General features: G+C 34.9%; 1 pseudogene; it reads left to right on the top strand.

Annotated features, from left to right (window-relative positions):
- The first annotated feature begins 7,965 nt into the window (after window positions 1-7,965).
- LOC118837767 lies at window positions 7,966-25,801 on the top strand (annotated as a pseudogene).
- The last annotated feature ends 42,689 nt before the right edge of the window (window positions 25,802-68,490 follow it).

Here is a 68,490-nt window from a genome sequence, read left to right as displayed (position 1 = left end):
CTTAAGATTTTGGTGAGGCGGGGGCAGAGCCAAGATGGTGGCTGGAAAGCAGGGACTAGTGTGAGCTCCCTGCTGAGTCCCTCCAAAAACCTATAAAAATGGCTCTGAAACAATTCTAGAACTGCAGAACCCACAAAACAGCAGAGGGAAGCAGGGCTTCAGCCCAGGACAGCCTGAATGGTCTCTGGGTGAGGTCTATCCCGCACAGAGCTGGGAGCAGAGCAGAGTTCAGCATGAGAGGCGCGGACTAACCAGACCAGGAGCCGGGCGGAGCATGCCCTAGCACCCTGAATCACTGAGCTGCAGCAGTTAACAGACTTCTCAACCCACAAACAGCAAAGATAACAGAGAAGGTTAGTGGGAAAAGTGGCTGGAGTGGAAGGAGTTCGTGGTTTGGCTACCACCCAGGGGGCAGCGGAGGTGGGGCAGCTACAGAACTAAAGCTGGAGTTGCTTCCAGCACCAGGCCCACCTGGTGGGAGGAATTAAGTGGCGGGTCAGAGCAGGAGTGCAGAGCCTGCTGAAGATCTAAGTCTAGTGCGGGTTGGAGGTTCTTGAGCAAGGAGGAGTGCTGGTGTGGCAGTGCATCTGCCCAAGCTTGGAACATAGTTCTCTAAACTCTACAAGCAGTCATACCCCACTGAAAAACTCAAGGGTCAAGTTAGTTGGCTGGAAATATGGCCAGGTAGTGAAAACTCACGTAGATTCAGTCTCAGACTTTGGATTCTTTCTTTGGTGACAAAGAAGACCAAAACATACAGCCAGAAGAAGTCAACAAAGTCAAAGAGCCTACAACAAAAGCCTCCAAGAAAAACATGAACTGGTCTCAGTCCATGGAAGAGCTCAAAAAGGACTTGGAAAAGCAAGTTAGAGAAGTAGAGGAAAAATTGGGAAGAGAAATGAGAAGGATGCGAGAAAACCATGAAAACAAACCAATGACTTGCTAAAGGAGACCCAAAAATACTGAAAAATATAATGAAGAAAACAACATCTTAAAAAATAGACTAACTCAAGTGGCAAAAGAGCTCCAAAAAGCCAATGAGGAGAAGAATGCCTTGAAAGGCAGAATTAGCCAAATGGAAAAGAGGGTCCAAAAGACCACTGAAGAAAATACTACCTCAAAAATGAGACTGGAGCAAGTAGAAGCTAGTGACTTTATGAGAAATCAAGACATTATAAAACAGAACCAAAGGAATGAAAAAATGGAAGACAATGTGAAATATCTCATTGGAAAAACCACTGACCTGGAAAATAGATCTAGGAGAGAGAAATTAAAAATTATTGGACTACCTGAAAGCCATGATCAAAAAAAGAGCCTAGAGATCATCTTTCAAGAAATTATCAAGGAGAACTGCCCTGATATTCTAGAGCCACAGGGCAAAATAGAAATTGAAAGAATCCATCGATCACCTCCTCAAATAGATCCCAAAAAGAAATCTCCTAGGAATATTGTTGCCAAATTCCAGAGCTTCCAGATCAAGGAGAAAATACTGCAATCAGCCAGAAAGAAACAATTTGAGTATTGTGGAAACACAATCAGAATAATCCAAGATCTGGCAGCTTCTAATTAAGACATCAAAGGGCTTGGAATACGATATTCCAGAGGTCAATGGAGCTAGGAGTAAAACCAAGAATCACCTACCCAGTAAAACTGAGTATCATGCTCCAAGGCAAAATATGGATTTTCAATAAAATACAGGACTTTCAAGCTTTCTCAGTGAAAAGACCATAACTGAATAGAATATTTGACTTTCAAACACAAGAATCAAGAGAATCATGAAAAGGTAGTCAAGAAAAAGAAGAAAAAGAAATTGCAAAGGACTTATTAAAGTTGAACTGTTTTGTTCACATTCCTGCATGGAAAGATGATGTGTATGATTCAGGAGACCTCAGTATTAGGGTAGCTGAAGGGAATATGCATATATATATATATATATACACACACACACACACATATATATGTATATGCATATATATGTATATGTATATGTATATATATGTAATATGCATATATATATAAGTGAATGTGTATATATATATGTGTGTGTGTGTGTGTGTGTGTGTGTGTGTGTGTATATATATATATATATATATATATATATATATAGAGAGAGAGAGAGAGAGAGAGAGAGAGAGAGAGAGAGAGGAGTGGGCACAGGGTGAGTTGAAGATGAAGAGAAGATATCTAAAAGAAATAAAATGAAATTAAGGAATGAGAGAGGAATATATTGAGAGAGGGAGATAGAGAAAGATAGAATGGGGTAAATTATCTCACATAAAAGTGACAAGAAAAAGCAGTTCTGTAGGAAGAGAAGAGAAGGCAGGTGAGGGGGGGAATGAGTGAATCTTGCTCTCATCGGATTTGTCCTGAGGAAGGAACACCATACATACTCAATTAGGTATCTTAGCCCACAGAAAAGAAGAAGGAAGAAGAAAAAAAGAGGGAGAGATGATAGAAGGGAGGACAGATGGCGGTGGAGGTAATCAAAAACAAACACTTTCGAAAGGGCACAGGGTCAAGGGAGAAAATTCAATTAAGGGGGATAGGTTAGGAAGGAGCAAAATATAGTTAGTCTTCCACAACATGAGTATTGTGGAAGGGTTATACATAATGATACACATGTGGCCTATGTTGAATTGCTTGACTTCTTAGGGAGGGTGGGTGGGAAGGGAAGAGGGGAGAGAATTTGGAACTCAAAGTTTTAAAAACAGATGTTCAAAAAACAAAAAAAAAAGTTTTTGCATGCAACTAGAAAATAAGATACACAGGCAATGGGGCGTATAAATTTATCTTGCCCTACAAGAAAAGAAGGGAAAAGGGGATGGGAGGGGAGTGGGGTGACAGAAGGGAAGGCTCACTGGGGAACAGGGCATCCAGAATATACGCCATCTTGGAGTGGGGAGGAGGGTAGAAATGGGGAGAAAATTTGTAATTCAAATTCTTGTGAAAGTCAATGTTGAAAACTCTATATTTTAAATAAATTAAAAAAAGAAGAGGGAAGGATATAATCAGAAAATTAAGGTAAAATAAAAACAAAAATATTGGTAAACAAGAAAAAAAGATTTTGGTGAGGCTATTGAAATGAACATATGGTTTTGAATGTTTTTGTACTTAATATAATTTAATATACTGATAATTTTTTCTAAAGTTGAGCCATTCCTGAAACACTGGTTTCAATTTGAATTGGTCATTATGAAAGATTTCTTATATAAACTGATGTAGTCTGAGAAAATTTAAAATTTAGTTTATATTCATTGATGCGGATCTATAGAATTCCTTCTTTCCTTTATCGTTCCCTGGTTTTCATATTAGGACTATATTGGTCGCCGCAAAAGCATCTGGTAGAGTACACTTCTCTTGATTTCGGGGAATAATTTGGGTAACACTGGTACTAATTGTCCTTTAAGCATTTGATAAGCTGCTCCTACTATTAGAGTTAGACATACCTTTTGTTCTTTTGTCTCTAATAGAGACTGTTTTAGATTTGGTTTTGTTTTGTGATTGTGCTCCTTTTACTTCTTTAAATATCACACGTATGCTTCTTCAGATATTTTTTCGTAAATCTAATTTAAGGTAACTTTATTCGAAGAACCTCTCTATTCTCTAACCCTAAGTTGTGCCTCTTTTATTTTGTCACTCATTTCACAAATTTAAGAGTTTGGCTTAACTTGGTAATTTCCTTTTTAAGTTATCAAATTTTGACCATTTTTGCACCTGTTGAGTAAGGAAGTAAAATCTCTTTTAACTCTTCCCTTCAACTCATTTTGTTTCTTACATTTTTTGAGTTTCAATCATTATTTATTTAATATTTTTAGTTTTCAGCATTAATTTTCACAAGAGTTTGAATTGCAAATTTTTTCCCATTTCTACCCTCCCCCCACTCCAAGATGGCATATATTCTGATTTCCCCATTCCCCAGTCAGCCCTCCCTTCTGTGACTCCAATCCCCCCATCCCCTTTTCCCTTACTTTCTTGTAGGGCAAGATAGATGTTTATGCCCCATTGCCTGTATATCTTATTTTCCAGTTGCATGCAAAAACTTTTTTTGAACATTTGCTTTTAAAACTTTGAGTTCCAAATTCTCTCCCCTTTTCCCTTCCCACTCACCCTCCCTAAGAAGGCAAGCAATTCAACATAGGCCACATGTGTATCATTATGCGAAACCTTTCCACAATACTCATGTTGTAAAAGACTAACTATATTTTGCTCCTTCCTATCCTCTCAGCCTTTCCAATTTTCTCCCTTTACCCTGTCCCTTTTCAAAAGTGTTTGTTTTTGATTACCTCCTCCCCCTATCTGCCCGCTTTCTATTGTCCCCCCTTTTTTATCTTCTTCCTCCTTCTTTCCTGTGGGCTAAGATGCCCAATTGAGTGTGTATGTTATTGCCTCCTGAAGTCAAATCTGATGAGAGCAAGATTCACTCGTTCCCCCTCACCTGCCCTCTCTTCCCTCCCAAAAGAACTGCTATTTCTTGCCAGTTTTATGCAAGATAAATTACCCCATTCTATCTCTCCCTTTCTTCCTGTCTCAATATGTTTCTTGTGTTTTTAAAAGAAAATTTGTTAGGATTTTTTTAAAAGGATTTCTTTTCCTCATTCTATCCATTGTTTCTCTTCTCTTCCCATCTGAGATTCTTAATATTTGATTCATTAATTTTATACTTGTTTATTTAGTCTTTGGTATCTACATTTCTCATGGAGTTCAAGCTGAGTTGGCACCTATTTTGTGGTCTCTTCAAACTTCATTTGAGTCTCTTCTATATATTTTAAATATTATTGCTTTGTACATCTCCCATGCTCTTTTTTCTGTTGTACTTTAAGTAATATCAGTTACTGGAATAGATGGAGCTAATAGAACTATTGCCCCCAAAGATTTTTTTCTGTGTCCCTGATTGTGTAGTCCATTTCTACCCTTACACACCTTGAATATCAGATTTCCCCTTTGCCATGAAGTTTCCTCCCTTGATATATGCCCCTTCAACATTCAGGGTGTCATCTGCCCCACAAAAGCTCTCTTTACTCTTCTAATGCAGCATAATCTTCATTAAGGCATAACCTTCTAGGCAGCGGTATCTCTAAGCAATAAACCTGGTCTAGTATACTGATTGCTAAGTTGTCTTATAAATTTTTTTTCTTCCTTCATCAAAATTTTATGCATTGAGATCTCTTCCTACCATGGAATGGAGCAATCGTCTTCTTTTATTGCTAATTAGGCTCATAAATCCAGTTTATATCACTTTGGGGTATATCTTTAGAATCTTTACCCTTTTAAACACATTATCCTATTCCCTCCAGAACATTCTTTTTCAAATATCCTTTCCTTTTTATTTGAAGTTATCTTTCCTGATTTCTTGTTGATTTTTATCTTGGTGATCAAAATTATGAATTTTATCAAATATATGTCTTGCTGCTGTTATGGCTGGTGGTTGTTTCTCGTTTTTCTTATGTGAACATGTTGATTTTTTTCAACCAGCACTTTGTTTATGTTCATAAATTCTGAAATTTTCTGATGTTATTTCCTGTATTGTGTCACTCATGTTTTTTTTTTATTTTGTGCTCTTCAGAGACTCCAATAACCCTGAAATTTTTTCTTCATATATCTTGTTTTTAAGAACATTATTTTTGTTGCATAGATATCAAATTTTCTTTTAACCTAACTTTTTTTTTTGCTTCTCTTCTTTCAGATTATTCTGATTTTGTGTATTTGTGTTTCTGAGCACTAGTGTTCTTTCATTTTTGGGGGAGCCTTACAACTGTGAATTCAAAATTTGTTTGTTTTAATAATATTTTTTTCTTTCTAGTTAGTCAGTTACTTTTTCTATGCTGCTGACAAAATCTGCTTTCACAAGCCTTATTTCTCTTTTAAAACATTCAGGAACATCCTGTTGTAGTTCCATGCTCTTTTGGAAATACATAAATATTATATTTCACCAGACACTTATTCAGTTTCCATTCATATGTTTGAAATGATTTAAAGGAAATAGAAGCCATCTTCCCTGTTATTCATATCATTGCTGTTTGTTTATGTGCTTGTGCTTAATGGTTGGTTGTTTTTTTTTTCTTTGACTTAGTATTCTTTCTCCAGAGATCTTTGATGAGTCTAGTCTTCTCCTTCCTCTTATCATCCTATATAGCTTCCTTTTTTACTCCCTCCCTTTTCATGGAAATTTCCCCAAGGACTAGTCTCAAAGCTGTCTAAGATATGCAATTCAATTTTAATGGTCTTAATTTCTTCCCTGAGTGCCTTTTGTGGAAAGAACTAACCTCAGTTTGATTCCAGTCATCTTTTCTCAGGCCTTGTAGAGTTCCATGAAAATTCTAGTGTTTTGACTCAGTTGAAAAGATGCCAGTCATTGAAGATCAAGCTTCTACTTTCCTGTACTTCCATCTCTGTAGGATGTTGACTGGGGATGAGAAATGAATGAAAAGTTGTTTCTGCTTGCTGACACTAAATGGTAGAATGAGAAAAAAGGCAGTGGTGAATGTCTGTGTTTGTGTGTGTGTGTGTGTGTGTGTGTGTGTGTGTATGAGTGTGTGTGTTGGTAGATACTGCAGTATCAGAAGGGGAACTGTTGTGTGGATCCCACAGCAAAAAAAGAAAAAAAAAAACATGATGAGTTGTGTGTTCTGGTAGAGAATGAAGACTGGTGGGAAGCAGATGCTGAGTTAGTGAGTTAGGGATTAATTAGTACCCTTCTCTGATATAAATTCATCTGATTGTTAATTTTTTGGGGGGATCTTAGCCCATGGAGACAGTATCTGTAGCTTAAACTAGTGAACATAATTCTGATTTTGGAGATACTTGAGTGGTTGAGGGAGTCAGAGAAAATATCTTATCCCCTGATTTGTTAGTCACATTGGGTCAGAAGAAGTCCATTCCATACTGTATTATACTGATAACATTGCTTCTTTTTCTACCATCATTAATCTTCACCTGGAAGGCGTTTATAACTTTGTTTTCAGGATTTCCATATATTAATATATTTTCTTTATACCCAAATCTGCTCTGCCCTCCTCCCTACCCCATATCTATTATGTTCCCTTTGAATACATGATTTAATTTCAGAATGATTTTCTAGGTGCTATGGATTTCATTCAACAAAGTATATTATCTATGGTTATATTTGCCTCCTTGAATTAGAAAGTTTCATTCACATATATGTTACTCATGCTTTCTGAATTTGGGTATAGATGGTTGAAGCCATTCTGTTTTACTGCTGACTCCTTTCTTGAATTTTATCATCCATGAATTTCATGTGTCTCTACTGCTGGTCTTTTCCCAATATCATGAGTGTTTATCATAGCATCTACTATGGTTGATATACATAGTTTTCTTCCTCCCTTTCTTTTCAGTTTAAAAACATTTCATCTATAAACGTATAACACTATTATTACTTTATATGCTCATCATTATGTCTGAAGTACTCATAGTTTTTGCAGGATAAAATTAGAATACTTTCAAGCTACTGAAATAAAATACTTTAATGATATACTAAAACTCACCTTAGTTGTCACCTGCTCTTTATTTATACTGGCAAGAATTATTTAACATAAACATATATGCTTATAACATGTAAATAATATACACACAATATGTATATGTAGTTTTCACATAAGCACACCTATATAATGGTTAAAAGGCTTTTTGAAAGAAAATGGATTCTAAATATTTAATATTTCACACAATGATAATGCTGAAGATTACACGATAAAATGAATCAAAATTACAATGATTGAATATCATTGGCATAATAAAGACTTCTTATGTTGATGTTTATATAATGTCAAGTTAAATTTGTGTTGTAAGATTGCACATGCCTATTATTTTATAGAAATTACAATCAAATCCATAATATGTTGAGGAATGAAATGTGTGGACTTTATCCTGCTTTTCTCTCCTAATCATAAGTGTATTCTTCCCTTCAGAAATTGTTCTTTAAAATCTTGTGAGGATGAAAGGTAACCCATGATTTTTGAAGGTCATAGGTCTAGAGCTAAAAGGTATGTTAAGTAAATCCAGTCTGGCATACTTATTTTACAGATAAGGAAACTGAGTCCCAGAGAAGTGATATGAATTATCCAGTTTGCCCCAGGTAGTAAATGGCAGATATGAGATTTCAATTTAGATCCTGTGAAATTAAGTTTAGCACTCACAGTTCAGCAATCTTTCCAGAGCACCATCTTCTCTCTTATATAAAGATAAACTAGCAGAACACAAGCCTAGGAAAATTCTGCCCAACAAGATTAGTTCCACTCTCTTAAGTCCAACTTATAAAACAATCATTCACTACAGAGTTGACTATGAGGTGATGATGTTGTTTCTTTTGTCTATAGAGATTCACGTAAGAGAATGAAATATAAAATAGCTTTCACTCTATACCCTACTTCTACTTTATCCATGTGGGTGGCTGATTGAGGAGGCAAATAGGTGGATAGGAGATGTAGTCAAGAAAAACCCAGTTCTTATATCATCTACAAAAATTAATTTAATTAATATGAATCTCTTAATGTGAGATCTTTGGTCACTGATCAGTGAGTTGGAAGAACTTATATACATTATATTAATATTTTCCCTATAACTAAAATAAGACATAAAAAACATTGAAACTAAATGATTGGGTATCTTACAAGTGTTCTTCAGTGAGATGAATGACAGACCTGAGAAAATGTACATCAAATATGTATAACAGATAGACAGTGAATGGGGCACCAAGTTGAATAAGTGGGGAGAGAAGAATGAGTGTGATTAGGAATTTCTCCAGTGTTTTTAGGTGCCACATTTCATTCTTTGGCTCAAAAGCCTATATGTTTAAAATTAAGTTTCTCCCTGTGATGCTATCTCTCTGTGAATACTGGATCACCATGACCTTAGAAGTATCACAATTGTAGGCAACTCAAAGACAATGAGAAAAATTCTTGTTAATTTATTTTCTAGGAAAAGAGTTAGTACCTTATCTGTGGGCCAACTGGAAGAAGACACAAAACCACAAAAGAATAGTTAAGAAGCCTCTGGCTTCCATGTTGATAGAAACAGAATGAAAAAGGGTAGAGCCTTGAAGATTCTGTTGTACTGTTTAACAGATAAAGAGAGAATGATGGTTTTCTAATAAAACCCCTGTATTTAAGCCCCAAACTTAAGATATAAAGAAAATATCAGTACCATACCTCATGAATTGTTGTTGCTGTTGATTCATTTTAGTCATATCTGACTCTTCATGACCCTATATACAGTTTTCTTGACAAAGATACTTGAGTGCATTGCCATTTCCTTCTCCAGTTTATTTTATAGGTCAGGAAATTGAGACAAACAGGTGTAAGTACAATGCAGTTTGCAGCTACTTTGAAGGTATAACGGTAATAACACCAGCACACAGTAGGGCTGCTAGCACAGGCTCTTTGATGTGCTTTTCTAAGGAAAGCACCTTTAAGGGGTTTACAATTTCACTTTAATTATGCATATATCATTCACTTAGTTTAGGGGAAAAATTCAGCACCCTGAACTTCAGAGAAAACACAAATAGAAATTACAGGCAGAAATTATATAAACAGAGCAAATAACACAAATCAGCAAACAAGGCTTCTAGATGTCTGTCCATAGCAATACATACATAGTTACCAGAGAGAGAAGTCCCAACACCTGGGTTTTCACAGCTGGGGGCCTCCTTAACATCTACCCAGAGTCTCATCTGGCGAAATCACAGGAACTCTCTTCCAATGAGTGAGCCTATAGGAAAATGCTAACCTACGAGTGTGTGTGTGTGTGTGTGTGTGTGTGTGTGTGTGTGTGTGTGTGTGTGTATGTTTCTTCAGGGTCAGGGGGTGTCACAACCATGTGACTCAAACTCATGTGAATTAGGCTTTCTTGTGACTCAAGCAGGTCATCAAAGACTTTTGATTCAACAAAAGACTCTTGATTCAAACAAAGGCAGGGATCCATCAAAGACATTTGATTACTTTAGTGCTGAGAAGCACTCCAAAAGATAAAACAGGCAAAAAGCCCACTTTTCATGCCATTACAACAGGGTAAAGTAACTTGTCCAGGGTCTCACAGCTAGTAAATGTCTGAGACTTCAGATTTGAACTCAATGTCTGAATTCAGGTCTTCCTGACTTCAGGCCTGGTAAACTATTCACTGTACCACATAGTAGACTCATACCTTGTGAATTATAACTTGAAATAATCTGAAAAGATTCTCTCCCCTTTCTTTTTCCAAAGTGAAAGTTGTTATTGTTGAAATTCCATCCTACTAGGAAACAAAACATTTCCTTTCAATTCAGTTAACACGACTCATTGGACCCTAGTGTCATTCTGCCTGGAGATGTCTGGGGGAAGCCTGTGGTACTATGTCTTCCCTCACCCCAATTCTAAACAGCTAGAGGTAATAATGACTATTTGTAACATATTATATTGCTGATCATGGCTGAGCATACAAGTTCTTAATAATTGGTAGACTCGAGATTTTAAAAGAGGCATATAGATACTATAATGCATATAGTGCTGGACTTAGGTTCAGGAAAAAATGAGTTTGAATCCTGCCTGAGAAAGTTAACAGTTGTTTAATTCTGGACAAGTCACTTAATCTCTTAGAGTCTTAATGTCTTCATCTGTGAAATGGAAAAAATAAAAGCATCTAACTCTTAGGGTGGTGGGAAACTCAAATGAAGTCATTCATTTGAATTGCTTAAGAAATCTTTAAGTGCTTTATAAATGAAAGCATAATAATGATTGCTGTTGTTGCTGTTGTTGTTGCAAAAAGAACTCCCTAGGTAACATAATCCTCTAAGGATGTGTGGGGGAAAAACCAGATAAGATTAAACAATGTGGGAGAACCAATATGCAAAAGAAGAGGGAATACTCCCACTGCAGAAATCACATATCCATCATTATATGTTGGCATTATAGATAACACCAATAATTATATAGTGCTTTCAAGTTTGTACAGCACAGTGAATATAAGGCAGGCACTCAAACACCATATTGCTCTTCCTCACTATCATTATAATTTAGTTAAATGGTCTTCCTTTAAAATAATTCACTAATAAACAATTTCTATTAAAAAGATTTATTTATCTATTTCTATTGATATAAAAGGCTGGCCCACTTTCCTTCTGCCTTATTCTTTCAGTGGTTTCCAAAGAAATGTTTAAAGGTAAATTGATGATACATAAGGAGACAGGAGGCTTTCTACAAATAGACACAGAAAAGATGCAACTTGAAAAGGATATCTTTTTGAGTGGTTATGACTAGTGATTGAATCTCTTCCTGGAAAAAGAAATCCAGTGATTTTGATAAAGAAAATCCTGACTAGTCTTTTTGCCAATCTCCATTTCTTTTCTTTCTTTCCTTGAGAGATTCTACTTTTTTCACCACCATGCCAAACCCTTACTCTTTGATTTCTGCAAACATAAGGAAATCTGAGATTGGTATCTTATTATGAGAGAAACTAGAAAGGATGGAATATATGCTAAAATGCAAAATAAAGACACCTGCTTGCATTTAAAAGTTTTTAGAAATATGAGAGAATCAAAGAGTTATTGTCGCTAAAATATAATGTTTGTAGTATAAGAGGTAGCAAGTCAGAGGACAAGAGTATAGAGCTTGAAGTCAAGAAGACTTGACTTCGAATCCTGATTCTAACAATTAATATCTACTTGGCCATAGATAATACTAGGAAGAAAAAAATTTATGCACAGCTTTGGGCTCTGCAAAGCCCTTTACATTTGTTATCTCATTTGATCCTCACAACAGCTCTATGAGGAAGGTACCATTTTTAACTCTTTTACAGATGAGGAAATAAAGGCTGAAAGAACTCAAGTTATTTGCCTGGTTGCAACACTAGTAAATGTTTGAAGTACAATTTGAACTCAGATCTTTCTCATCCCAGGCCCAGCATTAACTTTTAGTCTGTTTAACCTGTTTAGTCTCTTTAGTCTGTTTAACCATAGGCAGATTCTAATCTGTTTTGGTGGAAGGAGATTCTAATGTTAACTTCCTTACTTTCCAGTATCCAATATGAATATTCACTTAAAGTGCAACCTAAGGTTAGTTAACAGGGAATGAAATGAGAATGTTTTAACAAAAAGTGATAGAAAAGCAGCCATATCTAAACAAATGTAGAATGAATGGGGAAGAAACCAGTCAATCTTCATTGTCAATAGAACAGCTCAGAGAGCATTTACAAATACTAATCATTCTACATCACCTACATCCATTCACTCATATGTGAATTGAACAAAGAACAAGATTGTGGCTATCAACTCAATCACTTTGCATTCTGGTAGAGAAAAAAGAGTATTATTCAAATTAATATGGGGAGACAGCATAATGGAGTGGAATGAATGCTGTGTTTGGAAATAGAGATTACATTCTATGTCTGACTCTGCATATAATGTATATGACTTAGGGAAAGTTCTACAATTTCTCTGGGTACTTTTACCCCATATATAATATGAGCACAGTGCATGGGATGATGGAAAAACACTGGACTGAAGTCAGAGGACCTGGTTTCAAGTCCCATTTCTGCTACATACCAACTGTGTGAACTGGCACAATTCACTTATCCTTTTTGGCACAAGCTTCCTCATGTGTACAGTAAGGTAATCACAGTAAACTCTTAGGTCTATTCCAGTTCCAAACTGATAATAATTAAATGTTAAAGGAAAATTGAGAGAGCTAATGCAAAAAGAATTCCTAGTAAATTAGTAAAGACTATTGGTAAGAATGAAATTGAATGTGGGGGATTTGGTATTTTAAAAAGTAGAAAATGAAAGAATTCTGGGAAGATGGTAGATAGGTCAGAAAATTCCAAGCTCTCCATGTTTCCCCAACAAAAGAGATAAAGTAACACCTCAGGGTGAACATCGAGCAGTAAGAATAAACAAGAGTAAGAGGAGAACAGGGGTCCCCCTGGGATAATCAGAAAAGATGTGAAGAAAAATCCCAGGACAAGATTTTGTCCCCGGGAAGAGTAAATACCTTCAGTCTAGTTCTGCTTCAACAAGTGGTGAGCCCTGGGGTTGGAAGGCAGCCTCAGCCCCAGCCATAGGAATTTTTACCACCCAGAAAAGTGAGGGGAGTTGGACATCTATACCAGAGCAGATTGAGGGAACCTTTGCTGACAAGGAACCTCAGACCTAGATATGCTGTGGAGACATGGTCCTGGGTGAGAAGAAAATATCAAACACCAGGTGCAGAAGCAGTGGTACAAGACACCACTGTCTGTGGTTACTTACAGAAAGTTGGAGGTCTTAGTTTCAGTCATAGGCCAGAGGAGAGAACTGAAAGACTATGTGATGCTGGAGACTCCATGCCCCATACGCCAGGACTATAGATGATTAAAAAAAATAAGCTGCTACTAATTTAAAAAAAAAATAGCAGGGAATGGAGAAAGCATACAACCGTAGAAAGTTACTAAGGGAACAGAAAAAAAAACCTGGGTTCATCTTCAGAGGAGGACATTGAAGGCAAGAAAACTTTTTCTACATGAATGATCAATGTGAAATGGTTGCCAGCCCCAAAAGAATTCATAGAATAACTTTAAAAAAGACTTTAAAAATCGAATGAGAGAGATTAAAGAACAATCCAGGAAAAACAAGAAAATGATGAAAAGAAATTCAGTCAACTCCAAAAGGAGAGCCAGAATCTTAAGGAAGAAAATGACTCCTTGAAAATCAGAATTGGGCAAGGGGAAGCCAGCAAAGTCATGAGAGACTAAGAAATAAAATAAAACATGAAGAATGAAATAATAGAAAAGGATGTGAAACATCTCATAAGGTAATGTAGAAATAAAATGCAAGTTGGAGAGACAGAAGCCTCTGACCCAACTGATTTCTATCTTGCAGTTTCACTGAGCATATTGAAGAAAGTAAGATGAGATAGCCAACATTTATTAATATAAAATAAGTCTGGAAAGGGAGATCAGAGTGAAAGTTGTAGGTGGTCATGGAAATGTATTTCCCTATTACTTAGTGAGTAATAAGGATTCAGGGAAGGTTTTGGGTGGGGCAAAGGGGTAGTATAGCATATTCTATATTCATGGAAGTTTATTTTTGGCAGAAGTATGAAGACAGTTTTGGAGGCTATCACAAGAAATGAATGGTAATAAGACTTCATTAGGGTAGTGGCAATAGAGACAAGTAGGAAGGAATGGATACAGAAGAATTTGTGGCAGTGTAATTCATAAAACTGTACCTTATAAATGATAGTTGAGATAGAGAAAGAAAAAAAATTAAGAGTTCAAACTTTATAACATGGAAAATAGGTGAATAATGTTAGTATTGTCAGAAATAGTGTAGTAGGAGCAAGAGGTTAGGGAGAAATTATACTGAGGTTGGAATTGTTTCTCAGGCAATGAAATGGGTGATGGATATGGAGTCAGAGGGCCTGCATTCAACTTCTATATTTGCCACTTACTATCTTGGTGATACTGGGAGATTCATTCATCTTCTCTGGGCCTGTTTTCTCATCTGTAAAATGAAATGATTAGATTTAATGGCCTCAAAAATAGCCATTCCAGATCTAATATCTATGATCCTATGTTGATTGTGAAGTGATTATGGGTATGTAGACAGTAATAAATGTTGTTGTGGATATCAGAGGTGGGTTCCACTCAAAGTTAAGCAACATTGAGTGTCTAGTTAATAACAGAGAGAGTGACATTAGTTTAGTAAATGAAATCCATTCATACTTAAATGTCTTTTTGTGACTATCCACTTCTTTTTGATTAAGCTAGTATTTTATTTTAATTCATTTTAAGTATATGTACAGTATGCAATCTGTTATTTCTTATATTAAAAGCGTATAGAAGCAAGAGTGCCTATTTTTCAGGGATATAATATGAATGAATAATAGGAATGAATAATGAGTCATATTGATGTGGTTGAGAAGAAAAAAAAATATTCACAATATAAGTACAATATAAGTAAAAGTATAGGTTCTCTTTTTAATTTTTATTTTTTACTACTTTTGTTGGTAAAGACATGTTTTCATACCACTGTAAAACAGGTTACCTTTAATATCATGTGTAAGATAATAGCATCATTAACTATAATATAATTCCATGTGTAAAATACTAATGACACAATTAAATTTATTATACATGCTCTCATATGGCAGCTGAGGTACTACAAAGAGGTCTGGGCAGAGAGTCAGGAAAGTCCTGGGTTTGAATCAGACCATCATCATTCTCTCCCTATATAAGATCATACACTGTAGAACTAGTGCTGGAAGAAACACCACGGAATTACAATCTACCCCTCTCATTTCATTTTTTTCTTAATAACTTTTATTATTTAACATTTTAGTTTTTAACATTGATTTCCACAAGATATTGAGTTACAAATTTTCTCCCCATTTCTACCCTCCCTCCCACTCCAAGATGGTATATACTCTGATTGCCCCATTTCCCAGATAGCACTCCCTTCTGTCACCCCACTCCTCCCATCCCCTTTCCTCTTACTTTCTAGTAGGGCACAGTAGATTTCTATGCCCCATTGCCTGTATATCTTATTTCCTATTTGCATGTAAAAAACTTTTTTTTTGAACATCTGCTTTTAAAACTTTGAGTTCCAAATTCTCTTACCTCTTCCCTTCCTGCCCACCCTCCCTAAGAAGGCAAGCAATTCAACATCAGACTAACATGTATCATTATGTAAAACACTTCCACAATACTCATGTTGTAAAAGACTGACTATATTTCCCTCCATCCTATCCTGCCCCCCTTTATTCAGTTTTCTCCCTTGACCCTGTCCCTTTTCAAAAGCATTTGTTTTTTATTACCTCCTCCCCCTACCTGCCCTCCCTTCTATCATGCCCCATTTTTATCTCCTTTCCCCTACTTTCCTGTGGGGTAAGATACCCAATTGAGTGTGTTACTCCCTTCTCAAGTCAAATCTGATGAGAGCAAGATTCACTCATTCTCCCTCACCTGCCCCCTCTTCCCTTCCAACAAAACTGCTTTCTCTTGCCACTTTTATGTGAGATAATTTGCCTCATTCTGTCTCTCCCTTTCTCCCTCTCTCAATATATTCTTCTCTCACCCCTTAATTTTATTTTATTTTTAAATATCATCCCTTCATATTCAACCCACCCTGAGCCCTCTGTCTCTACATGCATATGTATATATATATATATATATATATATATATATATATATATATATATATATATATATTCTCTTTAACTACCCTAATACTAAGAAAAGTCTCATAAATTGTACACATCATCTTTCCATGTAGGAATGTGAACAAAACAGTTCAACCTTAGTAAGTCCCTCATGATTTCTCTTTCTTGTTCACCTTTTCTTGCTTCTCTTGATTCTTGTGTTTGAAAGTCAAATTTCTATTCAGCTCTGGTTATACTCAGTTTTGGTGGATAGGCGATTCTTGGTTTTAATCCTATCTCCTTTGACTTCTAGAATATATTCCAAGCCCTTTGATCCAATAATGTCGAAGCAGCTAGACATGTTATCCTGATTGTGTTTCCACAATACTCAAATTGTTTCTTTCTGGCTGCTTGAAGTATTTTCTCCTTGATCTGGGAACTCTGGAATTTGGTGACAATATTCCTAGGAGTTTTGTTTTTGGCATCTTTTTCAAGAAGCAATCTGTGGATTCTTTCAACTTCTATTTTGCCCTCTGGTTCTAGAATATCAGGGCAGTTCTCCTTGATAATTTCTTGAAAGATGATTTCTAGACTCTTTTCTAATCATGGCTTTCAGTTAGTCCAATCACTTTTAAATTATCTCTCCTGGATCTATTCTCCAGGTCAGTGGTTTTTCCAATGAAATATTTCACATTGGCTTCCATTTTTTCATTCCTTTGGTTCTGTTTTATAATTTCTTGATTTCTCATAAAGTCATTAGCTTCCACTTTCTCCAATCTAGTTTTTAAGGTAGTATTTTCTTCAGTGGTCTTTTGGGCCTTCTTTTCCATTTGGCTAATGCTGTCTTTCAAGGCATTCTTCTTGTTGCCTTTTTGGAGCTCTTTTGCCACTTGAATTAATCTATTTTTAAGAAGTTATTTTCTTTGATATCTTTTTGGGTCTCCTTTAGCAAGTCCTCAACTTGTTTTTCATGACTATCTTGCATCACTCTCATTTCTCTTCACAATTTTTCCTCTACTTCTCTTACTTGCTTTTCCAAATTCTTTTGGAGCTCTTCCATGTCCTGAGACCAATTCATATTTTCCTTGGAGGCTTTTCATGTAGGCTCTTTGACTTTGTTGACTTCTAGTTGTTTGTTTTGATATTTATCTCCAAAAAAATATTCTTGAGTCTGAGTCTTAGTCTGAGTCTTTTTTACCTTCCTGGCCATGTTCCCAGCCAACTACATGACCTTTGAGCTTTTTGTTAGTGTATGACTGCTTGTAGAGTAGAGAGTGCTTTGTCGCAAGCTTTATGGCCTGCACTGCTGTTTTCAGAGCTGCTTCTGCTCCACTGTCACTGCAAGCTCTGCCACAGCAGTGCTCCTTCTTCCCCAAGAACTTCCAAACAGGATAGAGACCCAGATGCAAGCAGGGTAAAGCTGCCTCTGCACCAGCAAAGAGCTCCTTGCACTCCTGCTCTGATCCACTGCTTGATACCTCCCACCATGTGAGCCTGGGATTCAGGAAGCAGCTGATGCTTCCTGCTGCTGCTGCCACCACCCCTGTGCCACCTCTGCCATCCCCAGGGCTGGGGCGAGACCATTCTCTAACCCAATCCAGCAATTTTCCCACTAACCAGTTCCATGATCTTTGGCATTTGTGGGTTGAGAAGTCTAGTAACTGCCACAGCTCAATGATTCATGACCCTAAGGCCTGCTCTGGCCAACTTTTGGTCAGTCTGTCCCGGCATGGCCCAAGCTGGGATGCTCTCCACTCCCAGGACCATGTGATAAACCCTTTCCAGCAACCATCCAGGTGCTCCTGGGCTGGAGACCTGTTTCCTTCTGCTATTCCGGGGGTTCCACAGCTCTAGAATTTTTTTCAGAACCACTTTTATAGGTGTTTGGAGGGATTTGGGGGAGAGCTTAAGCAAGTCTTTACTTTTCAGCTGCCATCTTGGCTCCACCCAGAGTATAAGTTCTCTTAACTGTGCTTTTAAGAACAGAAATAAGTGTTTCAAAAGGAAACTCTAGTGATTTTGGATGCAAGCTATTGCTTCCTTCTAATGTGACCATATTTTCCTCAGAAACTATTTCCATTGGTTAGCATGTTCCAATTTATCTTTGCTAATCTAATGTGATCAGTTTTCCAAAATATTAATCTATTAGCATGCAATTTAGACCACCAAAAGAGCTTCTCATTCACAGTTTTCACTATAGCCTTTATTACTATACTTACACTATTATATCTAGCTAGGTGAACTAATCAATTAATGTTAGGTAACAAATGACATCAATTTTCAAGATCTGGTTACTTCAAGGAGATAAAGTTTTGGAGAGTAAGGGCAATTCTAGGACATCTTTCAGCCATGTTTAAGGACTGATATAAGTTGAGGTATAAGTTGAAGTAACACTAACATGTGGGTTTATCCAATGTACTTTTTATTTAAATATTTAAGCTTTAAGGTCTCACCCTCTCTCTATAACATAATTTCTAAGGACAATGAATTTTCCATTTTTGTGTCTTATCCCTAGCACCAAATAGTGTGTCCCATATAGTAGGGACTTAATAAGTGCATTTTGATTAAGATGAACCAATTCATGGGGATTCATTAAATCATGTATTTAAATTATCAATTTATTGGTATGACATGTAAACAAATAAAGTGTAATAAGAGAAATACTTTGAGTCAAATAATATAATACTTTTGTCATGTGGTAAACAGACATAAGCTTTTCTACCGACATTTACTACGTACTAAGTATATGCCAGGCACTGTGCTAACCCCTGGGATTGCAACGAAAAGGGAAAGCAAAGAGCAGTGCCTGTCTTCAAGAGTTCTCAGCCTAACATAAGAGACCCAATGAAAACAACTTTGTACTATATGTTTGTGTGTATGTATATACACTTGTGTGCATATCTATCTATAGATATAGATGGATACATGGATAGATAGATAGATAGAAAGAAAGAGAGAGAAAAAGAAAGAAAGATAATAAATCTCTCTATAGTTGTTTTTTGTCATTCACACTTAAAGAGGTTCAATGACATCACGTAGTTGGGGCCAAAGTATAGTGTGTTCAACTGTGGCTGATCAGTCCAATGAAAATTCCGAAAGTTCTACTGCAGGTTAGCACAAATAATTCATTTGAACATTTGGGGTGGAGATATCTCTAGATCTGTGAATTTCATGTTTCCTTTGTGCTGCTGTGATTCAGTTTTGCTCATAGAATGTAGCACCTTTTTTGATGTAGGCACATCATGTTGGGTTGTCCTGTGCCAGAATCTCCCATGTCTCACAACCAATATTAAAAATCTTCCCAGAGACCCTGATATTGTCCTCATTTATCTTCTTCTGATCTCTGTGAGGTCTTGGCTTATATGAATTCTCTGTAAAACAGTCTTTTAGGTAAAGGTGAGTTTGACACTCTGACTATGTGGACAACATATTGGAGACGAGCTCCCTGCAGTAGAGTTAAATGTTTGTCAATTCAGCAAAAGAGAGGGTCTCATTATCTGGTACCTTATCCTACAAGGTAATCTTCAGAATCTTTCTGAGACAATTCAAATGGAAGCAATTCAATTTTCTGGTATAGTACTGGTATGAGGTATAGGTTTCACATGTATGCAACAATCAAGTCAGGACAATAGGACAGTAGACCTTCACTTTGGTATATAGCCTAATACCTCTTCTCACATACAGAAATACATGTGTGTATGCATGTGCATACATATACACACATATGCAAACATGTATATATGTGCATCTCTACATACATGTGTATGGACTGTTTGCATGAACATATATGCAAATAGGTGCATACATACAGTATGTAGGGCCTAATCTCAGAGGGAACAAACTATTTTTAAAATGAAGGGGCTTGTGTGAGTCCTGAGGGAAGCAAAGAGATGAGAGAAAGGAACACACACAGAGACAGAGGTACAGAGACAGAGATAGAGAGAGATAGAGACAGAGAGAGTACATAACTAGTTTTCATGAAAATAGTAAAATTGTTTTTGAAGTGAGCTTTTAAAGATTAAATGGAAGTGATCACATATTCTTCCATTAATAAGAAATAGTTCTTACAGAATATAGAATTTTAGCTGATTCTGGAAGGAAGCCAGGAAAACCAGTAAGGAGAGATGAAGAGGGAGAGTGTCACAGACATGAAGGAAAGTAAAAAATACACAGTTTGAATCATTATGACTGAGGTCATTGTATTATATTCTAAAATTAATAAGAATATATGTGTTTTATGGTTATTTCAGCCTATAGTATATCATTTATCTGGCATTGCTTATATTAAAATTATATATAAATAATATCATTATCATTGATTGACATTATTGACTATGAATGAATAAGAATATCAACAATAAGAAAAGCCATTCTGATATAGTTGTGAAGAAAAAAAAGTTTAGCCTCAGTGTAATTAGTCAAGTAGATATAGGGGTGGGACATACAGCCTATAGCATTACAAACTCCAGATATATTTTGAAACCATTTATGTGAAGGGACATTTTGGATTTATCTGACTTAGGTCACAATTGCATAAGTTTTGCATAGTGCAAGGTATCATATTATTTTTCCCAAAATATTTTGTCTATGCCTTTTAAATTGTTTGCGTGTTATCTATCTAATTAGACAGACACATTACAGAACATTTAAATGAATGAGTTCATCATAACCAATAAGCATTTATTAAACTCCTCCTATATAATGGAGATAAAAAAACACAAATAGAAGAATAGGCAATCAAACTCATCTCTCTATCTATTTATCTAATCTCTCTCCACACTTACAAGCATGTGTGAATAGACAGACAGGTAGGTAGACAGAAAGATAGATAGACCAACATATAGATAGACAGATGGAGAGATAGAGAGAGAGAGAGAGACAGACAGAGAGAGAGAGAGAGAGAGAGACAGAGAGACAGAGAGACAGAGAGACAGACAGAGACAGAGAGAGAGACAGAGATGACATGCACATAGTGAAGATGATGAGAGGGTCAAATATTTAGAGCTGAAAATGACCTTAAAAGCTATTGAATATAAAAAGAACATTTCTAGTTAAATAGCTCTTTAAGGTTTGCAAAGTGCTTTTCTCAAATGAATCCTTTAAGGCAGGTAGTATGAACATTAATATTCCCATTTATAGATAAAGAAACTTATATCCTATGATTAATCAATTGATTTATGTCCTACAGCTTTAAGTCTAAAACTAACCCAGACAATGCTTTTTTCACTACCCTCAAGCTTATTCTATTACAAGTAACCATCATTTTATTTCAGCTCAATTTGCACATTCACATTCTTTTCCTTGATGTAACTTTAATATACCTGTATACACATAGATTTCTAAAGTTACTTGTAATACTGTAGCATTTAATTGTTTAAGGCTTTCTTTTTCTTCAACTGTGCTTCAATATAGCTGCCATAATCTAATTTTGTTGAAATCACTTGAAAATATTGCCATAATTTGACTTTCAATGTCTAACTCAAGGATTAAAAATTCACCCCAAATGACAACAATAACAACAACAGCAAACAGTATCCAAGAAAAGAACTGGCTCATAAATCTATGAAGTTATAAAAAATAAGAAATATGAACATCATTTTTGAAAAGGTAAACCAGATGTGTTCAAATGTATTCATTCATTTGCATATTTGAAAATGATTTCCAGGCTTTACACAATGAAATATTTCAGGTTGTCATTATACAACTTTTATACCACTCTAAAATGTATCTTAAATTTGTTTTAAAGCATAGCTAAACAGAGTTCTTTACAAACTCCAAAATACATGAGAACCTAGAAATCTTTGGCATTGTGCTGAATTATGCTGAATGTGAATTAAAAGAGATGACTTGAAGACATTTTAAGAAGCATAAATGAGAATAGAAAATTTAAGACACAGTGGGGTGTAAGCACAGTTAAAAAGGGCACCCTGGGAGGGTGAATGTCTTACATTCTTACAGCGCTAGACTCTTTGTAACATCTATTCTTGCATTGTCATTTAACGTTGTTTCTGATTATGTTAGATGTCAACATTGTGCTCTATAATTTAGCAGTTCTAAACAAGTAATGCAATGAAAAATAAATTAGAAGCCTTGTATGCTATAAAATGCAGGTTATATCAAGTCATTGAAGTTATGCTTCAAAAAAAAGAGAACAAAGGTTGAAGTCAACATAAGCGTTATTTTGCCATATTTGTCATAGAATAAACTGTATCACGTCCTGCTCTGATAACTTATCATGGTGTTGAAACAAGACTTCTGTCTTAAAGTGAATTATAATAGGGCTCTGGTGATTCTACTTTTTTTTGGAAAAGGCTTTGGCTTGGTCCTAGTAACAGACATTGTACCTCTACAAACCAGACAGCTATGCACAGAGAACCTGCTTATTTTCAGTAGAACATCCAGTAGGTGATGAAAATTTGGGCCATGGCTACTGTAAGGAGGAAGGGAAAATATAAAATTCTTTCCATTCATGAGAAGATAATTTATGCCTCTCCTGGAGCTATGGAAGAGTAGCAGAAAAGAAAGCCCCTCCTTTAGCAAACTAAATCCATTAATTTATGAGTATTTATTTTTTGACCTGATATGTGTAAGGAACTTCCTCTGCCAAAATATTTTGTTTGCAACTTATACTCAGTTTCCTAGGATGTTGAGAGATAAAATGACTTATTCAGAATAATATAGTCATTTTTGTTTGTTAACATAGTTCTTTACTCAAAAATTAGCTGTCTATTCACTGTCCTAAGGTGCCACCACCAGTTTAACTCTTTATACACCACAAGTGTACTTGACTAAAGGTAATTAGTTCATGTATTACTGTGGGAACTGACTGATGTACCTCTTCGCATTCTTGCTATAAAAGAAACCATAAGACACAAGGAAATTGCAGCTAAAACAAAAGTTGCTTCACAAATTCTCCTTGCACAGGTGAATAACATCTCTTTCAGCTAATAGAATTACTTTAAACTTCTACCCTACACCAACAAGAAACATAATTTCATGAGATACTACTATCAAGATAACTGTCAGTTATGTAAAAACATTTGTTTAGAGTATGAGAAAGTAAAGATATTCTACAAAGAAGCCAAAAAGTTCCTCTTAATTAAAACTAAATATAATCAGAATACTGAGTAACTTCCATTTAAAGGTCAATATGAAGTGAAAAATCATTCAAAAATAAGTAATGAGAGGACCAATAGAGTGTTATAGACTACATTGGAGCGTGAAGACATTATTTATTTATGTCTATATCATGAGCTGGAGATATACAAAATATATATATACACATACATATATGTATACATATATATACATGTATATATATATATACAAACTATATAGCAATCTATATGTATACTTTATGTACTTATGTATCTCTCTCTCTCTCAAAGATTTATAACTGTAAGTGACATCAAAATCCATCTAGTAAAAACCTCTCATTTTATATTTGAGGAAACTGAGGCTAGGACATTTAAGTGATCGGCTCTAAATCATACAAAGTATTCACACAGTATGGTACTCAAGATTTTTTTTTCTAATGAAGTTATACCAAATTTATACCAAAACATCCTGTATTAGTATCTAGTAATTTAGTTTATAAAGAATTTATATTTTCTTTTAACATCGTCAACTTTTGTTTCTCTTCTGTGAGTTATTCTTTGAATTGAGCATTTTTACTGTCGGAATTTATTCTTATCTCGCTGTGTTTCTGTCCTTGTCTGTCTCTCTGTCTCTGTTTCTCTCTGTCTGTCTGTATCTCTCTCTCTGCCTGACTGCCTGTTTGACTGACTGCTTCAGTCTTTCTCTGGTTGTTTTTATCTCTGTCTGTCTCTGTTTCTCTCTCTCTCTCTCTCTCGCTCCTCTCAGTTTCTATTTATTTTGAGAAAGCCTGGCATCATGGAAATATTGCTGAACCAGGAGTTATAAAAGAAGTGTTCTCCTCTTTGAATCTTAGCTTACTCATTAGTAATGTAAGGAAGTAGGCCTAAATGACATGGAAGTTTTTTCTAGCTTTAGATTTGTCTATAGTTTTATACAATGACTTTGTTACTTTTTCTCCTTCTCCTTCTCCTTCTTCTCCTCCTTCTCCTCCTTCTTGTTCGTCTTCTTCTTGTTATTCTTCCTCTTGTTCGTCTCGTTGTTGTTGTTGTTGTTGTTGTTGTTGTTGTTGTTCTTCTTCTTCTTCTTCTTCTTCTTCTTCTTCTTCTTCTTCTTCTTCTTCTTCTTCCTTCACTTTCACTTCCACCTTAAGTCCGTTCATAATTTTTAAATTTTAGTTTTCTTTTGAACTATCACAAAATAGATTAATGTTGTTCCATGACACCTGGGGAGTATACAAAATTCTCTTTTTCCATAGGTAATTTGACACTGAAATTTCCATTATTTATGATGCAGACACAGTTTGCAGAAGTAAACCCCTATAGGCAAAAGGACATTACGTGGAAAGAACCAAGGAGGCATTGAAGGAGTTTCTCTATTGTGCTGCATTAAACCCTAGATGAAGATTCTTTGTTCCAATTCAACAAAACTCTCCCAGAAGTCTGATGTCTATCAAAACTCTGATCATTCAGTTTCACATCATGTAATTCATATCCATTTTGAAGATAAAAAAGAAGATTTTTAAAACAGCCCTTTCCAGTGTATCTAGTGCTAGTTTATAGAGAGTGTTTCCCACTGATTTGGAAGATATACATAATTCAAACATCTCTTCCAAGGAAGACAGAGAGACCATGCCTCAAATTGTTCCAAGTGAGAGAGAACCCAGTAATCTGGTAGATCCATAAGACTTGGAATGTTATCTTTGCAGGGGCTTATTCTGTGAACCTGTTACCACACCATGTGGACATACTTTCTCTCCAAAATGTCTTGAGTGCTGCCTTGATTGTATGCCACATTGTCCACTGTGCAAAGAGCTTTCTGAATTTTTGTCAAGCAAAAGTTATTAAAAAAAGAAAAGGACACATTGAAAAAAGAACTAACACTTCACTATTTGCCAGAATAGTTATCGGACAGAAAAAAATAGTTGATGATGATGAAATGAAGGAGTTATCAAATTTAATTAGAGATGTTCCCATCTTTGTGTGCATGGCCTTTCCTACAATCTGTTGTGCACTACATGTCTTTGAATCTCAATATAGTCTTATAATAAGATGTATGGAAACTGGAACCAAATGTTTTGGCATGTGTTTAGCTGATGAGCTTAAAGGGTTTGCTGATTATGGATGAATGTTGGAAATTATGGGTGTCAGATTTTTTTTTCCTGATGGAAGTTCAGTCTTTGATATAGTTGGCATTGGTTGTTACAGAGTCTTAAATCACAGTCTGAGAGATGGGTATAACATTGCGAGCATTGAATACTAAAAATAAAAAGGTAGAGGGACCCAACTATGAAGAACTTGTCCATCTTCATGATTTTGTATATGATCATGCTGTTTCCTGGTTCACTTCTTTTAAGGAGAACATGAAAGCATTTTTTAAGACTTTAATTTAATTAATTAAAATTTTAAATCATTTTAGTCAATGTCAAGCAAAAAATCTGAGTCAAAAAGCAATAATAATGGTCCATCGTTGTATTGCTGGCTCCTGACAGTGTTGCCAGTTGAAACCGGGTTCAATTTGCTATACTTGGTACAGCATCCCTTAAAGAATGTCTCATTGCCAACAGGTGTGTATTAATGTTTGTAACATGTAAAAGACCCACATGACAAGGGCTAATTTATAACCAGAGAACAAATTAAGATCTTTGTCTCTCTCAAGACTGTTGGAAAACCTTATGCTTTTAAGTGTCAAGCACACATAATAGCTATCCATTTTGGTGTGAGAGACGCACTAATTATAGGGTCCCAAAATGGATAATTTATTAAATGTTGAACCTGATAAGTGAAAACATTGTGCCTGCCATCCTGATTGAACCTGAGCCTGTATAATGTAGTTCTGTAGTTATAATGGAGTCCATAGATGTGGAAACAATTTAAGAAAAATTTTTCATAGTAAATGCTTCTAGCCTGTGATACATTATGCTCAAAGCACCAGAACACCCCAAGTGGCTTATGTGAAGTTTGAATTTGATAGGGAAAAAGAACTCCCTTGAGAGTCACATCTCTTGCTAAATTAAGTGTATTTGCCAAAGGGAAACTAAATTTTCATATGGAAGTAGTTTTCCCAGAGCATATTGCTAATACACAATGCTACCATCCTTTTATTGTTTATGAAATATTCTTGTCTGTGAAGTTTGAGTACTTCAGGCATTGTCCAATGAAAGCTATGCTATGTCTACATAAGTGATACCTACTAAATGGAACTGTATATGGAACTTATATTAGTCTCTATTGTTGCAATTTGCATGTTGTGATCAAATGAATATCAAAATACATCTGAAAGAGGTGTACTTTGAAAATAGAAAAACCTCAAAGTAGTGTACCTGGTCAGAAGCTAGCTATTCAACAAGGAATCAACAAGACCAAGGTAATCAACTACATATATAGTGATGTCAAATGTACAACCTATAGGCTAGAGTTGGCTCACTGAGCTTTTAAAAAATATAAGCAACCCTGTTTTATTAATTCACTGGATGATGTATGTTTAGTGAAATATTAGTCTCATAACTCTAGCCAAACATTATATTCGTAAGTAGAAAGTCCATTGACTGATTTGAATTTTACAGCCCTTCACTACTACATGAAAATGTTAAAGGCAACTGTAAAACAGTTTCCCATTTCAATTTAGATTCATGGAAAGTTTACTATTATGTGTGATTGGTGTGGATGTGTAAGCATTCTGTAAGTTTTCCTGTAACACTTAATCTTAACAGCTTAAAAATCTTAACTCTTGTCTTTAGAGGCAGATAGCCTACGATGATCAGAATAGGTATTACCTATTACAGAAAGATGCTTGTATTTGCCGATCTAATACATATTATGTTTGGAACAGTGTGTTAAAAGGGCTATTTTAACCTGTACTGGTGTATTGTTAAAGTATTTTTGTTTAATGTGAAGATCTTTCCCATCCATTAATAGGTCCATGTGACCTGCCTAAGTCACATGGAAGCCTAAGTCACATGAGCCTGGGTCACAAGGGTTGTGATGCCCTCTGACCCTGAAGGAGGGCGTATATATAGTCTGAGGTTAGCATTTTGCTTTGGGGCTCACTCATGGAAAATGTGTTTGTGTGATGTAGCCAAATTAGACTCTGCGTAGCTGTTAAGGAGCTCCCCAGCTTTGAAAAACCCAGATGTTGGTGCTTCTTTCTCTGGTAACTATGTATGTATTGATTGTGTCTAGACAGTTGGAAGCCCTGTCTGTTGGTCTTAGCTGTTTGTATTTGCTCTGTTTATCTAATTTCTGATTGTAATTTCTGTTTGTATTTTCTCTGAAGTTCAGGGTGCTGAATTTCCCCCTGAACTACGTGAAATAGTGAAATATACATATGTGCCCACACACACACACACACATATGCGTAAATATATATATGTACATACATATGTGTGTATGCATATGTGTGTATGTGTGTGTATGTGTATATATATATACATATATTTGATTAAAATAAGATAGTTGACCCCTTTAGAAAAGCAGATCAAAGAACCTGTGCTAGCAGCCCACCTGTGCGCTGATGTTTTTTGTCTTACACCCCCATGGCAGCTGCAAGTAACATTGTTGTTCAAGTTGTTACAACTGGTTACTGTTCCTATTTACATATCAGTAGGTACATGTGTACAAATTCTTGGTCCATAATATTAATCCTCTCATTATGAAAAAGGTATGCACTTTATATAAATGAAAGGCAAATTGCACTTCAAGTTTGTTATCTTCATTCAAACTATATGGTATTTGATTTTTTAAAAATATGCTTTGTAATACCCAATAAAGAAAGAAATTTCCATGAGTAGTTCTGTCCTTGAGGTGCAGGGAAAATAAAATTACCTCCTTTCCATGTTTGCTTTTCAAATATAGGAGAAGGATAGCATGCATCCCTCTTCAGGCTTTATCTCATTTCTTGCCTAAACAGTGTTCCTGGAAAATGTTGTTGTTCGTCATTTGTTTTCAAAGAGGACCAATGGCATCACGTGATGATGTCTTGACTTTCAGGTGAATTGAATTTAAGTGCGGCAGAGTTGCATAAAGTCATCAGCCTCACTGTCTCTTCAAGAGTCATTGAAGTCTAGAATCCAGACAAAAGTCAAGATGACTGGTGATAGTCCAGGAGGCAATAGATGACCATGCATTTTCAATGTTAGACCAACCTCTAAATGCTCCATAGCACCTGCTTTAGCCATTGGCCATTGGAACAAATTGTTCTCATTCTGCCCCTCTAACTTCCCAACAGGTTTCAGGCCCATTTGTTGAGATGGTTTACCAGGGTATGGATGCTTTGCATGCTACAGCTTATTGGAGCCACAAGTGAGACTGGAGTTCCAGGTAGATACCAAAGATGGATGAGCAGCCTTGAAAAGGGCTTGGCAAGCCCTTATGCCAGAAGTCCTAGGCCTCCTTGAATGGCCCATAAAACCTGAGGAAAATGTACTAATTTCCCAAATCATAAGTATTTAACCTGCTTTTCGCAATGAACTCAATATGTAATTGTAAAGTCTGGAATTCCCCTGGCTGGGGAACCCTGTACCTCCCCCATATCCATAGGGTATTGAGGGGTAGAAGGGAGAGGGGAGAGGAGGGGAGAGGAGGGGAGAGGAGGGGAGGAGATCAAAGTTGAATACTTTTGGATAGCATAAAAATAATTAACATTTAGATAACACTTTGTAGTTTACAAAGTGCTTTACATAATTTAGATCTTTTGAAGCTCTCAGGTAGGTAATACAATTATTATTACACCCATTTTACAGATTAGAACAGATCTTCAAGGTTGTTAAGGAAATTATTCAGGTTTTCAATGTCAGGTGTCAAGAAGCTATCTCTTAACTCATGATAGTCTAGAAGTATAAACTTAAATCTCTACATGAATAGGTCTTCAATAGAAAGCTTTTCATCTAGTATTTCAAAAGTAGTTTTGAATGCTCTTCTAATTTATTGGACTTAATGTATTCCTCCATTCTTCTTTAAAAAGACTGTATATTTGAATGCAGTGGTATCGCATTTTTGTTTCATATATAAATATAAATATATATGTATGTGTATGGATATATATATACAATTCTGTAATAATAATCTAGAAAAGCTGATACTGTTTGCAACTAAAATAGGAAATCTTTATCTCTACTACTAATAAAAATATGAATTTTGGTTAAAAAAAACTTTATCTGAAAATGTTTATTTGTATGGGGGTTCACAAACACATGTTTGTATACTTTGCAGAAAAAATAAATTTGCAAAACTATGCAAATGCCATGCATTAGAGTTTAAATGGGTTTTAATATTTATATCTAATATAAAGAAAGAAGAAATGGAATTCTGTGAATCAACTATCCAAGAGTAACATTTGTAAAATGCTTTCAAAAATAGTAAAGATTGAATTAAATTCTCTTAGAGGCTAAGAAGTTCTCAAAATGTAATTCTGGCACATTCTGGAAACTCTATTAACTCTTCCAATTAACCAAGATATAATTTATTACTTCTCTGGTATACTGAACCAAAAATCCTATAACAGCATTATGTGTGAACTGGAAAATCAATTTATTATATCAATATTTATGAGTGAAAAATATACCTATCCTCTCATAAATTTTATACTTTATTAAAGGACAAAAATCTGACACATTTAAATAATTTTACATAATTCTGTTTGTTCCTCAATGTCCTATGCTTTCAATTAATTCAGCTTTTCATATGGCACTAGATTGAGTTTTGGCATTTTGAAGTTAAAAACAAGCTCATGTCAAAGCAAGACCCTGACAGTTTACTGAGAAAGCATTAATTTTAAATAGATTAATTTCAAGATACTGAGCATCTCACCTGGATATTGACAGTTTTTAAACTGATCATTTAAATATCCCAAGACAGAATATCTCAGTTTATAAGCTCCTTCTTTCCTGATTTCAAAAAATCTTCCAATTGTTTACTCACCTCAAAGTTCTGCACTTGACATAGTGGGGAGGAAAATTAAAAACAAAGAAACAAACCAAAACCATATTGCCTACTTTTAAGGAACTTCCAATCTATTGCAGAAAATGTATAAATTTGATAGTATAATTTATGTCTCAATTTAACAAATATATCTAATTTGACAGACAAGACTGTCTACTTAGTCAAGGTATACACAGATATGGAAGATAGATATGTATGGTATAAATATATTTGTATAGGTATGCATGTATATATATATATATATATATATATATATATATATATATATATATATATATACACACGTATATAAACATGTGTCTGTTTATGTTTGTATGTGGGAACATTGTATATCAAGTGTGTTTGTGGTTATGAATATACACACATATGTAGCTATTGTTCCTGGAGCTAAAAGGTCAAATGTTGATATGTAAAATAGGCAAAAGAAAGAAGAGAAAGTAATAAGATTATGATGTTGAGTTAAAGAGTAAATTAAAACCACTGAAGGCCAATTTAATGATTTAAATATTAATATAATGAAGTGAATACAATATTTCAGTAAGTAAAAAAAGTAAAGCAGTGTCTCTTTTTTTAATAGTAAACTTGGTTATTAAAATTAATGCATTAATAATTTTCTTTATCTTCTCTGCTATCAGAGATATATATCATAAATACAGATATTTCAAGCAGATTGTATTTGAGCCAATATTTTCACTGTAATTATTCAAAGGTCAATACAAATAAGTTACAGAATCACATTTTCATAACCACAAACATTTGATTACTCTTTATTATTCTGTTATTCTACATAACATTTTATTGTTTCTACTGAGCTTTACAAATATTATCACATTTTAAGTTCACAGCAACTCTGGAGAATAGGTGCTGTTTTAAAGATAAGGAAACTGAGGCAGAGAGTAAGTTATTTGCCCAGAATCACACAGTTAATAAGTGTCTGAGGCCAGATTTAAACTCCAAACTTCCTTCACTCCCAGGCCATCACCTATGTGATAGCAAAACTCCATTTATCAAGAATGGTTAGCGAATAAGATGGTCTAATTCCTGGTATTATTCTTTACTATCCATCCATATTTACATAGATGAATAAATTTTCAAAGAAATAGAAAATATTATAATATGTATCATTGGCCAGTCTATTGCCATAATTATGGGTCTCAAATCAACTTTCACTAAGATAATAATTAATAGTAGTAATAATAAGTGCCAGTAATATTTAAACAATCAGCCCTTATAACCATGCACTTTAGTTTATTTGAGCGAAGGTTTAAGGGAACAAGGATGGTTAGGATCACCAGAAGCAGAGTAACACAGGAGTGATGCAACCAGAAAAGTTATATAGGACAAGGAGAACTTAAGAAACTGTCACTTCCCCTCCTTGCTCTGGGTGGGAGCACCACACTAATCCTGTACCTTGATACAGATTGAATCAATTTTTCCTTAAAAGAGATATTCTTTGGGACTTGATAAGCTCAGATAACTAAGAACTTCAGGGACTGACATCACTTCAGTCTTACCTACTTAAAAAAAAAAACAAAAAACAAAACATAAGAGAGCTTCAGCCTGGCTCATAGATTTTCCTGCTAGAAATCAGTATGTAACTCAGACCCTGGGAACCTTCACTCAATGGTGAAGAAGAGAATTAGCATTTACATACCTATTATGTCCCAGGCACAGGGCTAATTGTTTTACAAATATTATCTCATTTGATCCTTATAACAACTTTGCAAAGTAGGTGCTGTTGTGTTCTTGTTCCCATTTTACCTACCATTCTCCAGGATGTCTCTCTTCTTTGCTGCAGCTCAACCCTCCTTTCAATTTCTCCTTTTGCTCATTGTCCCAGGTGCCAACACTAATGATTTCCTGTTCAGTTATTTAAATCTTGAACAGGTTTATGGAGGCTCTCTGAACTGCCGCTCTTGAAGTCGTCACAATTTTTTTCTCATTTTGCTTCTCTCTCTCCACATTTCTTGTCTCTACTCCTTCCCTCTCTACTCCATGTGTCTACAGAGAGATGCAAAATGCATCAGAAGTTCACAAGTCATTTGCAATCTGCAAGTTTCTTATCTTCCTGAGCTAGAAAGAAAAACAACTCTGAGAGTTGTTGGCAACTAAGACACCTCATACAAGAGAAATAATCTAAGTCTTACGAGAATGATGGCTACAAAAGAAACAGAGCTTAAGATATGTGGAGAATGCTGAGGCAGGGTTGTCTTTAGAGCAAGGGCAGTCTTCTGCACAAGAAACTAAAACCTCAAAATAGAAGGTATGTTTGCAATATCAGAATTATGAAGATTTCATTGTATTATTAATCTTTCTTTGAGCATCCTAGAGATCATTAAATATAATTTAGTCACATATATTGGAAGTATAGAGACATGAACTAAATTGTATTTTAGAAAATATCATCAAATAGTTCAGACTTCAATGTGTCTAATTTACAAACAGGAAATAAATTAGTCATCTTAAGTATCTGGCCCATACATATTTTTTCAGATATTCAAATAATCTATTCAAAATCTGATAATATAAGAAAATGATCTCATTTTTAGAGTTAATTTATTTTAAATGAAAGCTTTCCAATTGTCAGTAACTGTCATTTTTTTAGTGTAATGTGATCTGGTTTGAATTTGACAAGAAAATCTAGCATAGTTTCAAAAGAAAGACATTCACTTGAGGCATGGGACATACAGGAATGTATAGAGGAAAATAAAATTATTAAAATGTGTCATATTTCCATCCCTTAGTATAGTATAGAAATTTATTTGAGGGTATAAGTGTATCATGCGCTCATAAATATTGATGCAATGAATTGATTTCCCAGTCATCCCATAAAGCTATTTGCAGGGTTTTATGGTTTTGTACATGGTTAGATCAGCATATAGATCAACAAAATAATAAATTTAATTTCATTTTCCTGCTTTGCCAAACTGGGTGATATTTCTCTTCTTCATCCACTTAAAATGTTCATAAAATAATTATAGCCATTACTGTATTGCTTAAGTGTAAGTAAAAAGCTGTCACAATACAATGGGGAACAGCAAATACTCAGAGAACCCAAACTTCCCCAGCCACAATTATAGCTCAGCTTGCTATTCACTCCAAAGCCTTTCTGGCATAGCTTTGACAACAAAAGCAGCTGGGAACAAAGTTTATTTTCCCTTTATTTGAGGAGGAGGCTGACTGTTTTGTATGAGACAGCTTTACCTGATTTCACTCAATTTCCTTTCCAATTAGGAATTTAAAACCCAAAATAAAAATATATATGTATTTTATCCTACAACACCAGGTTCTTGCTCTGCACATTTAAGAATAGAAGTACTTTTGTTAAACATTTGAAAGTCAAATGACATGACCTTTATTTTTCTTTTTGAAAAAGAATGAGATGGAGTTTTGCACATTATTTTAAGAAAATTTTTAATTTTTCTGATATAAAAACAGTAATGATTCTCCTTTTTCCATCTGTTATTGATTAAATTTTTAGGAATCACTGAATGGATGTTGCCTCAGACAAACTGAGTTACGGGAAAGACAGAAACTTAAAAAGGTCAAGGTCTCCCCACTGCATCTGGGGCCATCTCCAGTTATCTTGACCTATGTTTTTCCACTGGATGCAGATGACTCTGGAGAAGAAAGTGAGGCTGATGACTTTGCACAGTCTTGACACACAATCATATTCACTTGTAGTCAAGATATCAACCTCTTGATGTCATCAGTCATCTTCAAGAAAGAAGGATGAACAACAATTTATGAGTAGTAGTGGCTGCCTTACTGGGGAACCAACTGCTCAGTTCCAGTTGGGCAATGCTGTGTCTTCTATCCTTCCTTTCTTCCTTCCTTTCTTCCATCCTTCTTTCTTTCATTCCTTCTTTCCTTCCTTCCATCCTTCCTTCCTTTCTTTATCTTTCGTCTCCCTCTGTCCACATGGGGAATCATACCCTAACATACCTGTGCTCTGCCAAAAGGAATATAAATTTTGATTGCTTAAACCTTGAAATATATTTTTGGGATTGGGGCATAGATTTTTTCCTTTTCTCTATTCATTTATTCTATAGTTTTCCACCAAAATGTGGGACAATAAACTTTCATAATCTTGTATGATTTTCATTTATGATTTCTTGAAATATAGCTCTGAAAAACCAGCTATTGATAAAGACCGTCGGGATTCAAATGGAGCTACTTGACTATGTCCTAAACCCAGTTCACTCTGGCACTCACTGATTGGCCAATAGGTCCAAGCCCAAGCCTTACTGGGTCATTGTTTGGGTCTTGATGGTTCAGAGCGAGTATAAATAGCAATTGCTTCTCTCTGGCCAGAAACAGTTAGGGTCTTCTTCTCCCAGGTGGATTTTTAAAATTGTTTTTATTATGTTGGCATGGCTCATGAGCATGGAATAGTACTCCAGCACTTTAAGCTTTTATTATATCTTTTTTGGACACTTAATAATATTTTTGCCCATTACATGTAAAAATCGTTTTCAACATTGATTTTTATAAGATTTTGGGGACTGAATGCAGATTGAAGCACACTTCGTGCTCACCTTTTTCTCCCCCCTTCTCCCCCTTTTTTTTCTCTCTTTTGTATTTGTTTTTGCATTGTGTTTTTTTTTTTGGTTCTGTTTCTTCTGTCTCATGGTTCATTCCATTGGTCATAATTCTTCTCCACAACTTGACTAGTGTGTAAATTAATTCAATGCGAAGTTTTACATGGAAGTTATATGGGATTCCATGCCATCTTGGGAAGGGAGGAGGGGAGGGAGGGAAGAAAATCTGAACTCAAAATTATGTAGAACCATGTGTTGAAAACTAAAAATAAAAAGGAAAAAAAAGAGAAAAAAAAACAAAAGAAAAAGATTTTGGGGACCAAATTTTTTTCTCCCTCCTTCCCTTCCCACCATAAGACAGTAATCAATTTCATAGAGGTTATAGATGTACAATCATGTTAAACATATTTCCACATCAAGTTGTGAGAAAAGAATCAGAATGAAAAAGGGAAAAAACACAAGAAAAAAAAAGAAAGAAAGTGAAAATAGTATGACTCAATCTGTTTTCAGACTCCATCTGTTGTTTCTCTGGTTGTGGATAGCATTTTCCACCACAAGTCTTTTGGAATTGTCTTGGATCATTTTAATGCTGAGAAGAGCTAAGTCTATCATAGTCGATATTCCCAAAAAGCTGCTCTTACTTGTGTACAACATTCTCTTGGTTCTGCTCACTTGATTCAGCCTCACTACATATAAGTCTTTCCAGGTTTTTCTAAAATCCACCTGCTCATCATTTCTTATAAAACAATAGTAATCCAGTGCAATTATATATATGTCCACTGTTCCAACACTTTATTTCTCAGCCAGTGCAAAATAAGGGTGAAGATTTCCGCTATATCATTTATATCTAGGACACCTTCCTGTGTTGTTTTTTTTTTCAATAATTCTCTTGCTGTTCTTGACATTTTGTTCTTCAAAGTGAATTTTGTCATCATTTGTTCTAGCTGCATGAAATATTTTTTTTTTTGTAGTTTGAATGGTATCCTCACGATAAATTGCTGTAATCTCTTGGTGAATATATTACTTAAAATTTTGCATCAATATTCATTAGGGAAATTGTCCTATAACTTTCTTTCTCTGCTTTGGCTCTTCTTGATTTAGGTATCAACACTATATTTTTATCATAAAAGGCATTTGGTAGGACTCCACTTACATTTCCAAATACTTTTCATAATATTGGAATTATTTGTTCTTTAAACGTTTGGTAGAATTCACTTGTAAATCCATATGGACATTTTTTCTTCAGGAGTTCCTTGATAGCTTGTTCATTTTCTTTTTTTCTAAAATAGGGTTATTTAAGTACTTTATTTTCTATTCTGATAATCTGAGAAATTCATATTTTTCCAAAATATTCATCCTTTTTATTTGCGTTGTCAGATTTATTGGCATACAGTTGGAAAAAATAGGTCCAATTTACTATTTTAATTTCTTCTTCATTGGTGGTAAATTCACCTTTTTCATTTTTCATACTGGTAATTTCTTATTTCTTATTTTTAATCAATTTACCAAAGGTTTATCTATTTTTTTCATAAAACAGCTGATAGTTTCATTTATTATTTCAATAGTTTTCTTACTTTTAATTACATTAATCTCTCCTCTGATTTTCATAATTTCTAATTTGGTGTTTAATTGGGGATTTTTAAATTGTTCTTTTTTAGCTTTTTAGTTGCATGCCCAATTCATTGATCTTCTCTTTCTCTATTTATTCATGTAAGCATTTAGGGACAGAAAATTTCCCCTATGAACTGCTTTGGCTGCATCCCATAAGTTTTGGTATATTATCTCATTATTGTCATTTTCTTTTATGAAATTATTGGTGGTTTGTATGATTTGTTGTTGTTTGACCCAGTCATTCTTTAGGGTTAGATTATATAGTATCCAATGAATTTTTGATCTATCTTTTCATGGCCATTTATTACACCTAATTTGTATTGCATCATGACAAGAAAAAGAAGTATTTAATATCTCTGCCTTTTTTGCAGGTGATTGTTAAGTTTTTATGCCCAAACATATATTGCCAACTTTTGTGTAGGGGCCATGTACTGCTGAGCAAAAAAGTATATTCTTTTCTATTTCCATTCAGTTTTATTCAGAAGTCTATCATATCTAATTTTCCTATAATTCTATTCAATTCCTTAATATCTTTCTTCTTTATTTTTGTGGTTAGATTTTTCTAGTTCTGAGAGGGGGAGGTTGAGGTCTTCCACTAGTATAGTTTTATTGTCTATTTCTTTTTGTTTCTCACTTAACATGTCTTCTAAAAACTGGATACTATACAACTTGGTGCTTATATGTTTAGTATTGATATTACTTCATTGTCTATGGTACCTTTGAGCAAGATGCAGTCTCCTTCTTCATCTCTTTTAATTAGATCTATTTTTGCTTTTGCTTTTCTCTTATATCAGGATTGCTACCCTTGCTGTTTTACTTCAGATGAACCATAATATATTCTGCTCCGGCTCTTTATCTTTACTTTGTGTGTATCTCTCTCTATCAAATGTGTTTTTTGTAAACACCATACTGTAGGATTCTGGTTTTTAATCCACTCTACTGTCTCCTTCCATTTTATGAGAGAGTTCATCCCATTCACACTCACAGTAATAATCACTAACTCTGTATTTCCCTCTAACCTATACCCCCCATTTATACTTTTTTTCCTCCTTTAACCCTATCTGTCCTCACCAAGATTTTTCTTCTAACCAGCACCTCCCTCAATCAGCCCTCCCTTGTATCAACCCTCCATTTTCTTCTGCTTTCCCTCTCTTACTTCCCTATATGATAAGATAAATTTCTATACCCATTTGAATGTGTATGTTATTCCCTTTGAGCTCAATTCAATGACAGTAAGGTTCAAAAAATGCTTACCCTTCCTCTTCTTTCCCTCTATTGTAATAGGATTTGGGGGCCTGTTCATGTGATGTAATTTACCCTATTCTGCCTCTTTTTTTCTCTTCTTCCAGTATAATACGTTTTTCACCCCTTAATTTTTTTATATCATCACATCAAGCTCAACTTTACCCACACCATCTGAATATGTATGCTCTTTGTAATTGCCCTAACAGAGAGACAGTTCTTAAGATTTACTAGTATTGTCTTCATGTGTAGGGATGTAAAAGTTTAAACTTATTGAATTATTATTTTTTTCCTGTTCACCTTTTTATGCTTCTCTCGAGTCTTGTATTTTAAGATCAAATTTTCTTTTCAGCTCTGTTTTTTCATAAGAAAGTCCTCTATTTAATTGAATGTCTATCTTTTCCCCTGGAAGATATGCTCAGTTTAGCTGCATAGTTGATTCTTGGTTGTTATCCAAGCTCCTTTGCCTTCTGGAATTTCATATTCCAAACTCTCTGTTCCTCTAATATAGATAGAAGCTGTTAAGTCCTGTATAATCCTTCCTGTGGCTTCTTAATTTTAATTATTTGTTTCTGGCTGCTTTCGATATTTTCTCCTTGATTTGATAGTTCTGGAATTTGACTGCAATATTCCTTGGAGTTTTCATTTGGGGATCTCTTTCAAGAGGTGATCGGTGTATTTTTTCAATGACTATTTTATCCTCTGGTTCTAGGATATCAGAATAGTTTTCCTTGAAAATTTCTTTAAAGATGCTATCTTGGCTTTTTTTTAATTATGGCTTTCAGGTAGTCCAATAATTTTTAAATTATCTCTCCAGGTCAGTTGTTGTTGTTGTTGCTGCTGATATTTTACATTTTCTTCTAATTTTTCATTGTTTTGTTGGAGTGATTCTTGATGTCTCATCGAGTCATTAACTTCCACTTGCCTAATTCTAATCTTTAAGGAATTATTTTCTCCAGTTAGCTTTTGTTCCTTTTTTTCCCCATTTGCCCAATTATACTTTTGAAGATATTGTTTTCTTCAGTCATTTTTTTGTGTTTCTTTTTCTAAGCTGTTAACTCTTTTTCCGTAATTCTCCCGAATAACTCTCATATTTGGTTTTAAAATCCTTTTTGAGTTTTTCTTAGAGGAGTTTTGGGTTTTGAGACCAATTCATATTCTTCTTTGAGGTCTCACATGTAGGCATTTTAACAGTGTTGTCCACTTTGGAGTTTGTGTTTTGACCTTCGCTGTAAACATAGTAGCTTTCTATGCTCAGGGCTCTTTTTTTGATCATTTTTAAAAGTTGAGCTCTGTTCTTGGGGCACTGGGGCCACTGTTCCAAGCTTCTGACACCAGGGACTAGAGTCCTGGTCACTGGTTTTCTATGCAAGTGCCTCAGGTCCTAGTAGCTCACCCACTGATCCGGGGTGGCTTGGCCTAGTTGTGTCTGCTCTGCTATCATTCATGGCCTAGCAATTTGCTTTCTGAGCTTACTTGGAGGACTGATATCTTTCCTGCAGTGCCACCAGCCTGCTGAGCCAAGAAAAAGTTGATGATCTTCCCTGTGGTTAAAAGCCTCTTGCTGACTTGTCCAGACACTATCAATGCTGGTCTGTGCTCCCCTTTTACTCAAGTGAGACAGACCTTTCCTGAAGTTCTTCTAAGTTATGTTAAACTAGAAATTTATTTCACTCCATCTTTTTGTGAGTTCTGTCTCTACAGAATCTGTTTAGAGGCTTGATTTAATGTTCTTTCTGAGGGAAACTAGGTGGAGCTCAGGCAACTTTCTGCTTCTCTCTGCCATCTTGGCTCTGCTTACTTTTGATTTTTTTCATTCAGTTGGTAAACTAATCTATCTTTTGTCTCATTTCTTACATAGCCTTAAATACTGAACCAGAAATGGATTTTGCCTTCATGCAAACGGACCTGGGAAAGACTTTAGCTTAAAAAGGCCAATGTCTCCATACTGAGTCTGAAGGCATCTTCATTGATCCTGAACTGTGTCTTGCCATTGGACTTGGAGGAGAGTATAAGACTGATAACTTTTCACAGCCCTGACTCACTTAAATTCAATTCACTTGCAAGTCAAGACATTACACTCCTGATCATTGTTCCTCTCTGAGATGGAAGGATGAACAACAATGAACAATTGCATAAAACTTTATTTTTTTATTCTTTTTTCAAACTCCTGAAATGTCGTTAAACAATTCCTATTATATAATCTCTCTGATCTCATTTTATTTTTACCCCATTAATTCCCTGAAGTAAAGCCAGTGTGTTCCAATTCAAAGCTAAGGACTTAGTACACATCCAAACAAGACCTCACCTTCTTTACTATACCTGCTTTATCCTGCTCCAGGTATCCTCTACTGTCGCAATATCTGTCCCTCACCCTTTACTGAATCCTTTTGAGTGTTGACTTCCCTCATTTGATTGTAGCCTCTTTGAAAGTAGAGACTGTCTTTCTTTTTCTCAATTGTATTCCAAGACACTATGCATAGAACGTAGTAGTAACTTAACCAATATTTATTGGATTCCATTGGATTGGATTAGGCATGACAGAAAATTGGTGGTGAGTCGAGGTGGTAGGGGAGGAATGCCTTAGAGAATCCATCTGTTCTGCTTGACTGAAACACATTATCTCCTTCATCTCTTGGAATCAAAAGCTTCCTTTAAGGCTCAATTCAGCTGTCACCTCCTAGATGAATACTTTCCTACTATTCTACCACTAGACATAACTTTATTGACAGAAAATCCAAGAAAACTAGAGCAACTTAGCACCTGGTAATCAGCATCATTGCTATTAAGTGCTAATGAATAACATCACTTGAAGCAATATGCATATATATTTCAGGATTTTTCACAAGTGAATTAATTGAAATAAATTTAAGGGAAGCCAGTATATGAGTGTCCTGTATGTAATCAGTTTGTGTGTATGTGTATGTGTGTATACATATGTGCACGTGTGTGTACACATATACACACATACACATATACATACATATATGCATGCAAATATACATGCATAAATATATATGCACATATGCATACATCTATATTGTGTATGCGCTTATATATAGGTACATATATGTATATACATTTACATATGCATATATACACACATATACACACATACACACATGTGTATGTGCATATACATGCATACATTCATCCATACATACATACACATACATATAATGTGGGTGGTTTTCAAGTTGAAGAAAATCAGCCTCTAAAAACTAGGCATATTTTACATGATGCCCTAATTATAGTTATGATATCTCTTATTACTCATGTTTTAACTAAAAGTCTACTTAAGAATACAGATTCCTAAAAGGAATGGCTTAGATTTTTTTAAATGCCTATGATATTCATATGTGTATATATGTATGTACCACTCTACTCCTGTGTTAACCTTTGTAAAGGCAATCAGTGAATGGGAAGATCTTCCCCACCCATTTGAGTGGGCTTCAGGGGCAGGGCTCTCAGGGTCCTGGGGGGAGTGGCCAGGACTGGAGCTGATGGTAGGCACCTGAGTTCTGATCCATGTGATGACATGAAGCCTGTGGTGGAAGGAGCTTGCTGAACGGTTGGAGCAGAGCTAAGAGGCAGTTGGTAAGGCAGTTGGTGAGAGCAGTTAAGAGCTGAAGGAGAGAGGAAGCAGTCAGCCAGCTGGAACACAGCTTGGAGATTGTGGAGGAAGTGGCGGCGATGGCAGTGATGGCCGCAAGCGCTACAAAAAACGAAGACTGACCCTCGTGGAGACCAGAGAGTGCTGAGCAGGGGCTTGAGGTCAGTGGGTGGTCTTCTTGCTGGAGGGCCCTGGCATTAGGGGTGGGGAAGCACCAGTCTGGTTTGGCTTGCTGCCATAATGTTTTTCAGTGGCCTCCTGGTCACTGTTGTGAGATGGACATACTGGTTTTGGAAGGTTCTTGCCAGGATGTCGAATTGGGGACACTGGTCCATGGGTCTGCTACTTTTGAGTTTCAATAAATGCTTTAACCCCTCTGCCTTCTACTTAGAAAATTTCTTATATGCTGCAATTCCAGACCATTCAGGCATTTTCACGGTTATCTTTGAAGTCATGAATTCTGCCTTAATGAAATAGCCTTCTACCTTAACTGGTTGAGAATATATCTTAAACAATCATTCACTCATTGGCCTTCATTGTTTTTCAGTTGTTTAAGGCATATCCAACTCTCAGTGAACCCTTTGGGGGACCTCCTTTTCCATTTGCTCAGTTCTACTTTTTTAAGGATTTATTTTTTCAGTGAAGTTTTGTTTCTGTCTAATCAGGGTAAGGGTTTAGCAGCACTTGTTAGGGTTAATTTTTTGTTGTTCAGTCATTTCAGTTATTGTCCAACTCTTCATGACCTCATTTGGGGTTTTCTTGGCAAAGACACAATAAAAGTTTGACATTTCTTTCTCTAGTTCATTTTACAGATGAAGAAAGTGGGACAAATAGGGTTAAGTGACTTACCAAGGTTCACGCAGCTAGTAGGTGTCTGAGACTGGATTTGAACTCAGGTCATTTGGACTACAGGGCTGGCACCTTAACCAGTATGACATCTACCTCCCCTACATTGGCTTTAGACTATGTGCTAAAAGACCTTCCATCTCAAATGATGTTGAACAAGAATCATGTTTGAATAGACCATGAAACTTGGGCATTTCTCAGGGATTTATAAATCATCAAATGAGTTGAGAAAGGATTCAATTCCAGAAACTGCAACAAGTGTGTCTTTATACTACTTAGGATTGGGTGGGGAGGAGAGCTCCAGGCTTCTGCTTTGACCAGTGTCTTTCAGCCATTTACTTCAGAAGAGGACCTTGAAAGTTTCAAATGGCCTAGAAGGCACTAATTATAACATTGATACCCCCTCCACCCAGAACAATATAGATTTTCATCTTTTCATCAATGACTAGCTATATCCCTAGATCAATTAATAGTATTGCCTACACCATGAGGCAAATACAGACTGCACTAAAGGCTGTATAAGAAACTTAGCCAAGAAACTACACACTAATTAAGGAGATCTTTTTCAGCACTTCACAAATAGGAGCAATATATTTACAATAACAGGAAGTGTATGTGAAAATTAACTTTCTGCCACACACAGTCATTAAGCTTTAACCAGCTTTCCCATTTTCCATGTGGACTTGTTGGAGACTGTGTCAGAATTTGGAGAGATTATTTTGTATCAATTTTTCACAATGTACTAACATTTTAAGTACTTCTTCTAAAAGCTAAGGCTCCCTGACTAAATTGCTTCTTAACTGATAATCATGAGGACACATACACATATGACTATGTATAGAATATAGGTATATGTATAACATAAACAACATAAATGGAATACTTAGAGAACATTATGCCTCAAATAATTGTATTTTCAAATTAAAATACTATTAATTTATACAGTGAGACTGTCCAAATAATACCCTGCCAATAGAAATTTGGACTTCTTTTCCTCATACTGCGGCTCTGATAGCTAAGCTCTCATCTTATCTTACCAGGTATCAGTTTTTTGTGCAACTTTTCAGCCATCTCCACACAATACCATCTGTATTAAATCCTTCCCCCCTTCTAAGTCCCTTTCACATAATTTCTCCTCTCTTATAAAGTAAGCTGGTTTCCTTCTTTTATTCATATCCAAAAAGAAGGATAAAGCCTGGGACATATTAAGTGCTTAATAAATGTTGTGTCTCCCTATCTATTAATCTATTTCTGTATCTATTTTTCAGAATGGCATAAATTTACTATATATTTACTTTCGTAATTAAAAATCTTCTTTTTAGTCATTAAGTTTGACAATACTCTTTCAGACAAGGACTCTTAAAATGCAAAATCAAATATAACTTTCATAATTTTTACTGAGCATAATAAATATAGAAGGAGATTAATAATCTTTATTCCAACCTAAACAGTAGTAGGGAAAAAAAATTCAGAAATTATAGGAATTTAGAAAGATAAGTTCTGTTTTAAAATACTTGGTTATTACAAGATATTGAAAAACATTATTGTTGGTGTTTTACTCATAGTAGGCTATGGTTATATATTTGCTGAAAAACTACAAAATGAAAAGATTGAAATGAAGAAACTAATGTAATTATTACATTTAGGGAAGATACACATAATTTTCAAGATTTTCTGCATAGTAAATGTGAAATTCAAAGTATATTTTCTCTTAGTTAAAAATATAGTTATCAAATGCTTCAGATATTCTTGGAAAATGACATATTAGTGAGTTGATCTATAAGATATTCATTCTGTATAAATTATATTCAAATATATTATGATCTCACCACCTTCGTTTCAGTGCACAGAACTAAACTATTCTAGAAGCCTTCATTCTGTCCTTACCATTTGCATTTGTTGATTGTTTTTCTGTTTTGTTTTTTTTTTTTGTTTTGTTTTTGCAGGGGGTAAAGGAAGGGAAATTGGGGTTAAGTGATTTGCCCAAAGTCATGCAGCTAGTAAGTGTGCCAAGTGTCTGAGGCAGATTTGACCTCAGGTCCTCCTGACTCCAGGGCCAGTGCTCTACTCATTGTACCACCTAACTGCCCCTATGGATTGTTTTTCAGTTGCAAAAATGAAACAAAACCACCCACTTTTCCAAACTAGGATTCAACATGGCAATTGCAGGCTGCTAAGACAGGTGGTTCTTATATGTAGGTACTTAAACTTGTACTATATCTGCTCTCCTTTCTTTAATTAAAAGTGTGTAAGTATTTCACTATCACAACCTAGTTATAAAAATTTACTAGGACCACTTTTCTGGGACAAGTTTCATGATCAAACAAACTTTCACCTGGAGCAAAAAGTTAATGCTTTCTAGAAGTCTGATCATTTTTAAAAATCCAAATATTTTGAAAAGTAAACCAGTAGTTCCACTTGTATCACTCTAAAACTAACATCAAATAAAAGTAAATCAAATAGAGTTAGCTTATATCTGTACGTAGTTTTTCTAATGCATTTGCAAATCAGCAATCCTCACACAATATCCATAAAACACACACACACACACACACACACACACACACACACACATACACACACACCTGTCATACTGTTATAATTCTGGAGTGGGGGGGAATTGAGTTTATTCTAATCCACTCCCTTGCTTCTCTATGCTACCATCCCAGACCCAATAGCAGAGAGAGGTGGGGGGAGGGAGGGAGGGAGAGGAGAGGGAGAGGAAGAGGGAGAGGGAGAAGCAGAGGGACAGGGACAGGGATAGGGAGCCAGAGAGAGAAGACAGTCATAGTCTTACTTTGTTGCCTTAAGCAAAGATTTCAGTCTAATATATAATATCCATTTCCTTATTAGACATCTTTCAAGTCCTTAGGGGAAAATTCTTGGTTCTGTTCTTTAGTGACAACGTATCCTCTAGAGAGTCTCCATAAATTATTTGTTATTTTCTCTTCTTTTGTTAACATCTCAGTTAGACCATACACTTCAGGGGGAAAAACTTTAGGCTATACTTAGGCCAATCTACAAATAATAACTTGCTTGGGATCATACAGCAAGTAAATAACAGAGGCAAGAATGAGAGATCAGGCTTCTCTTTCTAGCAAACAGCAGGTTAATTGGTTAAAGTCATAAAAATAAAGCTTAAAAAGGAAGCTAAAAAATAACACAAGATCAGGGGCTTGTGTTTCTTATATTTTTGAATTTAAAAACAGGTTTCAAGTTGGAGTAATTTTATTTTTTTTGTTTTGTTTTGTTTTACTTTAGTTTTCTTTGTTAGAGAAAGCAGTGTACTGGACACATTTTAAAATTTACTCTGTGGCTGAATGCATGAAATGGAAGAATCATGCTCAGGAATCACTCATTTTGAGAGACTCTAGGGATTTAGCTGAGAGGATAAAGGTGGGAATAATTTTTTTAAAGAAAAAAAATCAATTAAATGCTTATTATCTTAATGTGGCCTCAAATGTTCATTTTTGGGGAGGGAGGAAAGATTTTTTAAGTAACTCACAAGCTATAACCTCTGTCCACAACAAAAGAAATTCATTACAATAACTGAACCAAACAGAATAAAATACCTACATACATATATACATGCATAAAAAGGAGCACTCATTTATTACTAGAACCATCATACAGGTGGCAGAGTCCTTATAGAGCATCTAGTTTTCTGTCTTATTTTGCAGATGAGGAAATGCAGATTGAAAAGTTCCCTTGTCTCAAAGTCACACAGAGAATAATAAGTCAGAAACAAAAATACTTATTTCCTCACTCTTTGCTGAGTGTCTGTTCAGTTCACAATGCTATCTCCTTTTTTTTAGGTGTTAAATAATCAGAGTTACAGACTAAAATTTTAACTGAAATTATCTATATTCCAAAGACTGATGATTTTTTTGCTGGAAATAAACAATTAATTCAATAGTACTAATACATTCTGAAAATATTTGGGGATAGGGCTTTATCATAAGGGAAAAGAAATGCAGAAAACTCTGACTACACAGATCTAAATAAATGGAAAAATATCAGTTGCTCATGGTTAGGCTGAGCTAATATAATAAAAATGACAATTTTACCTAAATTAATCTATCTATTCAGTGCCATACCAATTGAACTACCAAAAAATTATTTTACTGAGCTGGACAAAATTATAACAAAATTCACCTGGAAAAACAAGAGGTCTGGAATATCCAGGGTATTAATGAAAAGAAATGCTAGAGAAGGTGGCCTAGCCATACCAGATATTAAACTGTACTACAGAGCAGCAGTCATCAAAACTACCTGGTCCTGGCTAAGAAACAGAGGTGTGGATCAGTGGAATAGGATAGGAATACAAGATGGAGAAGTCAACAACCGTAGCAATCTACTCTTCGATAAACCCAAAGAGGCCAGCTTCTGGGCTAATAATTCACTATTTCACAAAAATGGTTGGGAAAATTGGAAAATGGTAGGGCAGAAACTGGGCATAGACCAATATCTTATACTATATACCAAAATAAAGTCAAAATGGGTTCATGATTTAGTAGTAAAGGCTGATACTATAAGTAATTTGGAAGAGCAAGGAATAGTTTACTTATCAGATTTATGGAAAAGAAAAGAATTCATGACCCAACAAGAGATAGAGAGCATTACAAAATGCAAAATGGATAATTTTGATTATGTTAAATTGAAATGTTTTTGTACAAAAACAAGCCAATGCAACAAAAATTAGGAGGGAAGCAGAAAATTGGGAGAAAATCTTTACAACTAGTATTTCTGATAAAGGCCTCATTTCTAAACTACAGGGAACTGAGCCAAATATATAGGAATACAAGCCATTCCCCAATTGAGAAATGGTCAAAGGATATGAACAGGCAGTTTTCAGAGGAAGAAATTAAAGATATCTATAGGCATATTAAAAATGCTCTAAATCACTACTGATTAGAGAAATGCAAATCAAAACAACTCTTAGATACCACATCTCTCCTGTCAGATTGGCTAAAATAACAAAACAGAAAAATGACAAATGCTGGAAAGGATGTGGGAAAACTGGAACATTGTTACATTGCTGGTGGAGTTGTGAGATGATCCACCCATTTTGGAGAGTAATTTGGAACTACACCCAAAGGGCCATAAAAATGTTCGTACCCTTTGACCCAGCAATACCCCTTCTAGGGTTGTATCCCAAAGAAATCACACAAGTGGGAAAAGAACCCATAGGTACAAAAATATTTGTAACAGCTCTTTTTGTGGTAGCCAAGAATTGGAAATCAAAAGGATGCCCATCAATTGGGGAATGGCTGAACAAGCTGTGGTATATGAAGGTAATGGAATACTATTGTGCCATAAGAAATGGGGATGATACAGATTTCATAACAACCTGGAAAAACCTACACGACATAATGCTGAGTGAGCGGAGCAGAGCCAGGAGAACATTATACACAATCACAGATATATGGATTCCGTGAGGACCAACCCTGACAGACTTTGCTCTTCTCAGCAACACAAGGTACAAAAACAACTCCAAAGGACTCACAATGGAGAATGCTATCTACATCCAGATAAAGAACTATGAAGTTTGAATGCAGATTGAGGCACACTTCATGCTCGCCCTTTTTTCCCCCTTTTTTTCTTCCCTTTTATTTTTGTTTTTGGGTTTTTTTTTTTTGGTTCTGTTTCTTCTTTCTCATGATTCATTCCATTGGTCATAGTTCTTCTCCACAACTTGACTAGTGTATAAATTAATTCAATGGGAAGTTATACGTGGTAGTTATATGAGATTCCATGCTGTCTTGGGGAGGAAGGGGGCAGGGAGGGGAGAAAATCTGGAACTCAAAATTATGTAGAACCGTGTGTTGTAAACTAAAAATTAAAATTAAAAAAAAAAAGAAAACTCGACTATGAAAAGCCCAACTATACAAATACCCCTGGGTCTGTCCACTTACCATGCTTTCCAACATTAAAATAGTCTATAATAAGACAGATGAATTTTTTTTTCCTACTCTCTCCTTGTCAAAGCTTTTGTACTGGTTATCCAGCTGGGCAGGTTGACTGATACATAGATATAAAGACAAACCCTGTATAGTTATGTTATTTTAAAAAGAAGTTTATATCTACATGAATGCAGTATTTATACTTAAGCCTTGTGGAACCCAGGGAACCGGGTAGCTGGAATCTATTATTTTGACTGTATGTGAGGGTCTATACACAAAACTGTTCATTTGCCTATAAGGGTCTCTAACTCTAATTTAGCTCATTGGTATTTTTCTTATAAATTTTACATGTGAGGAACTTATATACATACCATTTGAAGCTATTTGAAAGATTTTTTAAAGGAGAAATTATAAATCCAGTCTGCATACATTTCTACAATTGAAATGTGAAATATGACAGAATGAGGGATATTAAAAATGTCTGACTGAGGCATGGAATTTAAAATGTCTGCTTCTCAATATTGGCTGTCTCCACTACTTTTCTTTGCTATTTGACTCTTCAAAACAGTTAGTCTTATTAATTTTGATTAGTCTACTTGACAGTCAAAACTAATTTAAAGTTAAAGTTAAATTATTTTTTACCCACAATGCTTCAGGGAAATGCTTGCAATATTCCCAGGATATTTAAGTGCTTATTCAACATCTAGCTGGTGAGGGACATCCAGTTCCAGCATCAAGATGGTAGAGTAGAGAAAGCTCCCAGCTGAGCAACTTTAAATAAGTAACTTTAAAATAACATCTCAAATCAAATTCTGGAATGGCAAAGCCAACAAAAGATCAGAATGATACATTCTTTCAAGCCAAAACAACATAGAAAGTCAGAAAATGAGATCTGTGAAATAGCGTGGAGGCTATCCAGGAGTAGATGAGGATGAAACACCATTGATGGGACTAGCTGTTGGTAAGAGAAACAACAGCACCTTTGGGAGCTCTCAAGCCGGAGATGACTTAAGACATGGCAAACCGTCAGAAAGATATCACAGAGGACTCCTGCACTACCACTGGATGCAGGACCAAATGATTTTTTGGCAACTCCATTGACTATGTCCACTTCTGGGTCATAGTTCAAAGGTAGAGAGAAACACTATTGGTCAAAAAGGAATAGAAGCACCAATAGACAATACCACCTCTGGTCCAAAAGCATTAGGGACCCAAATGAACAGTGTTGTCTATGGTCCCAAGAGAAGAGGAGCCCTGAAGAACCATATTTATTATAATCTCAAAGTAATCAGGAGTCCTTCCTGGTTAAGGAACAGAGTAAAATCCAAACCTCTCCCCAGATCACACTAACTTGAAAGCACCAAAAACTTACAAATTCCCAGAAATAGCTTTAAAAATGGCATTGCAAAGAAACTGAAGCTTGAGACAGAACTTCTTCCTATCTCCACCAGGAAGAGAGCCTAACATTAACATGCAATCCCAAATCAAAAAGAAAAGGGGGGAAATGAGTAAACAACCTCAACCACCACCACCACAACAACAACAAAATGCTAACCATAAAAACCTACTTTGGTGATGGGAAAAATCAAGCCACAAACTCAGAAGGAGACAATGAAAACAACTACAAGTAAACTACAAGTAAAGCCTCAAAGAAAAAAATGTGAATTGGACACAAACCCAACAAAAATTCCTGAAAGAGGTCATTATGATTTTCAACGTTAAGCAAGAGTGGGCAAGGGAAGATTAGATAAAGAAATAAAAGCAAACAAGACAATTATGAAAGATACTATTAATATCCTGGTGGCACAAAATATCAAATTAAAATAATACCTTGAAAAACAGAATTGGTCAAATGGAAAAATGGGTACACAAATACACTGATGAAAATAACTCCCTAAAAAGCAAAATTGGCCAAATGGAAAAAGAGATACAAAAGCTCACTGAGAAAGTACTTCCTTAAAAATTATCATTGGACAATTGGAAACTAAGGACTCCAGAAGACAATAAGAAACAACAGCCAAAAGAGTGAAAAAAATAGAAGAAAATGTGAAATATCTCACTGGAAAAGCAATTGACCTAGAAAATAGATCAGTGAAAGATAATTTAAGAATTACTGAACTACCTGAAAGCAATGAACAAAAAGAAGTGCCTAGATATAATATTTCAAGAAATTATGCAGGAAAACTGCCCCAATATTCTAGAAGCAGAGAATAAAATAGAAATTCAAAAAAATACACCTATCACCTCCTGAAAGATCTTAAAATGAAAGCTCCAAGGAATACTATAAGCTAAATTCCAGAACTCCCAAGTCAAAGTGAAAATACTTCAAACATCTGGAAAGAAGCTGAGGAGCCACCATGAAAATCAAGCAAGATTTCGTACCTACCATAATAAAAAAAAAAAAAAAAGTTTGAAATATGGTATTCTGTCTGGAAGGCAAAAGAGCTGGGATTACAAACAAGAAAAACATACCCAGCAAAACTGATTGTAAATCTTTGGGGGTGGGGGGGGGGAAGAAGGATATTTAATGAAATAGAGGACATTTAAGTATACCCAAATAAAATACGAGAGAAGAATATAATTTTATACTTGCAAATACAAGACTCAAGAGAAGCATAAAAAGGTAAAAATGAAAGAGAAATCACATGTAATGCAACAAAATTAAACTCGTTACCTTTCAACATATGAAGATGATACATGAATCTTTTAAGGCCTATATCATTTTAGAACAGTTAGAATGATTCTTTAGAGAAAGAGGGTGCAGGACTGAGTCAATTATGTATGGATCATGCAAAAATGGATAAGCAAGAAAGAAGTATGCCCTAGAAAAAGAGGGAAGGGAGAGAAGAATGGGATAATATCTCACACAAAACAGGTGTACAAGGAATAGCTTTTACAAAGGAGGGAGGAATGGGTGGCAAGCAATGTTTGAAAGTTGCTCATCTAAATTGCTTCAAAGAGGGAATACATATGTACTTTATTGTTAAAAGAAATCTGTTTTACCCAAGAGTGAAGTAGAAAGTGGAGATAACAGAAATAAAAATGGAGAGCTGATAAAAGCAGTCAGTCCTCCAAAGCAAAACAGATTTTACAGAACGGATAGGATAAAAAGAGAAAAGGATAAATAAAAGAAAAAAGGATAGAGAAACATTCACAGGTAGTAATAATAACTCTGAATATAAATGGAATGAAATCCCCTATAAAATGGAAGCAGACAGGATAGTGGATCAGAATCCAATAATATGTTCTATATAAGAAAAATACTTGAAACAGAGAGACACACACACAGAGTTAAAATAAGGGGCTGGGGCAGTATCTGTTATGATTTAGCTGATGTAAAAAAGGTGATGTAGCAATCATGATCTCAAAGAAAAATCAAAAATATATGTAATTAAAAGGGATAACCAGGTGAAATTCATCTTGCTAAAAGGAATGATTCACCCAGATGCAAGAGATAAGAAGAGAAATTCCACTGAAAATAACATCAACTTTTGAAGGAAGATCTACCACTCTCAGAGAAAGAGGACAAACAAGTATACTAAAGTCTTAAATAGATGCATATAAATGTATATGTGTATATGTCTATATACAAGTACGATTAAAAATGTCCAAATATGTATGTGTATCTAAGAGTATGCATGTGTATTTGTATATATGTGTGTGTCTGTGTTTGTATGTATACATATGTGTCCATGCGTAAGTGTAGCTTTTTGGGGGGAGGAAGGGGTAAAAAAGAACAAAGTAAAAAGTGCACAGCAAATAAAAGAAAATTTACAAGGAAACAAAGAAAAGATAGAAAGCTCTGAATACAATGTTTATTGTTTATTATATAGGCTTTCTTGAAATGGAAATTTTTTGCTGTATATTTAAGTCCTCTCTTACATTCTGCTATGCACATGACAATGTTTTTTTTTCTTTTTTTATGTTGCATTTAAGTTTTAGTATTTAAGTTTATTTGTTTTTTTCTTATTATGTATTTAAATATAAAATAAATTAATAAAAATAAAATAACAACAGACACTATGCAATTCTTGGGAGTCCAACTGCCAAGACAAAACCAGGAACTACATGAACACAATTGCAAAACATTTTTCCCAGAAATAGACACATTGACACAATTGGAGAAATAATGATTGCTCACAAGTAGATCAAGCCAACTTAATAATAATTGTACCTAAATATATTTACTTACTGAGTGACATACAATCATCCTATGAAAGAATTATTATATAGAGCTAGAAAAACTAGTAATAAAACTCATCTGGAAGAATGAAAGATAAAAAAATATCAAAGGAATCAGTGAAAAAAAACATAAAATAAGGCAATCTAGCAGTTCCAGATTTCAAACTATATTACAAAGTTGTAATTATCAAAACAATCTGGTATTGGCTAAGAAACCAACTGGTGGATAAGTAGAATAGATTAAGTATGTAATACACAGTAGTAAATGACCATAGTAATTTAGTGTTTGATAACCTAAAAATCTAAGCTTTGGAGGTAAAAACTCAATATTTGAGAAAAAATTAATGGGAAAACTGTAAAGCACTTTGGCAGAAACTAGGCATACTATGATATCTCATGCTATTCTAAGATAAGGTCAAAATGATAAATGATTTAGAAATGAAGGCTGATATAAATAAGTTAGGGGAGAGAGAATGAGAAAAAATCTGTCAGATCTCTGGATAAGGGAAGAATTTATGACAAAACAGATATAGGAGATATTATGAGAAGTAATATAGATGATTTTGTTTACATGAAATTAACATGGTTTTGTACAAACAAATATAATACAGCCAAAATTAGAAGGGAATGATGAAACTGAGTGCAGGACTGGGAGCAGAAGAAAATTTACAGTAAATTTCTCTGATAAAAGCTTCAGTTTTCAAATATATAATGAACTAAAAAAAACTTAAAAAGAGCCATTCTCCAGTTGATAAAATGTCAAAGAATATGAAAAGGAACTTTATTTTTAGAAGAAGAAATCAAAGCTGTCTATAGTCACATGAGAAAATGCTGTAAATCACCATTAATTAGAGAAATGCAAATTAAAACAGCACTGAAACACCACCTCACATCTATCAGATTGGCTAACATAACAGCAATAAAAATGATGTCTTGAAGAGGATGCAGAAAAATCAGGACATTAATGCACTATTTCTCTAACAATTGTGGTGATTAATTTGGAACCACACCTAAAAAGCTATGAAACTGCACGTTTGACCCAGCAATACCACTACTAAGTTTATATCCCAAAGAGATGGTAAAAGGAAAAAGGACTTATTTTTATAAACGTTTATAACAGCACATTTTGTGGCGGCAAAGAGCTAGAAATTGAGGGGATACCCCTTAACTTGGGAATCACTGAATGAGTTGTGGTATATGATTTTGATGGAATATGTTTGTGCTATAAGAAAAGGAGTACAGTTTCAGAAAAACCTCAGAAAATCTATTTGAACTCATGAGTAGGGAATTAAGCAGAACTGGGAGAACACTGTATGTAACAGCAATATTGTAAGCATGATCAATAGTGAAAGACTTAGATACTCTGGTTAAGATAATGACCCAAGACAATTCCAAAAGACTTCTGCTGAAAAATTCTGCCCACCTCCAGAGAAAAAAAATGATGAACTCTGAATGCAGTGAAGCATATTTTTTTTTAATTTACTTATATTGTTTTATTTGGTTGTTTCTTTTTCCACCATGGCTAATATGTTTTTCATTCCTTGACATATGTAATAGATAGCAGATTGCTTGCCTTCTCAAGGAAGAGTCAAGGGACTGGAAGTAGAGAAGGAATTTAGGATTATTTTTTTTTTAAATTGTTAAAAAATTTTACATGTTATTGGGAAATATTTAATAAAATAAAATAATTGTAAACCTATATAAAATATAATTGGTTTCAAGTAGTTGTAATCATTTTTCTGCAAGTTGTTTTCCACTATATAATTTCTAATTATAATTTCTATAATTCTATTATAATTTCTCATTATGCAAATAAACTCAGAGAATCTCATGATGCGAAAATTTTGATATTTTCTGCATTCTGACTAAGCCAGTAATTTTATGAGCTGAAAATAATTCTTTCCATTAGTACGAGAGCTTCCTGGATTATCTCGCAGTCAAAGATCAGTAAATAAGAAAATGAAAAACAAAATTACTATATAGCTCTTTTGGGGAAAAAAAAAAAAAAACCTCATCATCACATGTTCCTGTAACTTTTAACACAGGGAACGTGTTCTTTGAGGAGAGGTTATTGGCATATATTTCTCAAATTTACAGCTTTGGAAAAGCTAGCTAAACTTCACTTTAACTGAATAATGAAGACAAAACTTAAATAAAATTGGTGTCAGGGTCATAATTATCCTTTGTTAATTATGGGAGACAAAATGATTCTGCTGCTTAAGGCCTCCTTGTCTACTCTTATCTTTCATTTCTCTCCAATTGAACCATTCATTTTATGTCCTTTAAAAAAAAAACAAACAACTTCTCTGCCCTTATAGAATGTCTGCTAATTCAGATTGATACTACATATGATTTTTTCTTTGTAAATGAATCTTAGAAATTAGATAACAAAATTCATATAAGTGAGTTTACTTGGTGGTATTCATTATAAATATCAAAGAAGACCTCTAATGTGAATGCTGAACATATTTGATAAAAGAACAACATCAACACAAATACTTCATGGGAAATACATCTAGAGATTAAATAAAGATTATTCAAGTTATAGTATATTTTGCATAAAATGTTATTCAGACCATAGTGCTATGATTTTTTTAAAAGAAAGGATGTTACTTTGCTACAAGGACCCCCACAATTTAGGATGACTTTCAATTCACAACATTGCATGGAAAGCAATTCCCTTGTTAGGCTTCAAAAGTAGAACAAAAACATGTTTTGTTTTATGAAAGTCATCAGTTGCTCCCTTATTTGCTTCCTGTTTTATTGATAGGTTGAAGGTGTGCAGTTCTGAGAAATTAAACAGAGGTCAAAGTGTCAGATGAGAGGCACATTTCATAGATGATGCATAGAAATTATGATTAGTTACAAAGGTAATGAGAAACTACTCTAGTCCATAAATTTTGCCATCAAAGTTTAGAATGAACACATATCCAAACTTCAAATATTCCTCTGCTATAACCAGAATGAATGCAGATTGGATTGCTGACTTGGTGGCTCTTATGCCGGTTCTGCTATTATCAGAATTTCCAATTATAACCATTATTCACATGGCACTGTTCTTCCACTATTGAAATGCCTGAGTTGACTTCCTTAAAGAATTAGATCTTAGGCACAGTATAGACACTGAGAAAAGCTTTTAAAATCAAAGAGTCATTTTCTTTATAGACATAATTCTACCCTTCACTAAAGATTAATTCAAATGTTTCATCATGGAATAAGGATGACACTAGCACTTCGAAGGTTGGGTCAATGAAGTACATAGCATAATCTGTATGTCAGTGGATCTATGGCCAGACTAACTCATTTAAAAAAGGCTTGAGACTAGCACATTTGTTATTTGCTGTGCCCATTTCACAGCTGTTCATCCACCTTTGATGTCCATCTGTCATCCATGTCACTTGTGGCTACAACAAGCTGTAGCATGTGCAGCAGTCATATCCCAGTAAAACTGTTTTAGCAGATAGGCTAAATCAGGTTGAGGGTGATTGATAGTCCTCAAATGCTCCTCAAATGGTGAAGTACAGGGGTATCTATCCCAATCATATGAATAATTCCTTTGATGAAATGATTTGATGAGAATAGATTGTTCCAATAGCCATGAAAGGGTTGAAGCAGGTGCTATGAAACAACCAAAGTTTGTTCACGTATTGAAGAAACCAAGGTCATTCCATCATTCCAGGACATTGTCAGTCATCTTGACTTTTGTCTTGCCACTGGACTTCAATGCTTCTAGAAGAGAGAGTGAAGCCAATGACTGTGCCCTCTGCCTCACTTAAATATGCTTCACACATGAATCTAGACATCACCTTGGTCCTCTTCTAAAAGGAAGGATACTATCTCCCATAACCCCCACCCCTTCCTCCAGGCAACAGTGCGATAGATTTTTAATCACAGCAATTCTTGAAGATCATCTACTAAATTATAGAGGGACATACCAGTGGAATCATAGACTCCTAAAATAAAGAATTATTAATATATGAATAAAGGTGAATTAGTCAGTTAGTCAATAAGCATTTATTAAGTGCCTACTATGTGCCAGTCATTATGCCAAATGCTAATAATTCAAATATGAAAAAAGAAAGTGTCTAACCTTAGGGAACTTTTGATAAAATGAGAAAAGACAATACACAAATGGAGACTATAGAAAGGGAAAGGGAAGGGACAACACACTAGACAGGGGTATGATGGAGTCTGGTTCCAAGTAGTGTAGCTGGTAGATGTAATAACTATGTTACATGCAGCTGCTGTGGGGCTATAAGATCAATAACACCAGCATTCAGGAGGACTGCTAGTACAGGCTGTTTGATCTGCTTTTGTAAAGGAAAGCAACTTAAAAGGGATCAACAATCTTACTTTAATCAAACACACACATGCACACACACACACACACACACACACATATAGATATGCATACATATGCACACACTATATACATATACATACATATACATATATATATATATGTATTCCACTTAGTTCACGGGAAAAGTCAGTAGTGCCATGAACTTCAGAGAAAATACAAACAGAAATTATAAGCAGAAATTATATAAACAGAGAAATAAAGACAAATACAAGGTTTCCAACTATCTGACCAAAAGCCAGACATGCATATTTAACAGAGAGAGAAGCACCAACATCTGGGTTTTTCAAAGTCAGGAGGCTCCTTAATGGCTACCCAGAGCCTCATCTGGCTACATCACAGGCACACTCTTCCCATGAATGAGCCTCAAAGCAAAATGCTAAGCTCACAGTATATATATATATATATATATATATATATATATATATATATATATATATATATATATATACACAGTTCTTCAAGGTCAGAGGGCATCACAACCCTTGTGACTCAGACTTATGTGACAGGCTTCCATGTGACTTAAGCAGGTCACATGGGCCTATTAATGGCTGGGAAAGCTCTTCCCTTTTTGATTAACATAACAGTAGGAAATCAAGACATGGTTAGCCTGGGAATACTCTTTATATGGAGCCTTTTTCCTCTGCTCTACAGTCTTATATCACTCTAATCATATGGACAAAGGGTACGTATAATATGAGTACATGGGCTGAAGTATACGTCTTTATCATCTTGAATATCTATTTTCAAAAATTATAGCTAATTATAAACACATGACATAATATAATATATTATGACATGGCATGATATAACATAACAAAATGTAATATAATATTATCTTATTTTCTATAAAATAAACTTGATAACCAGTACTAATGTTCCATTGCAGGCAATGGTTTTAAATGCTTTAGATTATTTCATATATGAAATATTATGCAACATTTTGACATGCTATTTAAATAGACATCATTCAATCTACATCCCTCCCCCCCAAGTTATATGTTCATAAGTGACAGCAGTAAAAAAAAAAACAGCAAATTACGAAGTTGTAGTTTCAGGAAATTTATAATTTTGCATATAACCTGGCCTCCTTTCTTGACAAATGCACTCGAATAGCTTACTCAAATGATTAAAATATTTATATATCTATGTATCTTTGTATCTATCTATCTATCTCTGTAGACAGAGATAGAGATAGATATATAGATAAGTATAGACATAAATAATTCTTTTTATTTCTAAAAAGTTTATATTGCATATATTTATTATATTGTTCTTACATTGCCTCCCCTATTGAATAACAAAAAAAATAGAACAAGAAGCTCCTTATGAGAAATCTATGTCATCCAACAAAATAAATGTCCACATTTACAATCCCAAAAGACACATGTCTCTCTTTTGTGATAAACACCTCTTTGGCATGAAGTAAATGGCATATGTCACCTTAATTTTTTGTATTCATTCAAGATTTATCACTGTGTTGATCAGAGTTCCAAAATCTTTCAAAGTTGTTTTTATTTTTCATATAATTTTGTTGCTCCTAAAATAAAAATGTTCTCCTAGCTCTGGTCACTTCTCTCCACAATACTTCAAAAATGTCTCCCCAGTATTCTTTCGAACTGTTAATTCAATATTTCTTATGGAAAAAATTATATTTCATCATATCTATATATAATAAATTTTTATTTTTGCATTTTCCCAGTAGTGCCCAATCCCTGAATTTCCTGCTTTTGGCCACTAAGAAACACAACTATAAATGTTTATACGTATATGTCTTTTTCCCCTTTGATGTCTATGGGGGATAGGCTTTGTGTTGATGTTTCTTGGTCAAAGGTAATATATGAGTTATTAGCTTTGGGTCATAGTTTCACCTTTCTTCCCAGAATGGCTGCATGAATTACAATTCTATTAACAGGTTACTAGTATACTTGTCTTCCCTCAATCCCTTGGAGCAATATCTTAAGTGATGGTACTTTTAAAGATTTTTTCTTGGTTTTAATTGCCACAGATCCTTATAATGATGATTAAATTGTAGAAAGAGTATGATCTGTTCTTGTAATGAGAGTACAACAACCAAAGCAATTGCAGGTCAGATTATTAATTGGAAGGATTTACATAAATACAAAGTATTACAGGTGAAGGAGAAAAGCAATAACCAGAACAAAAGCTTTCAAATTACACAATGAAAGAGGCATGGTTTCATAAGTTCGCATTAAAATTTCCTAGCAAATGTGATGTGGGTAGCTAAAAGCAGTAATTTATTTATTGATTCAATGTGTATTTTTTAGCTGCCTAAAAGCAATCCTTATCCTATTTGGATATAAAATTGAAATTTTGTTTTAATTCTGTTTTTAAGACTTAAGCTAGTAAGTGTGAACTCCTTATCCTGGTAACTTTAGTCTTCCACCTACTTTCCAGAAAAAAACCTGACTAAAGATCAAGCTTTTGTCTTCTAATTATCTCAGTTTTGGTACTCAATTCTATAGTGAATTGAATCTCCAGCTTTTTATTATCTACCTTTTTACCCCATGGTTGCTCTGCCCAAAGCAATGTAAATTTTGACTGCAGAAACCTAGCAATGTATCTTGGTGTCTACTGGCTAGATTTCTTTCTTAAGGACCACGCCTTAAACCCAAATAATTCTGGCTCTTGTGGATTGGCCAACAATAGGTCCTAGCCTGAGCCCCACTTATTTAATGTTTGGGCCCTCAGGACTCAAAATGAATTTAAATAACATTTGCTTCTATTTTGCCCAGAAACCCTGAGAGTCTTCCCACCTCAGGTGGATTTTTTTTTCCTTTGACTAGGTAAAAGAGTTCACCCTTTGCTTCACTTTTTAACCTGTTTTTGATTACTGAATGGGCATTGACTCATTCAAACTGAGACTTGGGAAGGACTTTTAGCTTAGAAAGGCCAAGGTTTCCCAAGGCATTCAGAGCCATCTCCGATTGTCTTGATCTATATCTTGTCACTGGACTTAGATGATTCCAGAGGAGAATGTGAGACTATTGACTTTGAATAGCCCTCTCACTTAAATACAATTCACTTGCAAGTCATGAAATCACCTTCCTGAATTCCTGTTCATCTTCAGGAATGAAGGTCAAACAATAACACCTTTGTAAGCTCAATCACTACTCACTTAACTCAAATTCAAGTTAATTCAATCAAAGCCCTTGTGGAATACACCCTGTCTGTGGACTAATCCTGTCACCTGGGGATTACTTCTATCTCTCAATGCAGAAGTAATAAGGGTGGGGGTTACCTGAGGTGAATTAACTCACCACTTCATTAAAATATCCTCCACATGGAATTGTCTTACCTTTGCCAGAAAAGTTGCAAATTATATACTATCAGGCCAATAACAAGGATGATATATCTAGATTTAAAATGTTCTGTCAACCCTCATCCAAGTTTTTTTGCTCATTAATAAAGATCATTGACTGAATTTATTTTTACTAGGAGCCTAACAAATAAATTGATGATGTTCAGACCATTGTCTCTCAGTTCACCTTAATTTTCAAACTTAAAACAGGAAATATAACATGTTCATAGAAAAGTCAATATGAAGTATTTACCAAGGAGTTTCCAAAGGGCACAGGAAAAATACCTCTTTTCACTTTACTGTACTGTCTCTTAATTATCAAAAGATAATTTACTAAGTGTCTTCCAACTCTAGGATTCTTTGATTCTGATTTGGAAAAATTCATTTGTTATTATTTGTAGTAAGAAAAAAAAAGCCAAGTCTAAATATCCATTTCACTCTTCTCCTCATGGTGGAAAAACTCACAAACATAGGGTAAAAATAAGTTTACATTTCTAAGAGAATGAGTTTATGCCTCCAGTCATATAGCTGAATGAAAGGTCCTGAGATGACAAGTTCCCAGTTTGCTTATTGTTCATTGACTGTAAAAATAAGTATTAGCTTCAGTCAAGCAAAAGGTTACCATGAAGGCTTTTCTCAAAGAAGGTGTCTCACACATGTTAAATTCATGTAAGATTCCTTGATGGATGCAACAGAAAAAATAAAGCTGGCTGATGACATTTTTCTTCTTACTAACATAAAGTGAGGTACAAAAAAAGTGGGGGTACACTCCACAAAGGTGATGGAATTAAATCTCCAAGGAGCTCTGAGGCTATCGGTCCAGTCCTCTCATTTAAGAAAGGAAGGCATTTTGGCTCAAAATGACTAGGGGACTTTCTGACAATCTAGGAGTTCATCACTGACAGAAAAAAAGGTTCAACAGAGTCCCTGGGAGCTTCTGCTTATGGGTGATATTTTTCTTATTTGATCAGGCCATTTAAGATTGCTAAACATCTTCAAAGATATTCATAACTACTGTGGACTTAACAAGATTAAAGATCTTCTCAGCCCATTAATCCCATTAATAGGTTTCAGGTGGAGCTAGTTGAGCTCAGGGAGAGGAAGGGTGTTTGTAGGAAGGCCTACACCCTTTTCCTAATTAGGTCAATAGAGGTGTGAAGCCCTTGGGCTCTAAAAAGTGTATTGACCAAGCAATACCACTACTAGATCTGTATCCAAAAGAGATAAAAACAACAACAATAACAACAACAAAAAGGAAAAGGACCTATATGTACAAAAATATTCGTAGCACCTCTTTTAGTGGTGGCAAAGAATTGGAAATTGAGGGGATGTCCATCAATTGTGGATGGGCTGAACAAGTTCTTTTATGTGGTTATGTTGTAATACTGTTGTGGTAAAAGAAGTGATGAGCAGGATTCTCTCAGAAAAAAACTGGAAAGACTTATATGAGCTGATGGAAAGCCAAATAAGCAGAACCAGGAGAGCATTGTACACAGTAGCAGCAGTGTCATATGATGATCAATTATGAATGACTGGTTATTCTCAGCAATTTGATGTTCTAAGACAATTCCAAAGGACTTATGATAAAAAATGCTAACCATTTCCAGACAAAGAACTGATGGAGTCTGAATGCAGATTGAAGCATACTTTTTCTTTACTTTATTTTTCTTTTTGTCTGTGTTTTCTTTTACAATATGACTAGTACAGAAATATGTTTTTCATTACTGCACATATACAGCCTCTATGAAATTGCTTGCATTCTCAATGAGGAAGAAAGGGATAGAGGAAGGGAGAGAACCTACAACTACAAAAAATAAGATAACTTAAAAATTGCTTTTACATGTAATAGGAAAAATAATTTCTGAATTAAAATTAAAAATATTTTAATATTTGGTGTTTTTTTTTTGGGCAGGGCAATTGGGGTTAAGTGACTTGCCCAAGGCCACACAGCTAGTACACATGCTGAGATCAGATTTGAACTCAGGTCCTCCTGATTCCAGGGCTGGCGCTCTACTCACTGCACCACCTAGCTGCCCAAAAATATTTTAATATTTAGAAAAAATCTTGACATGCATGAATTTTTTGATATGTTTAAAATATGGAATGTAACAGAGAAAGATAAAAAGTTACACATAAGTTCAGAAATCAAATTCATATCACATACCTTTTAGAAAAATTCATTTTTAACCATAGGTTGAGATAGATTGACTAAATTACATCACAATCCTAAAATTCTTTAATTCTGAAAAAATAATAACAGCTGGAAACCCTATAGAATTTTTTGCTTCTTTAAGTATTCTTTGAATTGGTTAAATTGAGCTTTAAGCACATCTTGCCTAATTAATTTCTATTATATAGCATATGTGATGATGAACAAAGTTATAAAACAAATTTTTAAAAGAGTTTTAGTGTTGGAAAATGATAAAAGATGTAACAAGGTGATTGGCTTGAGTCAACAACATGCACATTGGTTTGCAAGGGGTAAACCAGAGATTCACATGATAAAAGAAAAATGGTCATGTGAAGAAATCAGCTGTGAGAAATTCTTGTGACTACATCATCCTATTTGATCTTGAGAAGTAGGACCTACCTTCATCAAAATAGATGCAATAGGCCAATTAGATATGGTGAAAAGTGATAAGACACATGCAATTAAATGACTTATACAGAATCAGCTAACAAGGCCACAACCAGTAAATATTAAAGGCAAGATTTGAACTAAAGTCTTGTAGACTGCAGACCAGCACTTTACTACATCATCACTCTGTTGCTGATAGAGCATATGAAAGGTCAATGTTACAAATTATACTAAACCATTTATCTCTGATCCATGGTAGCATTTCCATATTATCCGATTTTTCTTACTACTGCAAAATCAAGACCTTTTGTTGCATCGAAAATGTAACAAATATTTTAATTACTGCCAAATAAATTTACATTCCTTATTCATAAGGACTTGGGTCCCCAAACTGTCTTACTGGCTTGGGAGTCCATCAGCTAGTATATCATTTTCTTTTAAAAAGTGAAGTTTTTTCTTAATTATCTTAACATATCATAAGTTCTTACAATTTTCTTGGATTATTCTATATTTTTAAAAGGTTGCATTTAAGGTGAAGAATCAAGAATTAAAATGCATATCTACCTTAAAAGAAGTTTCATAGACCTCTAAAAGAAAATGAAGTCACAAGACAAATTGCTTTCGGAAGACTATTCAAAGACTATTGCAGTGCTTGTGCCAGCATACATACACAACACATAATGATTAAGGTTACATAGTGACTTCTATTATAAACCTCTTTTCAGTTATACATATCTTTCTCTCAGAGTATCTTTTATCTTTATGAACTGATGCTTTTTCATGCTGTTCAAAGGGTCTAAGATCAAAGGTGATTTTGTTTTTGATAGAATAAAAAATTATGAATATAATGTGTCTTAGTTGTTTTCAAGTTATATGACTGTGAAGAAAATATGCTTAACAGAGGAAAATAGTTATATTTAACTGAAGTATCTTGACTATCAAGTTCTACCTGAAAAATGTCCTCTTGTTTGTTTTGAAATCATACACAGGTAACATTGAAATTATATTCCCTTTAAATTAATTTGAAAGCTATGTTTCTAAAAGAAAACAAACTGATACTTGGTAAGCTGGAAAATATTGACAAAATTTAATTCTATTGCTTAATTTCTCCAAAGAACAGAAGGAAAATTAAGTTCAAGTATTCTAAATTTAACAATAAATCATAATATTAATTTTAATTTACTGAGCATAATTCTTAATAGATTCTGAACTATTTTCTAAAATATTTAGTTACATATTCATACATATATATGTGTATACATATATGTGTGTATATATATATATATATATATATATATATATATATGATTGAACTCTAAAAAAGGAATAAATATCAATTGAGTATTTCACTTGAAATATTCTTGAATACTTCAAAAGATAAAAGCTGCTTCAAGTAAGAAAATAGTTCCTATTTAGGACAATAAGTATACTTACTCTCTCCAGATTCCTCACTCATCTATTTACAACTCTAAAGAGATAGAAGACAAAATGATGAAATAGTATAATTATTACTATCATACAGTGACCAGAGAGAAGAAGAATACATATTGGAACTGGTAAACTGCCCCTCTGTAATGGCAAGCAAAGTGGAACTTTTTGTTGTCTTTTGTGTTGAAGTGCTTATCAGCACTAAGGCAATCAAGTTTCTTTGATTGAGTCTTACCTTTGTTGGTAGGAAGGCCCACACCCTTTTTGCTAATTAGGTCACATAATGTGTAAAGCCCTTGAGAGGTGTGAAGAGGTGTATATGTATGTATGTATGTACGTATGTAAGTGTGTGTGTGTGTGTGTGTATTCTGAGGTTGGCATTTTGTTTGGGGCTTACTCATTGGAAGAGTGTCCTGATTTGACCAGAGAAGACTCTGGGTAGCTGTTAAGGAGCCCCACTCCCAAATTTGAAAAACCCAGACATTGTTGCTTCTCTCTCTGGTAACTATGTATGTAATGTCTTGGACAGACAGCTAGAAGCCTGTCTGCTGATTTGTGTTATTTTGTTCTGTTTATGTAATTTCTGCTTCTAATTTCTGTTTGTATTTTCTTAGAAGTTCAGGGTGATAACTTTTTCCCCTGAACTAAGTGAATGATATATGTAAATGTAATTAAAGTGAGATGGTAAACCCTTTGAAGTTGCTTTCCTTAGAAAAGCAGATCAAAGAATCTGTGCTAGCAGCCTTCCTGTGTGCTGGTGTTATTGGCCTTATGTAGCCACAGTTGCTGCAAGTAAGATTGTTGTTAAAAAATGATGTAGTCTGCAGGATCAGCAAATTAAAAGAAAAGGATGGGGCCTGGGATACTTGTTCATTATTTCCCAGTTTCGGTGGCTATGGTTCTGTGGAGCCCCAGAAGCAGCAGCAGTGTGAGGGAAAACAGGCAAGTAACAGTGACAGGAGCAGTTTCTGGGGCCTAGAGGACAGACTGTGGGAGATAACCTCTCTTTCCCCCTCCCTACTCCACTAGCAATCCAGAGGATACAGGCCAGCCCAGCGGCTATAGGGGGAAAACAAGCAGAGGCTTGGGAGAGGTGGAGATGGCCAAAGTCAGGGCTTGAGTGGATTAGGCCTATTCTGGACTGTGCTAGAGGGGTGAATGTCCTGGGATTGTGTTGCGTGTGAAGCCATGGAGCAGGAGCTGAGAACTGCCTTCATATAGACTCAGTAGGAGCAGTTAGTTAGGTGAGAGAAAAAGGAGAGAGTGGCATATGTACTGACCCAGAAAGAGAGGAGAACTGCCTGTGAGCTGACCTTGGTGAGGTGAGAGCAAAAGCAGAGAGCTGCCTGTATTGGGATTCAGGCAGAAGTTGGGAGCTGCCAGCTACTGCTGGAGGACATGGAACCCTGGAGGTTGAAATTCAGCCCCAGGGCAAGATAAAAACTTTGCAGAAAAGTGCTGAGTGTGCTTTTTTTGCCATTTAGATAGTAATGCCAAGGATCCTAGAGGGGTGGAAACGGAATGGCAAGCAAGGTGGGACTTTTTTTTTGTCTTCTCTGTTGGAGTACTTCTCAAGACTAAGACAATCAAGTGCCTTTGATTGAGTTTTGCCTTTGTTTGTTGGAAGGCCCACACCATTTTGCTAATTAGGTTATGAGAGATGTGAAGCCCTTGGACTCTTAAGAAGTGTATATGTACTCTGAGGTTAGCATTTTCTTTGGGGCTCACTCACTGGCAGAGTGTCACATGATTTGACCAGATGAGACTCTGGGTAGCTGTTTCAACAATTCTGCTAGCAGCTGCTGTGTGGGTGAAAAATGTCATCTGAGTGTCCAGAACTTAAGCTCTTACTATTGGCTCTGGTCTTAGCAACTCCCCTTAGGACCCTGGGGGCTTCATGCCCACATTGGCTTAGCACCTAGTAGCTAGGGGGTTGGGGCCTACTTGGGAACCAAGATATAATCAGACCTCCCTTCAGTGGCCTCAACTTACTTACCAATGCATTAGCTGTGAAGAAGCCCCATCACCAATTTTGAAAAAAACCAGATGCTAGTGCTTCTCTCTCTGGTAACTATGTATGTAATGTCTTGGATAGACAGCAAGAAGGCTGTCTGCTGATTTGTGTTATTTTGCTCTGTTTATATAATTTTTGCTTGTAATTTCTGCTTGTGTTTTCTTTAACATTCAGGGTGCTGACTTTTTCCCCTGAACTAAGTGAATGATACATGTAAATGTAATTAAAGTGAGATTGTAAACCCCTTAAATAGCACTTTCCTTAGAAAAACATATCAAAGAATCTGTGCTGGCATCCCTGCTGTGTGCTGGTATTATTGGTCTTACACAGTCATAGTAGCAGCAAGTAGCATTGTTGTTACACCCTCAAATAATATATCCTGGATGAGAGAAGGATATATAAAGTTCTCTAGGATGTTAAAAAATCTTAATATAGAAAAACCAGGAACCACATGCTTCCATAGACTTGAATTAATTCACTGGGTGATTTCTTCAATAGGCCTCCTTAGATTATGGCCCAACATCTCTTTTGCAGCAAATATTTCCATTTATTTCAGGAATGGGGAGGAGGTCCTCATGCATAACATACATAGAGTGGGCGAGCTTTTTTGTAATGATCCTTTCTTTTTTACATTTCTAAGCCTCTGCATTATTAATTAATTAACTTAACACTGAATTAATGAGTTTCTTTAAAAATTAATCACTTGATTAAACAGAAAGAAAATTATCCACTTTACATGTATGTAGAAATGTTAAAAGTACCTCTTTTCATACTTAGGAGAAAGGGCAACTGAAAATGCATTGCTATAAATTGTGTCTTTTGTTCTCCATTAGACAGGGAACATAATTTTTGTGTCTATCAAATTGAGGGGCTTAATTATTTGAAGAGAAAAATAGCCATTACTTATTCCTACTCTCTAAGTGTAACATATCAATTCCATTAGCAATTATGGAAAAATAGTTTATCAAAGCAAAACATCAATATTTCAAACCAATAATTAAATGTCTTGAGAAAAAATTCTATGTTAGCATGCATGGTGAGTTCATGTTTTTTTTTTTTTCTTATCATTAATCTCTTTGGGCTGGTATGTTGCAATGTACATCAACATTAGTAGCATTTTTTTTTAAATTAATATTGAAGACATTAAAAATAAAATAATTGAAAACATAAACACATTTGTTTGGGTTTGCATGACTATGGAAGTGCAAATGAACTCATATATGGATATTATAATTATTGATTCCTCTAGCTTTGTTGCAAATTTATACCAATTAAGATAAATTCAATTAAACTATTGAGTTTTCTCTGTGAATGTTTTCCATGAAGTCATGTTATGATTATTTTTCTCCTTCCAATAGTACTTTTTCCCTTAGAATTGACTATGTTCTTAAATTTCATAAAGCTCTCTTAATTTAGAAAACATGTCTTCTATCTTCCATAACAGCACTACCTCAGGGTTGCTATGAGGATCAAATGAGATAATATTTGTAAAGCATTTAGCACAGTAAATGGCTCATAGCATGTGTTACATAAATACTTATTCCCTTCCCTTCCCCCTCATTTCATAAAGGAAACTGTTTCCCCCAGCACTTTTATATTCTAAGAATTCATATAAGGATGTTAAGGGTTTATTTAAAGTAAAACAAAAATAAAAGAAAAAATATTTGATATAAGAAGAAACAACAACACAGAAACTTTGTCTTGATCTTTCTTGTTTCCTATTAACTTTAACTCTGACATCATACTAAAGTATATTAAGTTAGCTTATATTAATTTCTCTCTAAAATTCCAGTGGGTACAACAGTATACTACTTGGCGGAAACACACCCTTCACTATGGTCTATTATTTCAATATTCCTATATAATATGATATTATATTCCTATATTCTCAGTTCATTAGAGACCATCTCAAAGACTCTTGAGATGTGGTGGGATAGACAGTTTCCATGTGGCTTCAATAGTTAAATACCTGTATATGGGAGTCAGAATGGCACTACCACTAGATAATGTAGTTATATCAGTTACTATGTAAGTTTGATTAGATGGTTACCAATGCTCAAATTGATCTATCATAAACCATCATCCCTCTCTAGTTCCCTCTCCCCCAAATTACAATTAGATAAAATTCTTTGTGCTATAAAATACAAAATTGTTTTGTTTTGTTTTGTTTTCTATAATGTCACTGTTAAATACATTGAGGCAAGAGGGACAGAGAAAAAACATTGTTTGGCTGGAGGATCAGAATATGTTACAACAACAGTAGCAAGGATAGCTTTTTATATTATTCAGTGACATAGACTAATTCACCAAACAAACTAGGGACATTTTGAACACGTTGATATAGTCCAGTAACCTGAAGGCTATGTTAAATGGTCCTCAACAATTACAGGAACAACATTAAGACATGGACCCAAGGTGAGGAACTTCATGTTCATTAAAGTCACTAATCTACTACATTTATCCATACAGTTGACTTCAAATATTTTAAGTTTCCAAGATAAAAGAAAATAGTTTTGATGTTAAGGAAAATATCCTAACAATTAGAGATGTCCGAAAAGGAATGGCCTGAAGGTATCTCAAAATATAGCATTATAGTATGAAAGAATTGGAAGATATTTGGTAAACAATGTAGTCTAATCAATATCCTTATCTTAGGTATAATGAAACACTTTTCTAGAAAGGGGAGGGGACTCAAAGATGTAGCAAAAAGGGGATAA

The sequence above is a fragment of the Trichosurus vulpecula genome, chromosome 1 (genome assembly GCF_011100635.1).
Source record: "Trichosurus vulpecula isolate mTriVul1 chromosome 1, mTriVul1.pri, whole genome shotgun sequence".
Taxonomy (NCBI): domain Eukaryota; kingdom Metazoa; phylum Chordata; class Mammalia; order Diprotodontia; family Phalangeridae; genus Trichosurus; species Trichosurus vulpecula.
Note: the sequence above shows the minus strand (reverse complement) of the source record. Positions and strands in the feature narration are given on the sequence as shown.